This window comes from Lathyrus oleraceus, chromosome 3 (assembly GCF_024323335.1).
Source record: "Lathyrus oleraceus cultivar Zhongwan6 chromosome 3, CAAS_Psat_ZW6_1.0, whole genome shotgun sequence".
Lineage (NCBI taxonomy): Eukaryota > Viridiplantae > Streptophyta > Magnoliopsida > Fabales > Fabaceae > Lathyrus > Lathyrus oleraceus.
This window is the reverse complement of record NC_066581.1, coordinates 269,667,745-269,739,833: the sequence shown is the minus strand read 5'-3', so window position 1 is coordinate 269,739,833 and position 72,089 is coordinate 269,667,745. Positions and strand designations below refer to the sequence as shown.

At 35.6% G+C, this 72,089-nt stretch overlaps 3 protein-coding genes across 12 annotated transcripts; 2 read left to right on the top strand and 1 right to left on the bottom strand.

Moving 5' to 3' along the window:
- The first annotated feature begins 16,328 nt into the window (after positions 1 to 16,328).
- LOC127130781 (uncharacterized) lies at positions 16,329 to 17,683 on the top strand. Its single transcript, XM_051059746.1, has 6 exons — positions 16,329 to 16,505; positions 16,589 to 16,801; positions 16,889 to 16,960; positions 17,040 to 17,051; positions 17,134 to 17,235; positions 17,339 to 17,683. The coding sequence occupies exons 1-6, from the start codon at positions 16,329 to 16,331 to the stop codon at positions 17,681 to 17,683; spliced, it is 921 nt and encodes a 306-aa protein (XP_050915703.1).
- A 5,688-nt stretch (positions 17,684 to 23,371) lies between these two features.
- LOC127126898 (F-box protein At4g22280) lies at positions 23,372 to 63,269 on the top strand. 10 transcript variants are annotated; one of them, XM_051055916.1, is made up of 5 exons: positions 60,404 to 60,729; positions 61,157 to 61,253; positions 61,453 to 62,134; positions 62,323 to 62,466; positions 62,812 to 63,269. In XM_051055916.1, exons 2-5 carry the CDS (start codon positions 61,243 to 61,245, stop codon positions 63,082 to 63,084), a joined length of 1,110 nt encoding a protein of 369 aa, XP_050911873.1. In that variant the 5' UTR covers positions 60,404 to 60,729; positions 61,157 to 61,242; the 3' UTR covers positions 63,085 to 63,269. The 10 variants fall into 10 exon arrangements, with proteins under 10 accessions (XP_050911868.1, XP_050911869.1, XP_050911873.1 ...); XM_051055913.1 differs by having other exon boundaries at positions 61,157 to 61,356; XM_051055915.1 differs by having other exon boundaries at positions 60,404 to 60,734.
- Positions 63,270 to 64,535: 1,266 nt separating this feature from the next.
- On the bottom strand, positions 64,536 to 67,133 carry LOC127126902 (cyclin-U4-1). Its single transcript, XM_051055933.1, has 2 exons — positions 66,598 to 67,133; positions 64,536 to 64,918 (listed from the first exon to the last, which is right to left on the bottom strand). Exons 1-2 carry the CDS (start codon positions 66,912 to 66,914, stop codon positions 64,642 to 64,644), a joined length of 594 nt encoding a protein of 197 aa, XP_050911890.1. The 5' UTR covers positions 66,915 to 67,133; the 3' UTR covers positions 64,536 to 64,641.
- Positions 67,134 to 72,089: the final 4,956 nt, after the last annotated feature.

Here is a 72,089-nt window from a genome sequence, read left to right as displayed (position 1 = left end):
GCTAGATTCTATTTGGATGATATCCTTCTCCCTCAGTGGGTTATTCCCCAGCGGAGTTATTTGGATTTTGCTTCTACAGCAGTTCGTGCTTATGTACTTGTTCGTTTCTCAGTTGACGCTGGGATCTCCGGCAGATATCTTGAGTTTCTTCTCTTGTTCCTACAGACTTGTCTTGGTGGCTGTTTTGCCCGTTGTGACTTTCTGTACCCTGATTGGGTTGTCTCCTAATATCTCTGATTCGCTGCTTCTTCAGCAGTGCTCGCAGATCTTTGCTTTACAGCATATAGATCCCCGCAGTTGACTCTCCAGTCGGTTTATTTCCTCTGGAAGTATAGTATCGGACGTTGTTCCTGAACCTGTTTGTGTTAGACTTGTCTGTTTTGTCAGCATTCATCAAACATAAATCACGCATATTCATGCATACTCATAAACATGCAGATATTCATGTTGCATTTCTTGCCACATATCTCTTGTTTGTCGTGTCTCCTGCTATGGTGATATAGATCTCTTTACAGATCTCCCCAAGCAGATGTCGGGTGTTATAAATCTCTCCATATAGAGTCAGCCCGTAAGCAGAAAATGTTTGTCTTTCCTTCTGCAGTTCCCCACTGAGATATATCCTCGTGGATGACGGTTTCTTCCGTTTCCTCCCAACATATATTGGGATGGATGTTCCTATTTGAGTTATATCCTCATTAGGACGTGTCTTAATTCAGTCTGTCTTTTCGGATAATTCCCGAATTGGCTATTTGTCACAAATCTTGTGCTTCCCAGTGGGTTGTCCCCCAGTGGAATTGTTTCGGGCCTCTGCCTACAAACCAGCAGTTGTAAGTCCTACTTTTCCTGGCTTTCTTAACAGAATTTGTGGTTATACACCCTTTTATTCTCCAGCCAGAGTTTTGGTCTTCTACCTCATAACCGGTAGTTATAAATCCTATTTGCCTGCTCTACAGCAGTTTGTGGTTTGTTACAAACCCTATTTTGGTTTCCCGTGCGGATTTGTTCTATCCCCACGTGGAGTTTTGGTCTTCTACCTCATAACCGGTAGATGTAAACCCTAATTGTGTGGTCACCTCCACTCTTTTGGGCCTCTGCCTACAAACCAGCAGTTGTAAGTCCTATCTTTCCTGGCTTTCTTGACAGAATTTGTGGTTATACACCCTTTTATTCTCCAGCCAGAATTTTGGTCTTCTACCCCATAACCGGTAGTTATAAACCCTGTTCTCTCCTTACAGAGTTAACTTTGTTGTTCATCCCAACCGATGACAATTTCTCTTGTGGATATCTTCGTCTAGTTTTTGATGTTGATTTTCCTTTGCTTGGATAAGTTGCTCAGATCAGCACTTATATCCCTAGCAAGTTTCGTGGATAATTGCCGTATGCTAGCAATTTTATCCCCAGTGGGTCCTTTCACTGTTTGCTAGTGATTGTGCTCCCCGGATCATTGATTGTTCATCAATGCTTCCCCAGCTAGTCCCTGTGGATAATTGCCGGATGCTCGCAATTTATCCTCAGCAGATCGCCGTTCATTTACCCTTTTTGTTGGTAATGTCTGTTGCTCCTTTCTGATTGGTTATCATTATATACCTAGTTTGGTATCCCGATGCCTTTCTTTTCGGATTTTATCCTATAAACAACCTACAACCCGGTTCAGGATAATTTTCCTTTCGAGTATATTATTCACGTTTTGACGGCTATGAATAATATGTATCATGCGTTCTATAGTTGGAATCCTTTGTTGATTTTCCCCGACTGAGCAAGATTCGTATTCTTTGTAGAATCGAATATCCATCCTTTAACCAATTCGTGTTACGGATGATGAGTGTTTTGGAACACAAACCAATTCACGATTTCGGATTTTATCCTATAAACAACCTACAACCCGGTTCAGGATAATTTTCCTTTTCGAGTATGTTATTCACGTTTTGACGGCTATGAATAATATGTCTCATGCACTCTTTGGTTGGAGTCCTTTGTTGATCTTCCCCAGTCGAGTAAGATTCATATTCCTTGTGGAAATGAATGTCCATCCTATAAACAAGTTTGCTTTCGCTTTCTTCAGGGTGATGAGTGTTTTGGAACACACACCAATTCACGTCTTTCGGATTTTTATCCTACAAACAACCTACAACCCGGTTCAGGATAATCTTCCTTTGTGAGTATTCTATCCACGTTCTGACGGTAATGGATATTATATCTCTTTCGCTCTTGAGTCAATCTTTTGATTGTTTTCCCCTCAGAGTCAGATTCGTATTCTTTGAAGAATCGAATGTCCATCCTATAAACAAGTCTGCTGTTCTAGCTTTCTTCAGGGTGATGAGCGTCTTGGAACACAAACCAATTCACGTTCTCGGATCTTATCCTACAAACAACCTACAACCCGGTTCAGGATAATTTTCCATGCGAGGTTATTATTCACGTTTTGACGGCTATGAATAATATATCTCATGCACTCTCTTGTCGAACACTTTGTTTGTTTCCCCAACTGAGTAAGATTTGCGTTCTTTACAGAATCAAATATCCATCCTATAAACAAGTTTGCTTTCGCTCTCTTCAGGATGATGAGTGTTTTGGAACACACACCAATTCACGTTTTCGGTCGGTCACCTGTTACATACCTACAACCCGGTATCCTTGGTGTTCCTTCCCGAGTTTGTTACCCTCATGCCGGTAACATCTCATTTCCTTGGTGCTTCCTCAGTGAAGTTTTCCTTTTGCTTCTCCCCAGGAGTCAGCTTGTGTCTCTCCAATGGATTTATTTTCCTTTGGAATTCTTTTTCCCCGTGTGAGTCCTTCACTCCCCAGTGAGTTCTCTAGTCTGTTTTCTGTTTCCCTAATCAGAGTCGTGTCTTGTTCATGCTGTGTCAGTTTTGTTTTTTCCCAACTTGAAGTCGTGCCCTGCTCACGCATTTCTTTTTTCTTTTATTATCCCCATAAGAGTCTTGTTAGAGTCTTTGTTCCTGGTGAGTGTATTACTCCGATGGATCGTCTTTTCTTCTGTGTGAATCATTATTCCCCACAGAGTTTGTGTCTTTTGCATGCATACATTTGCATCATGAGGTCTCTTAGGGACCAAAATTTGTCTCATTATTGTTATTTAAGCCCATTCTACCGCGTCGAGATGAAGATTTCTAAACTTCACTTCTCCGGCTAGAATGTCCTTAAATAGGGGCATCTGTAAGACCCCAATTTTGGCCCTAAGATCCCTCATGGCCCATATCATATCATATCATGGCCTCAAGGATCACTGCATGCCCTAGTTTCCCTCCTAGTGGGTAGGTTGCCTTGTGGGTTGATTTCTTGATCACCAAGCATACTTTGCATTTGTATATTATTGCTTTTCATATGTTGATCCTCCAAAAAAATACAAAAATATTGTCAGTCTAACCTTGTTGCTTGCAGTTGAAGCAATCATCAGCAATTAGGTCAAACACAGTCAACAGTCAGTCAAAGCAATGGATGGTGGCCATTCTTGCAGAATTTGGGCACCATGATCAATAATCAAGAGCTCATACAACTTGGGACATCATTTGGAATCAAGGTCTCAAGGAATTAGGGTTTGGAATTCATCAGAAGAGGTTCAGTCATCCAAAACCCTAGAAAAGTCAAACTTGGTCAACTGTGGATTTAATCAAGGATTTGGTGAATGGAATTGATTTGAAGGAGCTCATTCATGCTTATATAAGCCTCATCTATCATGTCCAACCTCATCATGGAAGAAAATCAAGTCAAACAGAAAATTTCCCAAAATAGAAAATGGACCTGTAATTTCAACTGCCAAAAATGGAAACTTCTTGATCCTCAACTTACATCATGATACAAGCTTCAAATGAATTTTTGCCCAACATGAAAGTTGAAGATCTTGTTCTCCCATTTTCAAAAAGTCCAAGAACTCTCAAATCCCATGTGTGGTTCTCAAGATATGATCAATTCATTTTCAGAAATTTGTGAACTTCAAATGAGCATATCTCATGATTCCTTTGGCCAAATTTGGTGGGATTTTTTCCTACAATCTCCATTTAACACCATCTTTCCAAAAATTCATTCATCATGTCCTAAAACCCTACCATTCAAAATGGCATTTTTGGCCTTGACTTTATGCATTTTCAAGTTTGACCAAACTTTGACTTTTTGATTCATTGATTTTTTCACCATTTTGCCAATTGGGATTTGCTTCATATGTCATTTGAAACTTGCTCCAAGCTTAAATTCATGCACATACCACCATTATATCACTATTTTGGCCAAAGGTGTAAACTTGTTAAATTTTGCAAATAGCTTCACATAAGTAAAACCAACTTAGCAATCCATGAGCAGAGTTCAAACAGCAGAAACAAAGGTCTGTGTACAGCCTGTCCAAGCCCAAAACCGTGCACATACACCTCCATTTTCCACTTATGCAAGTTTAGCAAAATGTGCAATTGTTCATTTTGAGCTAAGCAAGATTAAGCATTTCATTAAGCCTTGCTAAACAGTCACATATAAGCCTCATTTCTGACATTTCAACCCTAGAGACACAGCAGCCACACGACCAAAAACTTTCATTTCTCTCATCTTGCATTTTTACACTTTGTGAATTTCTGGCCAAAACCTTGAAAACCCTCGAATAACCTTCATTGTTCCTTCTCTTGGACATCATTTGGAAGTGTTTTTGAACACCAAAACTCAACTGTATTGCAGCATATCAACTGTTTTTCTTCAATGCACAACAATGGCAGATCGTGGTTTGTCTATTCCCAAGCATTCTTAAGCTGAAAGAACTTCATCATCTATCATTTCAAAGCTTAGGGAACGTCTGTTTCAAGCATCCAAAGAGCAAAAACACTTGAATCAACCCTGCCCTGCAGATTTGGTCAGTTTCTCGAATCTCTTGTTTCCTAAAATAATGCTATGCTTTAGATAGTTTACATCTTGCTGATTCCAACGAACTATAGATTGCTTGAAATGGTTGTGTCATGGCCAAGAAATCTGAACTTTCATTTGTGTGCATGAATATGTTTTCCCTCGATTTGGTTTGTTTAGGTTGGTTTAATGTAAATGGATACCATATTTGTGTTGCTTGATGTTTGCTGAAGCTAATGATATGCTTGATTGTTGTTTCTAGGGATTTTGTTCTTGGTCGAATTTTGCTTGATGATGATGAATGCCCTGCTGTTTTGCTATCTTAATCTGCCTAGAAAATCCACATGATTTGTGTTCGTCGTGTTTGGTCGTGGCTGCTTGATTGTTGCATGATTTGTTATGTTACATGTCGCTGTTTACTTGATGTTGTTTTTGGTCGACTGCATGAAGATGCCATAGCCATGCTGTTAAACCCTAGGGTTTTTCATAAACCCAGAATTTTGAACCCCCATTGGCCGTGTACTGTTACATTGGGCAACAGCCAATGAAAACATTCCGTTTCCCCTGTCCAAAACGCAGCGCTTAGGTTAGTGGGGCGCTTATTTACATAATTGCCACGCTGACTTCACATGTTGACCATCTTGCCATGCTATGTGCTTCATGTTTCATCAATTATTCACTCAACTTCAACAATTCATTTCTCTCTCAAATTTCATCCAAAAATCATGCAATTTTTTCCATCATGTTCATGAATGTGTCTAGTATTTTATTGTGATTTTTAATTAATTTTTCATTGGCTGGATTTTAATTGGTTTGAGTTTTCTTGACATGTATGCATAAATGATACCTTGAGCCATTCCTTTTGTGAAATACTCATGACATATCCATTGCCCCTGAAATTTTTTGTGGTGAAACTAGACTCATGTACCTTTGTTTCCATATAGAGTTTGTGCATTTCCCATTTGTGGTTTGTGAGTTACAAATTTTTGAAGTTATGTGTTACATTTGGTGCTACATGAATGATATGCATTTTCACAATTTTTGTTCACATGCTTCCCTACATCCAAATGACCCCAAATTTTGCATGAATGATCTCTTACATGTCTAGTTGATGTATGATTTTTCCTGGAATTAATTGTGCTATTTTCCATTTGATTATGAACTTTCTTCCCTGCCTAGTCAAATGTTGACTTTTTGTGCTATACATTGCCATTTCATTTGGGAAATCCTCATACCATATTGTATGATCATGAAATTTCATATGTGATAATTAGACATCTTGAGCTTTGCATTGGTGTTAATATCATTCATTTCTCATCTGTTTTCAATTTGATATGATTTTTTGAAGTTGACCTATGTTTGTTGACCTTCATTGTGCACACATGAAATTATGTTGACTTCTTGATTTTAATTGACTGCCTTCCTCTCATCCAAATGCATTGAAATTTGACATGCTTGCCATGCTAGATGTTAGGATTGAATGTGATTTATTTGATAATTTTTGGGATTGTTTGGGTTGACTTTTGAATGAAGTCTTGCTGTTGACCTCTATATGCTTTCCTTTGCCATGCTTTGCATTCTTTTGTGTATGAAATGACAATGATGCATGATTTGAGTGTGAATCCAATTGAGATAGCTTCTTAAATGTTTGAATATGAATTGGGTTGACTTTTCTTTGCTGTTTTGACCTTTTCTTTCATCTTTGACCCTAGGCTAGTCCTAGTGGTCTTTTGAGCTTACAATTGAGCTATTGTTTCAGGTTAAGCACCAATGCCTCAAAGATCATTCAAATTTGATTGAGTTGGATTGTATATATCATGTGCTAACCCTTGTTTTGTAGGTGTGAATCATATGATTGAGTCTTGTGTTTTGCACAATTGGTCCCTCTGTTTATGGTTGACTGTGGTTTATCCATTCCTTTTGTTTTGAACTGTTGACTTGTTTACTAATAAGTTTGACTTTTTCAGGTACTTTAGTTGCTTAAGTTCTTTGAACTTGCTTGCTTTGCTATTTAGCATTTGCTTTGAGGTATAAACCTTTCTTCTTCATGTAGTCTGGAGACCTGGTCTGTTATTTGACCGGGCAAACTGTCTGAAGTCCTCCTTAAGAGGCAATGCCTGTGTGTGTTTAAAATTGTCCCAAGCAGGAAAAGTCCTTCAAGTAAGGCAATTGGTAGATCAAAGGGATAAGTAGCCTATCCCCTACTATTCAGTGTGTCCTCTCTTTGCTCCCATTACATGGTTGAAGCATTGAGATAAAAACCCAAGATCAATCGAGTCAATAATGGGGAAAGAGTTCCATCTTTCTGAACTCCCCCACTTTCTATTATTTGATGCTCTCTCAGACCTGAGATAAGAGCAATGAGGCACACCCCTCATCTCCTTTCATCTGCTTCACCTTAGCCTCTCAATGGCAAGGTTAAGAGCAAATCTTTGACCCTATTCCAGTTGGCCTCAGTGCCTTAACCCTCTTGTGTGAGCCCCCTTTGTTTTGGCTATAGAGTGTGCTGTTTGATATTCATTGATTGATTGATTGCTTCATATGCACATATCTGCCTGTATGTTATGCATTTATCATCATCATCAATTGCCATTAGTGCATGTTCATCTCATTTGACTGTGTGATGCTATCATTGTTGTTTACCCATTGAGGACAATTGTAAGTCCATTTCTCTTGGCCTTTGCTCCTGTGATATGGAAGGATAGAGTGCAAGACCTCCTTGGTCACTCATATCTTCTGTCATTGCTTTTGTTTGTGCTGTGTGAGGATGCAACTGTAAGTCCCTGCAAGTTAGCATTTGCTTTCCTATGATCACATGTTGCTTTTGTTTGTTTGTGTGTGAGGATACAACTGTAAGTCCCTGCAAGTGGCATTTGTATTCCTAGGACCATACTGTGGAGGTCAGAGTAAGCCCAGACAGATTGGCATCTGACATCCCTGTTTTGCTTCTCTTTGTTTATGTGAGGATCCATTGTAAGTCCCTGCAATGTGGCATTGGTATTCCTATGATCATGTGTGGAGTTAACCTAAGTCCAGACAGATTGGCAGTTGACTTCCATATTTCATTTTTGTTTTCTTTTGCGGATCGTGGTGTAAGACCATTGAGTGGCATCCAGTATCCACATTTCATTTCTTTTAGTAGGAGATTAGTGTAAGTCCATTGAGTGGCTTCTGATATCCATTTTTTTTAGTTTTAAGGATCGCGGTATAAATCCATTGAGTGGTATCCGGTGTCCGCTTTTTGCTTTCTTGTCTGTGAGATTGGAGTAAGACCATTGAGTGGCATCCGGTATCATTTGCTTGTTTATTTTATCATTATTTATTTTCCATTCCAAAGGACACACTTGAATCATCTCCCATATGATTTCAAGAAGTGAACCTTCTAAGAAGTTTTACTTTCCATATCCATCCATTCATCCTCATTATGTCCTAAACCTTTTCACACTTTGACTTTCAAACTTGACATAAGTGTTGTGCAAACATTTCATGTTTTTCTAACTAAAAACCTGGACCCAAGTCCTTGACATTTTTCAAATTCCATTTTCATAATACTTCTTCTGAATTAACATTAATCATACTTTGACTTCCATTTTCATAATCACAATCAATTAACTTCACTCATTCACTTGTTTTGGCTTTGTCCATTGTTAATCTTTTCATGCATTAGCCATAGGTTTCAATTATCTTTGTGGTTGATGTAAATCTTGCCTATCCTTAGTGAGTCGACAGTAAGACTTCCGTACTAAAAACAGGGTTAACCCCTCCAGTACGTCGAAGCTATCCTCGCATGGTGGATGTTGTTTTTGGTCGAGTGTTCTCCCATTGATAATGAAAAGCCTCAGTGCTTGTGTTTAAAACTGAATCCACTCACTTTTGGAAATCTTTTAGCCGAACTACGACGTTTTGATCCTTACCTTTGATGGAAGGTACGTAGGCAACGGGTTCATCCGTTCAAACCCAATAAAAATTGTACATTCTTTTCTCATCATCCCAATCATGTTTGCACAATACATATGCCATAACAAATAACAATTTTTACAACAAGTGTGAAAAAGGGCTCCCTAGGAGTACCTAGGACGTAGTGGGTGCCTAACACCTTCCCATTGCGTAACTTACCCCTTACCCAGAATCTCTGATCTTTTTATTAGTTTTCTACGTGTAAAACTTCTTAGGCTTTTGTTCGCTTTTTAGCCAGTCCTTTGGATAAATAAAAGTGCGGTGGCGACTCTAATTCATTGTATTACCTAGCTTATGATTTAACCAATAGATCATATAGCGACGAATACACCGCTACAACTACGTTGTTATGATTTTAACTTCATGCACAAATGGTTTATACTTCTTTAAGTATTTCCCATTTACTTTTAGGATTCTTCGATCCTCTACTAGTTCTTCTATTTCGTATGCATTATTTGAAAATGCTTTTAAAATTCGAAAAGGTCCTTCCCAATGTGGAGACCATTTTCCTAATATTTTATTCTTTCGATCCATAGGTAATATAACTTTCCAAACTAAATCATTCATAATGAAAGTTTTACCTTTGAACCTCTTATTGTATGCTCTTGCTATTCTCTCCTTCTGTCTTCTTAATACTTCTAATGCATGCAACCTTTCTTCGTCCAAATCAACCAGTTCATTCATCACCATTTCCCAATATAGGTCAGATGGAATTTCTCCTTGTCTTTGGATTCTCACTAGTAAATATAACAAAGGCAATTGGCAAAAGTAAAGATAAATAACTTGAAGTAAAAGGTTTTGAGTTTGAAAAGATGCTGGAAATAAAGGTTTGACGAAATGTAAATGTAAAGGTAAAAGCAATGATGAAAGACTTTGAAGACAAATGCAATTCGACAGAAGGATTAAATGGAAATAAAGACAATAAATGATTTAATTCAAGTAATTTACATTAAAAAGATAACATGAAATATAAACATGGTGTTCTTCATACATACATTTTCAGCAAAGACTCGTTTCTTTCGCTCCAGCACTTTGAGTATTTTTAGTGAATTTTGTATATCAGTTTGAACACACGAAATCTAAAAACTAAGACTCCTATTTATAACAATTCGACCCTAACGGTCTCTACACAAATGATTGCCACGTTTGACATTTTCACACGCTGTGTGTCTCAGATGCTTCTACGCGTTCGCCTGATGAAACCACTTCGTTTGAATTTCAAATTCTTCTCGCTCGAAGCTTCGAATCTGCTAAACGCCGTTGTCGAAGAGAACTTGTGGAGACCCAAAAATCTTCTAAGTCTTAAGCTTCGACAGAAAGGTCCTTTCTCCCAAGAAAAGGATTTAATAAATAGTTCGACAAAGCCATTTTTACATTATTCTCCAAAACATAATATTTTCAAAGAACTTCAACTTAATTGTCGAAATCTCCAGCTAACAGTCATATACATTAAGCATCGTGAAAGTAACTTTAGTTTATGGGTAACCCAATTAAAGTAGAATTAACATTTTATAAATAAATTATGATTCATTATTGTCATATATGTTTTGAGTAAAAATCTATTTTGGCTTGAATTTTGTTGTTGAAAAATAGAGTAGAGTTAAATGGTTATATCACTGGCATTTTTAGATATTTTTTAGAGACAATTCTTTTTGTTTTGTTTTGTTTGTATTAGATATTTATTTAATACACTTCTAATTATACACAACAATATCATCACTCTCATTGAATCATTGTCAATCTTGTGTCTAAACCTTTCAACATAATTGTTTTGCTCTTGAAACTCTCTTTTAGCCTTATTACATTCATTATGTGAATTAACAAATTAATGAGTGATAATTCAAGGCAAGGGGATTTTGTATTATGCATATTCATATTCTTTTGAATTGAATATTTTATTTTATATGCAGCAATGCAAAAGTCAAGGAGGATTACAAATTTGCTTAAATTAGCTAATAAGAGCTCCACATATGTTTCATCTATATTCAATGATCCAACTCATACTCAAGTAGCCCCTCTTGGACAAAATCTTGTGTATACTACTGCACCAATTGTTGATAATGTAACAATGCAATTACCTCATAAAGCATCCTCACAACCTTCATGACAAGGATCTAAAATTTCTCATCGTAGAGCTAATGTATCAGCTCAATTACCTAACCAAACATTCTCACAAGCTTCATAAAAAAGTGCTGAAAGTTATCATCTTAAATCTAATGTATCATCTTGATTACCTAACCAAACATCCTAACAACCCTCACAACAAAGTGTTGAAAGTTCTCATCTTAGAGCTAATAAATCATCTCAATTACCTAACCAAACATCCTCACAACCTTCACAACAAAGAGCTGAAAGTTCTTATCGTAGAGCTAATGTATCATCTCAATTACCTAACCAAACATCCTCACAACCTTCTCAACAAAGAGCTGAAAGTTCTCAACATAGAGGCGGTCGAGCATCTACCCATTATTGACTTGTAGATGCACAAGGTATAACATGTTGAATTTTTCTAATCTAGTTGTGTGTATTAGATTTAATTATTAGATTTAATTCATATTTAAGTTTGTTAGATATTAGATTTAAATATTAGATTTGATTCATATTTAAGTTTGTTAGATATTAGATTTAAATATTAGATTTGATTCATATTTAAGTTTGTTAGAGGCTTATAAATAGGGTGTCAATCATTGTAACTTTTAATCCTTTTTGTAGCCATCATTCTCTGAATAAGAATATTTCCATTCATCATATATTCTACCTTTGCACCAACAATTGGTATCTAGAGCTCCGGTTCAGATTCATTGGGAAACACGGGAAACACGAGTGAACGTGAGGTCTTGTGTGTTTGATTTTGATTCTTAGATTCGTGTTGAATCTTGAACAAAATCTGATCAGAATTTTAATTCTGTGGGTTGGGAAACACTGTGTGAGAAATCTGAGTGTATTGTGCAAGGTAGAAAGATGAACGGAAACGGCAACATGAACACCAAACTTCCAGTATTTGACGGTAAAAACTGGAATCGTTGGATGATCCAAATGCGTGTACTGTTCGGTGCTCAAGATGTTCTAGATCTTGTCACTGATGGTTATGTTCCGGTAGCAGCAGATGCGACGGATGAACAGAAAAACACGCAGAAGGAAGTAAGGAAGAAGGATCAGAAAGCATTGTTCTTCATTCATCAATGTGTTGATGTAAATGTGTTTGAGAAGATTGCAGATTCAACGACAACAAAGGCTGCGTGGGACACACTGGTTAGATGTTATGGTGGTGACGCATCAGTGAAGAAGGTGAAGCTTCAGTCCTTGAGAAAGCAATATGAGAATCTCAACATGAAGAATAATGAGAAAGTTTCTGAATACATCTCCAGAGTGATTCTGATCACTAATGAGATGAAAGCGTGTGGAGAAACTCTTTCTGAAGAAACAATCATGGAGAAGGTATTGAGATCCCTTACCTCTCAATTTGATTACATTGTGGTAGCAATAGAACATTCCAAAGATCTGAGCACCATGAGAATTGAAGAGCTGCAGAGCAGTCTAGAAGCGCAAGAGTTGCGTTTGACTGAGAGAACTTCTGAAAGGGAAGTAGAGCAGCAGGCTCTGAAAGCAACTTCTGATAGGAGGTATCAGAAGCAGTCAGAAGCCAGGAGAAGATCTGATGGTGGTCAGAAGTCAGAAAGCTCAACCTCTGATAGACAAAAGAATGCTCAGAAGGGAAAAGAGAAGTATGACAAGAAGAAAATCCAATGTTACTGCTGTAAGAAGTTTGGTCACTTTGCTAGAGACTGTTGGTCAAACAAGGAGAGAAAATCAGAAGAAGCAAATATAGCCAGAAGTTCTGATGACGAATCTGTGCTATTGATGGCCTCTGAATCTGGTGATATGGATCTGATAGACTGGTGGTATATGGACACTGGCTGTTCAAATCATCTTACTGGAAACAAGAAATGGCTGGTTGACTTTGACTCTGAAAAGAGGACAAAGATCAGATGTGCTGATGACAAATATCTTAATGCATAAGGTATGGGAAATGTCAGAGTGACTCTGAACAATGGGAAAACAGCATTGATTCAGAACGTGTGGTATGTACCTGGCATCAGAAGCAATCTGATGAGTGTGGGACAATTAATTGAGAAAGGTTTCTCAGTTACCATGAAGGACAATCTTCTGAAGCTGTACGACTGTAATCAGAAGTTGATTATGGAGTCAGAACAGGGAAGGAATAGAACATTCAAGGTGAATGTCAGAACTGCAGACTCAGAATGTCTTAGTGCAACAAGTGCTGAGAAGGAGAGTGAGCTGTGGCACAGAAGATTTGGTCATTTGAATTTCAGAAGCTTAAAACATCTGAATTCAAAGAAGTTGGTACATGGAATTCCTGCAATTAAGAAGCCTGAAAAGTCATGCAAAGTTTGTATGGAAGGAAAACAACCACGATTGCCATTTGCGTCAGAAACTGCTCCAAGAGCAAAACATGCCTTGGGAGTTGTACATTCTGATGTGTGTGGTCCATTTCCAGTAGCATCGATGGGAGGGAATAAATACTTTGTGTTATTTGTTGATGAATTCACAAGAATGACATGGGTATCCCTTATTAAGTTCAAACACGAGGTGTTTGATGAATTCAAGAAGTTCAGAATGAAGGCTGAGAATCAGAGTGGTCAAAAGCTGAAGATTCTTAGAACTGACGGTGGAGGTGAGTATAACTCCAAAGAGTTCCAGAAGTTCTGTGAGGAGAATGGAATTGAGCATGAGGTTACTGCTCCTTATACCCCTCAACACAATGGTCTTGCTGAAAGAAGAAACCGAACTTTGCTTGATATGGTGAGAAGCATGCTAAAGGAGAAGAAGCTTCCTCAGAAACTCTGGGGAGAAGCTGTTGCCACCGCAACGTATGTACTCAACCGATGTCCTACGAAGAAGTTGAAGGAAATAGTTCCAATACAGAAGTGGACTGGAGATAAGCAAAGTGTTAGTCATCTGAAGGTGTTTGGTTCTGTTTGCTATAAACATGTTCCAGAAGCCAGAAGACAGAAGCTGGATGATAGAAGCAAAGTGATGATTCTGATAGGGTACCACAGTACAGGTGCATACAAGCTCTATTGTCCAGAAACCAATAAAATTGAATTCAGCAGAGATGTGATTGTGAAGGAATCAGAAGTTTGGAATTGGGATAAGTCTCAATCTGACTCTGATGTTAGAACCTCTGAAGAAAGGTCAGAGTTCAGAATTTCTGAGGCTGGAGTAAACTCTGATATTGATTCTGATTCTGATAGTGATTCTGACTCTGGAGAAGACTCAGAAGATGAAGGTGACTCTGATGATCCAGACTCTGATGACCCAGACTCTGATGGTAATCCAGATTCTGGTGGCAACTCAGACTCTGGAAATATGCCAGACCCTGAAGATGGTCAAAGCTCTGGAGGAAGTCAACCATCTGAAGTTAGAAACTCTGAAGCTCAAGACTCTGAACAAGTTCAGAGACCACAAAGAATCAGAAACATCCCCAGAAGATATGCAGAATTTGACATGCTGCAAGACACTGAAGTAGACTCTGAAGGAGAAGTTATTCAGTGTGCCATGTTAGTAGACTCTGAACCCATAAGTACAGAAGAGGCTCTTAAGCAGAAGCTCTGGCTGAAGGCCATGAAAGAAGAACTTGATGCTATAGAGAGAAACAAGACTTGGAAGCTGACAGAACTTCCAAAAGACAAGAAAGCCATCAGCGTCAGATGGGTTTTCAAGCAGAAGTTAAAGCCAGATGGTTCAATTGGCAAACATAAAGCAAGGTTGGTAGCCAGAGGATTTCTACAGAAACCTGGGCTAGATTACTCTGAAGTGTTTGCACCTGTAGCAAGACATGAAACAATCAGAATGGTGATTGCAATAGCTGCTAACAGGAATTGGCCTCTGATGCATTTAGATGTAAAATCTGCATTTCTGAACGGTCCATTAGAAGAAGAAGTTTACGTGTCACAACCTCCTGGATTTGTGAAAAAGAATCAGGAAGGGATGGTGTACAGATTATACAAAGCTCTATATGGATTGAAACAAGCGCCCAGAGCTTGGAATAAGAAGATTGATTCATTTTTCAAGAAGCAAGGCTTTCAGAAATGTGAGATGGAGTACGGTGTCTATGTTCAGCATACTTCTGAAGGAAATATGACTCTGGTATGTTTATATGTTGATGATATACTGCTGACTGGAAGTTCTGAACAGGAGATAGCCAAGTTCAAGAAAGTTCTGATGAATGAATTCGAAATGACTGATCTAGGCAAAATGACATACTTTCTAGGGATGGAGTTCAGATACTCTGAGAAAGGTATTATTTTGCATCAGCTCAAGTATGAATTAGAACTTCTGAAGAGATTTGAACTAAAGAATTGTAAGATTGCTGTCACACCTTCTGATACAAATCAGAAACTGGATTCTGACTCTGATGGAAAGGATGTGGACGCTACAACCTTCAAACAGTTGGTTGGTTCCCTGAGGTATTTGTGCAATACCAGACCTGATATTTGCTATTCAGTTGGGATGGTTAGTAGGTTCATGAGTAAACCTAAGTGGTCCCATTACCAAGCTGCAGTCAGGATTCTGAGGTATATCAAGGGAACTCTGAAGTATGGAGTATTGTTTCCTTCTGGAAGAAAGGATGAGTCAGAACTTCTGAGTTATTCAGATTCTGATTGGTGTGGAGACAGAGTTGACAGAAGAAGTACGTCTGGGTACTTATTCAAATTTCTGGGAGGTCCCATTTCTTGGTGTTCCAAGAAGCAACCTGTTGTGGCATTGTCAACTTGTGAAGCTGAATACATTGCAGGTGCTGTTACTGCATGCCAAACTGTGTGGATTCTGAATCTATTGCAGGATCTGAAGATTAAAGTAAACAAACCTCTGAAGCTGATGATTGACAACAAGTCTGCAATCAATCTTGCCAGAAACCCAGTGTTGCATGGGAGAAGCAAGCACATTGAGACCAAGTATCATTTTCTGAGACATCAAGTTCAGAGGGGAGTGTTAGAAGTTGTACACTGCAGCACTCAGAAGAAGTTGGCAGATGTTCTGACGAAAGCTATCAAGACTGATCAATTTCTCAGATTAAGGGATGGAATTGGTGTTACAAGTTTTGATGGAATATGAATTAAGGGATGGTATTAGATTTAATTATTAGATTTAATTCATATTTAAGTTTGTTAGATATTAGATTTAAATATTAGATTTGATTCATATTTAAGTTTGTTAGATATTAGATTTAAATATTAGATTTGATTCATATTTAAGTTTGTTAGAGGCTTATAAATAGGGTGTCAATCATTGTAACTTTTAATCCTTTTTGTAGCCATCATTCTCTGAATAAGAATATTTCCATTCATCGTATATTCTACCTTTGCACCAACAGTGTGTTGTATTTTTTATTATATATTTTTTAGTTTTAGTCACATAACCTTTTATATCTTACAGATAAAGAGTATGGTACAATTCAAAAATTTCATTTGATTTCTAAGGATGTCAATGGCATGCCAAATAATATGCCTATTATTGTGGAGTTTGATGAATTTCATTCACCTATTGGAGAGACTGCCAGTTTGCTTGCTGGAGTATGTGGACTAGTAGCAACAAATAGTCTCTTTTTTCCTCAAGGTTTTGATAAGTGGTCAGACATGCTTGGGGATTATTTTGATGAACAATGGAAAACTCTTTTTGAGGTAAGTTAATTTTAATTTTACATATTTATTGAGAGTTTGCATATGTAACATTGTATGTTACTAACATTCTTTTTATTTGGTAGCCTCGATTTTGTTTCAAGGTACATGAAGATTTAGCTAAAAGGTATATTGAGGCTTCAATTGGAAAAAAGTGGAAGGAATATAGGATTAATCTTTGGAAAGATAATTATAACCCACTTTTGAGCAAAAGTGAAATCATCACAAATAAACCTGTTGACGTTCCTCTAGATCATTTGGCCTTATTTGTGGAGTATTGCTCAAAACCAGAAATGGTGGTACATAATTCATTTGTCATTGTATATTGAATATTTTATTATATATAATATTTTTGTTATTGAAAGTAATATTATTTTCACTTTTAGGATCTTTGTAAGAGAAACCAACAAATAAGGAAGAAACAACTATTTTCTCATATGTGTGGTGTTAAGTCTTTGGTAAGGAGAAGACACGAGCTAGTATTTTTAACAATATCTTTATCTAAATAATTGTATATTTTAAGTGTTATTCTTTTAGACTATTGAGCTAGTATGTTTAATAATATATTTATCTGAATAATTTTTTTAAACAATAGTTTGATTCATAATGACATTACATTTTAATTTTTTAGACTGTTGAGACTGGTAGGACTATTGGTCGGGGTCTAATGTGGAATATAACCCACAAAAAGAAGGATGGAAGCTATGTGAATGAAAAAGCTAATGAGATATGGGTAAATTAATACCTATATTTTCAAATAAGTTTTAAGTTTTTGTTCATTGTTTTATGATATATGTAAATGAGTGATAGTCATTGATTATTTGTATTTTATGTAGGAAAAAATTGACAGTCATTTAAATCAAAACCTTGAGGCTTCTTATGAAATTTCTTCAAATGACATTGTTATAAAGGTATTAGGAAAAGAGCATCCAGGTCGTGTTCGAGCAATGGGCATGGGAGTGGTTCCTACTACTGCTTTTAAACATATCACTACAAGACTTAATGGTATGGATTTTGGTTCTTTAAGTGGTAGTACTTCAAGTCATAGTTCTTCATTGGTAGAACAAAGACCTGCATCTGTGACCACTCTATGGGAAGCAGTTGTTGACTACATTAGTAAGAAAGAAGGTGGTACACTCCTTGTAGAGTTAGCTTCTGTACTTGCAAATCAAAGACAATAGGTATATCAATTAGTTAATTAGTTTTGTTGAATATTTAGTTTTAGATTTCAAGTTCAAGATCAATGCAGTTAATTTTGTAGCTTTTTCCTCTTTATGTGTTGTTATTTCTATGATTTTGTATAGTTTTACTTTAGTTAATTAGAAGTTCTTTAGCTATTATAGGGATATGTAATAGGTATATAGACTTAAGATTGTTGGTTTGGCAATGCTTATAGCACAATATCCACTCAAGATTACATGGTAGAGGAACACAATTTAAAACTCATAAACACATAACAATAGAATACCAAATGTTTACGGTCTTTCTAATGTATCTTTGTTTTTCTATATTAAAGGTGTTAAGAATAGCCATGGAATAAAATGATCAAGCTAGAGCAAAAAATCAAATATAATAAAGAAAAGTAAACTTATGAAATTCATATTGGAGATTATAGTTTGTTGATACATGTGCTTTAAATAAGAATTATGATGATGATCCAGATACAAGTGATAAAATACCAAGAATAAATTATGGAGAACCAAACTCAAAATAATCACCATCCCTCTATTTAAGCAAGTACCAAAACAACAGTGTTGTGGTTAATTCTTTGAAAAAGTATGTTTTTAGTCTCGCTAAATTTTTTAGGCTAACAATAATCATTATCCCTCTAATGGAATTTTCCAACAATATGTGTGGAAAATGCATCCTTTATTATTGTTTCAGATGATTTGACAACACTATCGAATGAAATTGTCACCCTTTAGATTTTATGTTTCCAAGCATTTGCCACATTTGAGGTTTAAGGTGTCCTAGAATTTTCAACTGCTCCTTTCTAAAGTGTCGGAAGTTTTGAAATTCTATTGAGGATATCCATAAAATATGAAAGTATATAATAATTTCCTTTAATAAAAATATGTTTTGTATGCTTACATTCTCTAAGATATCTATATTATGAGTATCTTTAACACGGAAACAAAGTAATTTCAAACAGTTATATAAGATGTCTAGTGTATTATATATTCCTTAAATATCACCGAAGCTTAAAGAAATATATGATGTGTTGGAATAATTATATTCAATTGATAAAATTTTGTTTGGAGTAATTATAGACTTATTATGTTACAATTATATTTTGTTTGGAGTAATAGTGTTGCATAAAATATCCTTGAAGTCTGAATGTATATCAAAACTAGTGTGACATGAATGGATGAAATGCGAATCATATGCTTGTGTACTACTAGTTTGAAGTTCTGATATAAAAAATGACACCACATGTAGTCTTTGCTTAGGGTCTTGATTTTTTTATTTAATCTTGTTTAAAATAAAAATGCCATTTGAAGTTTTTGTGACTTCCACACCGAGAAAATATCTCATGCATCCCATATCAGTCATCTCAAATTCCTTTTTCATTGAGCTCTTGAATTCTTTAAACATTTTGTCACTATTTCCTGTAAAGATGAGGTCATATACATACAAATTTACAATAAGAATGTCTCCTCCTCCTTCCTTATTTGTAAACAAAGTGTGATCGCTCGTGCTTCGTTCAAAGCCTTCCTTGACAAAGTATGATTCTATCTTGCTGAACCATGCTCGAGGGGCCTGTTTAAGCCCATAGAGAGCTTTCTTTAGTTTATACACTTTATCTTCTTCACCTGTCACCTCATATCCCTTCGGTTGTTCCACGTATACTTCCTCTGTTATCTCTCCATGTAGGAGTGCACTCTTAACATCGAGTTGATAAACTATCCATCCTCGACTAGCGGCAACGGACAAAGTTAGTCGAATTGTATCCCATCTTGCCACGGGCGTAAATACCTCAGTATAATTGATTCCAACTTGTTGAACATATCCTTTCGCAACAAGACGTGTTTTGCATTTGTCTAGTTCTCCCTTTTCATTCATTTTGGTCTTAAATACCCACTTAACACCAATCTTGTTTGCTCATGTTGGCAGATCTGTTAATTCCCATGTTCCATTCTTCTCAATTGCTGCAATCTCATTTGCTATTGCATCCCTCCATACCTGACTTTTGGCTGCTTCCTCAAAGGTGGCAGGATCGTTTGAAACAAACATAGCAAGCTGCTGCATCTCCTGGGTAAGCTGCTCCACTTCTTCGTTTTCCTCGTCGGACAATCCAGCTCCAGATTCATAGTCTGTCATCCATACCGACTTCCTTCTTACTCTCTTTTCAGGGAGATTGACTCCTTCATCTTCTGAATCTTTATTCTCCTGATTCTCTTCATTTTCTTCGCACATAGGATCAAGAGAGTTAGTTTCTCCTGACTTCTTCCAATCCCATTTTTCCATTTCATCAAAAACTACATCTCGGCTAATAATGATCTTCTTTGTTTCTAGATCATACATTCGAAAAGCTTTAGACTCCTCACTAATTCCCATATAGACGCACTTGATGCTCTTCTCATCCAGCTTCTTCCTTGTGACATCAGGAATATGAACATATCCTATGCAACCAAACACCTTGAGGTGTACCACTGATGGTTTCTTTTCTTTCCAAGCTTCTTCGGTTGTCATGTTTGGCAAGGCTGATGTTGGACATTTATTCAAAACATGAGTGGCCAGGTTTGCTTCTTCCGGCAATACTCCTTTGGAACATCTCGCGTTGCAAGCATACATCGCACCATATTCATCAAGGTTCGGTTTCTCCTTTCCGCAACTCCGTTCTGCTGTGGTGAGTAGGCAGCAGTGAGCTGTCTTGCGATTCCATTGGTGCTACAACAGTCATTGAATTCTGATGAAGTAAACTCTCCACCTCTGTCGGTGCGTAAACAAGTTATGCTGTATCATGTTGCCTTCTCAACTGATGACTTGAACCTTTTGAATGTATCAAAAGCTTCTGACTTGGCATGTAGAAAGTATGACCACATTTTTCGGCTATAATCATCTATAAAAGTAATTATATACCTTTTATGACTGTGAGATTCAGGAGTAATTGCACCACATATGTCTGAGTGAATTAGTTGTAGAGGTCTGGATGCTCTCCAAGTGCTTAATTTGGGAAAAGAATCACGTTGCTGCTTTCCTTTCATACATATGGTGCACACCTTGGATTGATTCTTCAGTATCAGCAGGCCTTGAACCATCTTTCTGTAGGCAAGAGTCCGCAGTCCTTTCATGTTAAGATGTCCAAACCTTTGATGCCACAAGTTTGTGACATTTTCAGAGGTTACATTGAAGCATGCTTCATTTGATATATCATTTGAGACAACGTGAACGGATGCCAGAAGCACAAACATACGATTTGCGGATATCACATTTCATATGATCAGACCTCTAACATCATGATATATGCTACAACATCCATTCTTAATTAATATGGATATATTTCGTTCTTGAAGCTGACCAATGCTAAGGAGATTTGATTTAAGATCAGGAATGTAAAATACCTCTGTGACGACCATAACCCGTCCATCTATTTTCATTCGAATTTTTCCTTTTCCCATGACAGCCAATTTGGAGTCATTTCCCAGTTGAACACTGTGTCTGAATGATTTATCAATTTCAGTGAACCATTTCATGTCTCCACTCATGTGATTACTACACCCGGAGTCCAGAAACCATACTTCATCTCGTGTGGCTCCTTGCATTTCCACATATGACATAAGAAGCATCCCTTCTCCATCATCCAGCTTTGCATTTTCTGCATAATTGACATAGGTGGGACATTCGTATTGGAAATGTCCCAGCTTGTGACATCGATAACACTCAACTGTGGATTTATTGAATGCTCTGCCTCTGCCTCTACCTCTGTGTCCTCCACGCCCTCTGCCTCGGTCACTGAATCGTTCCTCAACTCGAAAATTTTAGTTGTCTCCTGTAACCTTCAATGCTTGTTCAGTCACATCCTTCTGTTTAATCTTGTATTCACGAACAAGCAATGAACTGTGCAGTTCATCTACTGTCATTTTATTGATATCCTTGGATTCTTCAATTGAGCATACAATATAATTGTATTTGTCAGACAGTGTATGCAAAATCTTCTCAACAATATGTCTATCCTCCATGGTCTCTCATGCTCCTCTCATGTCATTTGCAGTTAACATGACTCTAGAAATATAATCATTCACACACTCACCATTTTGCATTTCTAGAATTTCGAAATCCCGCCGTAGCCTTTGAAGTTGAGCTCGTTGAACTCGAGCATTCCCCTGATATTTTTGCTTCATTGAATCCTACAGTGCTTTGGAGGTGGATTTGTTGGTGATTGTTTTCAAAATATTCTTGTCAATAGATTGAAACAGATAATTCTTTGCCTTCAAGTCCTTTAGCTTTTTCTCCTTCAAGGTTCGACATTCCGCTCCTGTGAGTGACTCCAGCGTTTTAGGCTCTTCATAGCCTTGCTCCACCAAACTCTAGTACTCCTTTGATCTCAGCAAGTTTTCCATTAGCATGGACCAGTGATCATAGTCTCCATCGAACTTCGGAATACTGAGAAGGTTATTGCCGTCAGATATGGCTTGTTGTTTCCTCTCTTTTTGTGTTTCACTCAACTTCTCTCTTCCCTTTTTTTTCTTTTACTATCGATCAGACCCTTGTGTGAGCTCTGATGCCATTGTTAAAACCAGATTGTAGCTATCAAGCTTGATTTATTGAACGTAACTAAATGACATATAAATAACCAATACAGAAATAGAAAGGGAGTAAAATAAGGACCCTGATTTACATGACTAGATCATGGCTATTTCTAAGGAGGAATAAATCAAACACAGAATCCTATTCCTAAAGAATAAGTTTATTCAGAAACAAACAATTAACTCTAAACTTGAATAAGTCAAAACTAACTAATGATACTATTCCATCAAATACTCTTATCAAGATACTCCTTTTTTTTTTCATCAACTCGAATCCGAAAGAATATTTTCAATTTCAGCTTCTTTTTTGTATTTTGCCTTAATTACCTATCATAAAATTATTTATTTTTCTCTCTTATTTTTTTCTCTCCTTCCAAACAACTAAACCAATCTTCTCTCTTTCTATTTTATTTTTAATTTTTTAATTTTCTTTCCTTTCATTTTATCTTACTATCCAAACACAGTATTAGGGGTTCACATGAAAATCTTGGGTGATGCTGATTTTCCATATATGTATTCTCTTCGAATACCGCCCAGAACCCTAATTTCAAAATTTCATTCCATAGCAAACAAAGTTAAAAGGCAGCGGAGAGAAGGCTCCCTCTCCACCAAGCGCCATCGTGAATAGCCGCACTCTCCACCAAGCGCCATCGTGAGTATATCATATAATCGGGTGGCTGGGTATATCGGGGTATATCGGACTCTTGTTAGACAGTTTGTTTTAAATTTCATTTGGGTGATCACTGTGTCTATAAATACCATATAAATACCTCTCCTCATTGTAATAAATCTCTAGCCATGCCGAATGAAAGCACTTCTTCAGTCTCTATCGTCGTACCGGATACGGATCGTGTCTGTGCTTCATAGGTTTACACCTAATTGTGCATGCTGCATGGCCACTCACTGTAAAATGTTTTTCTTCTGTCTATATATTGTCTATGCTTTTTCATAAAATATCAATGTTTTTCCCTGGAATCAGAAAGAATAGTATCAATTTCATCTTTTTTTTGTTTTTTTGTTTTTTGTATTTTGCCTTAATTACATCTCATAAAATTGTTTTTTTCTCTCTCTTATTTTTCTTTCTATACCCATAATCATGATAGATGATAACATTTTTTTTTAGGAACTTACTACAAAAAAAATGGATTCTGGTGGTTTTGTTACTGCACGTGACAGACAAGATGAGAGTGAGTGTTCAAAGAGGCAAAAATGCAGCCAAGGTGAAGAAGATAGGATAAGCAACCTACCTGACTTTATCATTGGCCATATTCTTACTTTTCTTAGGTTTAAAGATGCAATTCGTACTAGTGTTTTATCACAGAGGTGGATATACATGTGGACATATATCACAAAACTATGTTTAAATGATGGAAACATCTATCTGAGAAACAAAACTACTTTTATCAACTTTGTATGCAGGATGCTGCTTCACCTCAATGCTTCAAACATCAATAAATTTCATCTTCTTCTTGGAGAGAAATATGACCCCTACATTATCGGCCAGTTGATATCTCTTGTTTCAAATAAAAAAATTAAAGTGATTTCTCTCCGTTCCATCAATGAATGCAGCATTTCATGCTATCCCATTTTCAAGTGCCAGTCCCCGGAGAAATTGGAGTTGGCTATGGGTCATTCTATTATCCAATTTCCGTCATTTGTTTGTCTTTCATCCCTCACTGCCCTGTATTTGGTTGCAATCCGAAATCCAATGAAAATTACTTGTTACTCCTCCAATCAATCCAAAGAGTTAACACTTAAATTCCCAGTTCTTAGAGACTATATATCATCTGATTGCATTTGGTTAGATGTAAAGCGTGTTACTATCGATGCGCCTCTTCTTGAAAATGTTATAATATTCCGTCAATGGGATTATTCGTCCAATGTGTCACATGCTGAAATTGAGATTCGTGCTTCCTATGTTACAAATTATTTTTATAGGAGCTATGTATCATCTGAGACCATTTTGCTAGATGCTGCACACGTTGCCGAGGCTTCCATTTCTCTAAGTGATGATTCAAAGGTGAACATGAGTGGGCAAGAATTGAAGATTTTTGTTCGTAAACTATTCAATATTAATAATTTGAAAGGTTTAATACTTCAGGTATGATTTTTTGATAATAAGAAATTGTTGAGCTGTTGTGGTCAAAACACTTCCCATATTATATAATCTTTAACTAACACAAACACATTTTTCTTTTTGTTTTCCAGAATCTTGCACCAATGGAACATTATTTGCCTGATATTTCTGCTTTTGGAATGCTGAGTAATCTGTGTATCAGTTACTTTGTTACCATTGAAAACTTGCTATGCTTACTGTTAAAATCACCGTGTTTGGAGACTCTAGTTTTAGAGGTTCGTGATTTATATAATCTTTAAATTTTACAAAATCAAACTAAGATAATATCTTTTGGTGTAACAACAAAAAGAAGTGAAAATAAAATATCTATTTGTTTTAATTATTTCTAGTTGAAATATATAAAATGTAAAACTTGTGTTAATTTTTTGTTATTGAAAATAAATACAAATTTGTTTTAATTATTTCTAGTTAAAATATATGAAAAGTAAAAATTGTGTTAATGTTTTTGTTATTAAAGTTAAAATTAAAACATAATAGGTATTTGAGTTTCTTTTTCATTCTCTTGATTGTACCTTGTCATGTAATATTAACATGTTATGTTTTTTATTTGTTCTCATCAGTATCCAATATATTCTGCCAAAAAACCGCCGAAGTTTGCGATTGTACCTGAATGTTTTCTATCTACTCTTAAAGTGGTAAGATTTGCAAAGTTTACGGGTGGTCAGCAGGAGTTTAGTTTTGCTAAATTTGTTATGGAAAAAAGCCAAGTTTTGGAGAGTATTAGTTTCTCATGTTATAAGCTGCGTGGGGCAAAAATGAAAAAAGTTAAGAAGAAAATATTCTTAGTTAAGAGAAGTTGTAACATAGAATTTTCAGATCATTTAGACACATGAGTTATATTTAAGAGTATGAGGAATACGCCGTGTATTTTATATCTTGTTATTTTAGAGTATGAGGAATACACTTTTGATATTTATAATTGAATGTTGCTCTTGGATGAATGTATTTTCAAGACAATTATTATTTATATTATTATTGCATATTATTTATTACATGTTGTTGACTTCAAAAGTTTGAATTGCTCCGTTGATTTTTCAACAAATGATTGTTTGCTCCAATCTGCTGATTTTCTATTCCTAGTATTGAGTCTCTCCCAATTTCCGTAACGCAAATGATTATTTTCTTGTTTATATCTGAGTTTATTTATAATGATTTTATTTATTTATTTTTGGAATATATTTTTCTTTAGCTCGAATAATGCTACAAATGATTGCTGTCAAAACATCCACTTGGACATTGCATACATTTCGATCAGATTGACACTTATGCTATTTCACTGTCTGCTCTCCACGGTTTGCTACAAATAGCCTTTAAGCAACACCAAAACCTGCAAGAATGACACAACCAACAAACAAATATATGATACACTTTAGAAGCAAACCAGACCCCAGTTGGGCACAACCACGTTGCCGAACCCCACCAGCAGACCCTTGGATTCACACTCCATCGAGCTGCATTAAATTTCATGTTATTACATTTTGTGGACATCTACCTCCTAGAAAATTCTTTAATTTCCTCAAACATATTTTCAAGGTTTAGCTTCTTGTTACTAAATAATTTGTGATTCCTGCCTTTTCAAATACTCCAAACACATGCGAACCAGACTACACAAACTTTCGTCAACACTGCATTTCCGCCACCCAACAGCCCTTCAAATTGAGAAAAATGCGTTAGACCTTCATTGTGAAATGCTCTGGATATCCATAGTCAACTACATATCCTTTGCCAAACACCGGAAAAAGATACGGACACTCGAAGAATAGATGAGAAATAGATTCTGAGGAAGAGCAGGCTAATGTGGCGCTAATGACTTACACATTAGATCCTTCTCAGACGATTCAATCATAATTTGAGTCAAATTCTGAAGAGGTATTTGCTGAACTCTCTCGCTCTGAACTTGAATCTAGTTTATCAGAAGTTGTCGATAAGTATCGAAGCTTCTGGACAAATACAAAGATCTGAAAAAGATTCATATATTTGAGTCAGAAACATACTGTAAGCTTAAGAAATATTTTTCAAGTTTAAGTGAAGAAAATTTTATTTTGAAAAACAGCAACAATGTTCCTCAAAGAAAGAGTCTCAAACTTGAGAAGAAGAATCTTTCAAAAGCCTCTATAGATTCTGGGGATATCATGAAAAAATATGATAAGTCCTTTCAGAAAGAAAAATAAAAAAGAATAAATGATAAGAATAAAAAATAATAAAAGAAAGAAAAGTTTCAAAAATTTAAGAAGGAAACAAAAAAGAATACCCAAAAATGATTTTGTGGCGACGGTTGATGAGATGAAGTTATGAGGTATTTGAATGAAGAAATTTGGTGTGTATTGTTGAAATGAAGAATATTATGTGTTAGTGGAAATGGTGAAACAAGATGAGAGTTTCTTAGAAATATGAACAGAAAAAATGGATTATATGAATGAGGTTTTTGGGCTACTGAACATCACTAAGAGCCAAAGGATCATTTCCTCTCCCAATTTTTTTTCCACTTTTTCTTATCCAAAATGTAAGCTGAGAGATGACCAACGGTAATGTAGGCGCCGCTAGTGAGCTAGAATTGGTTCAGTCCCTTCTCTCAAGGGCAATGCTAATATTTATATTAGGGTTACTAATTTAATAAATGTCAAGAATACCCTTAATGTTTATTTTAGAGAAAGAATTTAAATAAATTAGTTAAAACTAAAATAAAATTCAACACTTAAATACAAATAAAATAAAATTAAAATAAACACACTATTAATTATATTTAATTATTTCAAATATTTTTGACAAAAAAACAAAAATAAAAGGACTCAAAATAAATAAAAATCTTGCGCAAAAGTGTTCAATAAATTAAATGGATTGCACCGAAATGATCAGTGCGAAATAAACCTCTCGAAAATATACAGCGTTTGAACCAATTTTGAAATAAAATTTGACCGGTTAAAAGGCTCAGACTGAACAAAATGCGACCGAAAAAAGTAGTCGAAAAATTAAAACGAGCACGCTAGGTTAAACTACGCGAATTGTAGATTAATAAAATCAGGGTTGGCCCTGTGCATGTGCAGCATGTGCTGCATCACATGGCCCCAAATATTAAAGGGCCCAAATTTTTGAAATTTTTATTTTTTTTCATAAATATTAATAAAAATAAATAAAATATTATTAAAAAAACTAAATAATCGAAAGAAATGTTATGATAAAAATTCAATACATACAAAAATCAAGATTAATCAAAACTCAATAATTATAATTAAATTTATTTTTAATTTATATATAAATATATTTTTGATATATATTTTTAAATTATTATAATTATATTTTTTTAAAAAATTGGGTCCATTTTTGTAATTAGAACGGGGCCTCCAATATAATTGGGCCGCCCTTGAATAAAATTGACGTCAGCAAGATCGATCTTGAAAATTTATGTCCGTTAATTTTATGTACATTTGAGGATTAGTTCAACTGGTTTGTCTGTAAATCCGAAAATTTATTCTAATTGACATTCCATAGGGATTATGGCAAGTAACTACATCCTGCAGATCTTCAATTTTGAAGACACTCTTAAGTAAGTCGGTCAATTCTAATTCATCATCTACAGCCGATGCCGAGAGCATAGTGGATATCAAAAGTGGGTAGAAGGATTAGTGATCATTGTATTCAATGTAGCTCTTTTCCATGAAAATTACCATTTTCAACTTTTGTAAAGATCTATGGAGTCTTGTCATTTACAGACTACCATCCTATTAAATAAAGTTGAGCTTTTATCCAATTATTTCTACTTTATTTATTCAGCTAAATAGAATATAATTTTATTGTGATCATTTTTGAAATTAAATTTTAAATCAAAACCATATTTTCTTAAATATATAAAAGCAGTGATCTTAAAAACAATTGACCTCATTAAAGGAATATCAACAGCGGTTCGAGAAGCAGTAAGCCCTAAATGTGAAGCTTTGTTGGTTCAACCCAAGCAGTGGGCGTGACTCCTATTTCATCCCCCACACCTTTTCAGCAACCGAGTTTATTGGCCTCCCTTGAATTGTAGGCATGTTATTTCGACAGTTTGCTTGACTTCGGCAGAATTTTGCTTCTCTGCAAGTCGTCGGTGTTAGCCCTAATTTTGAGCAGCTATTGTGATTATCTCCCCTGCAGGGTTGTCTCCCATTTGATATGGTGTTGACCTAAAATTCCCCGCGGAGTTGATAGCAGTTTCCTCAGCGGATCCTCTCCTTTCTTCCCCAGTTAGGGTCGAACCTTCGAGATGGTTGATCTTTTCTCCAGCAGTTGTTTCCCTTCTAAGGATTGGCTAGGAATTGTATCGATGATTCAATCAGTGATATTTATATCCTTTGTGATTGTTTTGTCAGCATAATCATCATATATACATATACATATACGTATACACTCATATAACTTTCATTATTGCATTATTACATTTTGTGATTCATTGTTATTTTGATCCTTTGCTATGGTGGTATACTTTTTCCCCCATACAGATTTGATGTGTCTGTCCTCTTTTAATTGTAGAGTGTCAGCCCACTAAGTAGAAAGACTTTAACCTTTCTCTTTCCCCAATGAGTTAATCCCTCGTGGAAGATCATTATTTCAGTTTCCTCCCCAAAATAGATTATCTGGATGGAACCACTCCCCTTGAGTTATATCCTCATTGGGTTGAGTCTTTGATTGACCGTTTCTTTATAGATCTTACCTAGATAGATGCTTTTGGTCCCTTGAGAGTCTATTACCCAGTAACCGGTAATATTCTTCTCAGTTTGCAAGTTTTTTTCTTTCTGTTTTTGCCTAATACCCGGAAAGAGCAACTTTTTCTCCCCAGCGGATTCGTTTTCACGTCTCCTAGGAAGTATATCCTTGATATGTTCATCTTAACCGATGACGGATATTTTCTTCCCTTGGTTGAGTTTATCCTTGATATGTTAATCCTAACATATGACAGATATTCTCTTTGCGGTATTCTACCCAGTAAAAAGGTAGTTGTAATCCCTATTTCTTCCCCAGAGAGTTAATCCTTGATATGTTCATCCTAACCGATGACGAGTTTCCTTCTCCTTGCGGTCTTCTGCCTAGTAACCGATAGTTGTAAATCCTACTTTTTCCCCTTTGTAGAGTTCATCCTTGATATGTTCAGCCTAACCGGTGACGGGTATCCTCTTTGTGGTATTCTATCAAGTATTCGATAGATGCAATTCCTATTTCTCCCCTCTGAGTCTATCCTTGATATGTTCATCCTAATCGATGACAAATATTCTCTTGTTGGTATTCTATCCAGTATACGATAGATGTAATTCCTACTTTGTTTGACGGTTTATCCTTGATATATTCATCCTAACCGGTGACGGATATGCGTCCTAATTTCCCTAGGCAAGTCTATCCTTGATATGTTCATCTTAACCGATGACAAATTTTCTTTCCTTTGAGTATATCCTTGATATGTTCACTTTAACCAGTGACGAATATTCTCTCTTTGGTCTTCTGCCCAGTAACCGGTAGTTGTAAATCCTATTTTGGCTTTTTCCCAACATTTTATTCTTACCCAGTAATCGATAATGAATACACCTCCTGGTTTCCCTCAGTGAGTCATCCTTGATATGTTTACCCTAACCGGTAACAAATGTCCTCCCTATCAGATTTTGTTATCCCCTGACCCAGTAATCGGTAATGGATAATAGATTTCTGCTCCTCCTGTGTTGAAGATTTTTTCATTTGTTCCTCAGTTGAGTGTGAGTGTGCATTTCCTCAGTGAAATCGATGTTTCCTGCTTGGCTCGAGTATCTCAGCTTTGTTCTGATCTACTCATTTCCCTTGCAGGTGTTCCTTTTATTCCCCGGCTGAATCTTTCCATTGATTTATTTTCATGGAATCCCTTGAGTCCCCCAGTTGTTTTGAAGTCATAGCCTGACCTATGCACAACCCTTTATCCCCTAGAGTCTCTGTCTTCCCAGTGAGTTTTTCATAGGTCAAACAAGGTTAAAGGATCTTGGAGAAAAAATTTCATAATTTTTGGAAACTTAAAAGTATTTTTAAACAATACTTTTTGTTAAACAAATGCAGTCTGAATTTGAAATGAGCCTTGTTGGAGAGCTAACCTATTTTTTTGGGCTACAAGTCAAGCAGATGGAAGATTCTATCTTTCTATCTCAAAGAAAATATGCCAAAAACATTGTTAAGAAGTTTGGCATGGAGAATGCAAGTCATAAAAGGACACCTGCTCCTACTCATCTGAAAGTTTCTAAAGATGAAAATGGTGTTAGTGTAGATCAAAGTCTCTACAGAAGCATGATAGGGAGTTTGCTATATCTCACAGCAAGCAGACCTGACATTGCTTTTGCTGTAGGTGTTTGTGCTAGATATCAAGCTGAACCAAAAGTCAGTCACATAAACCAAGTGAAAAGGATATTTAAATATGTCAATGGCACCAGTGACTATGGGATGTTGTACACTCATGGATCTGGATCTGTGCTGACTGTATACTGTGATGCTGACTGGGCTGGAAGTGATGATGATAGGAAAAGAACATTAGGAGGATGCTTCTTCTTGGGGTACAACTTAATATCATGGTGTAGTAAGAAACAAAATTGTGTGTCTCTGTCCACTACTGAATCAGAGTATATAGCAGCTGGAAGTAGTTGTTCTCAACTGGTTTGGATAAAACAGATGCTGACTGAATACAATGTCACGCAAGATGTCATGACATTGTACTGTGACAACCTGAGTGCTATAAATATTTCTAAGAATCCTATTCAGCATAGCAGGACAAAACATATTGATATTCGTCATCATTTTATTAGAGAACTAGTGGAAGATAAAATTGTAGCCTTGGAGCCTGTGGCTACTGAAATGCAGTTAGCTGATATATTTACAAAGGCAAGGATGCTGTGGAGGTCAAAGAGGTCATGGACCTTATTAAAACTGTTGGATTAATGAAAACGGTTGCTGGGTTATCTCAGTGTTATGAAGGAATGGTGAAAGAATTTGTGGTCAACATCCCTGAAGACATTGCTGATAAAAACAACAAGGAGTTTTGTAAAGTGTTTGTAAGAGGGAAGTGTATCACTTTTTCTCCAACTATGATTAATAAGTTTCTAGGAAGAGGAACAGAAGGTGCATGTGAACTGGAAGCCACAGACAATGAGGTCTGTAGGGAAATAACTGCAAGACAAGTCAAGGAGTGGCCTAGTAAGAAACATCTCCCTGTTGGGAAGTTGACTCTGAAATATGCTATTCTGCACAAGACAGGGTCAGCAAATTGGATGCCAACAAATCACATCTCTACAATTTCAAATGCCATTGGAAGGTTCATCTTTGCTATTGGAACCAAGCTGAAGTTTGATTATGGTAGATTTATGTTTGAACAAATTGTCAAACATGCTTCTACAAATGCAATGAAGTTGCCCATAGCTTTTCCCTCAATGATTTATGGGATTATCTTGAGCCAGCAACCTGGAATTATGAGCACAAGTGATCTTCCTAGTAGAAGAAAACCTCCTATATCAGTTCATTACAAGTTGTTTGAAGGAAGTCATGTCGAAGACATTGTCATGACATCTGCTGCGAAGAAGCTCAAAAGGTGGTCTTATTATTGAACTGAAAGAAACTTGTAGAGAATTGGATACAAGGATAAGGGTAGCTAAAGCCAGGAAAGAAGCTTTGGAGGCTCTGATTGAAAGCTTGGAGAAAGCTGATAGAGATAATGTTGGACAGGACAAGGAAACAGATGCCCAAACCTCTAGTGAGAGGTCTGAATCTAAAGATGAAACAAGTGGCAGTTCTGGTTCTGATGCTGATGAAGATGCAAGCTCATCTGACTAGTTTTATTGAAGTTGTCCCCCACTCTTCTGATGGTGTGCTGTGATGGATGTTCGAGTGGTTCTTTTGGCAGTCATGTTCTGATGCCTTGATGTATTTTTTTGGTTCTTTTTGATTTTTCTGGATTTTTATCTCAGCTTGTAAAGCTGTGTATGTTTGTGGATCTGTAACACCTAATAATCTGCTTTAACATTCCGTGTGACATTCTGTTTGACTAATAGACATTTATTTTGTCTCGTTGGTCTCTTTGGTCTCTTTTGTCTAAAAAAAGAGGGAGAAGTAGCTAAAGTAGCTATGCTATAAACAGATGACAGATGATGAAGATGATGTATGTTGGAGATAATCTGTTTAGTACAGGTGATGTTGAAGGTGATGTGTGTATTGAGCAGATGATGTTGAAGGTGATGTCTGTGTTGAGCATACTAAGGGGGAGGAGGAGCACAAATGCATGTGTTTAATATGTGTTTACTAGTTACTATCTTAGCTAGTAATGTGTATTTTATTACTTCTGCTGCTAAAACTGATATTGTGATTATACTCTTGTGAAACAAATGGTCTGATGTATGTTTTAGCCAAAATTTGCCAAAGGGGGAGCTTGTTGGTTCTATGTGTTGGCATCAATTTTGGTAAAACCTAGAGTGTTCACAAGTTATCACAAGTGTTGTCTTGACATAAGATAACAGGTTCCTGCAGGGTGTTTAAAATGTGGATGTGCAGGATTTTGCTGAGATGTCAGACCCGATGTCAAGACATCTGTTTACAGAACATTTAGTCTGAATGTTATGTATTGTGTGATTGCGCTTTTTATGCTAATCAATGTGTGATTGATAAGATGATTGAACGCACTATTCAATCAGTAATTAAAACCAGATTGACTTATTTTCCAACAAGATATAATCAGTTGTCATAAGAAGATGCGAATGGAAAATAGTTTTAGGGTTTTATGATGTCCAAGCCCATCCAAACACTTCTATATAAAGGGCATGGAAAACTTGGTTTTAATACACAAGAAATAACGAACGAAATATTGAAAGAGAATAAGGGTTTTAGTCTTGTGTGGTCGTGTGTATTGTGAGCCATTCATTCATCCATAGATGATTGAATTGGACTGACTTTTGAGTTGCAATTTGTCCACTCTAAGATTTGAAGCATGAGTGTGTGTTTACTTGGTTGAAGCTTTTAAGCAAGATCAAGTATGTGTTCTTGAAGAGTGTCTTCTTTCATTGTAATATTTGTTCTTACATCACTGTTGTGATTGAGGGGGAGTGCGTAGGATCTCATATCTAAGAGTTCTTAGATAGAAGTCACACGGGTAGAGATTATGTGAAAAGACTATAACTTGAAGGTGTTTACTGAGAGTCTTTGAACTAATTATGTTTAGTGGATTTCCTTCCTGGCTTGGTAGCCCCCAGACGTAGGTGAGTTTGCACCGAACTGGGTTAACAATTGCTTGTGTCACCTGTACTACTGTTATTTATCTTTTATCCTATTTATATTGTTCAGATATTAGTGTCGTGACATTACCTTCGACATCTCATATCTGATACCAGAATTTCATACCCGTATGGGGCATCTCTAAAAGATAATAAGACTTTGAGGAGATTAGCTGGCAAGTTTTACCTGAATAGTGATGTGCTTTACAAGAGAAACTTCGATATGGTTTTGCTCAGATGTGTGGATAGACACGAAGCAGACTTATTTATGACTGAAGTCCATGAAGGTTCCTTTGGTACTTATTCCAATGGACATTCTATGGCTAAGAAGATGTTGAGAGAAGGTTACTATTGGTTTACTATGGAATCTAACTCTGGAAAGTTTGTGAAGAAATGACATAAGTGTCAAATTTATGCAGATAAGATTCATGTTCCCCCGACACTATTGAACGCCATTTCCTCTCCATGGCCCTTCTCCATGTGGGTAATTGATATGATTGGCATGATTGAGCTCAAAGCTTTGAATGTACATTGTTTAATTTTGGTGGCTATTGACTACTTCACAAAGTGGGTTGAAGCGGCATCGTATGCGAATGTAACCAATCAAGTTATTGTAAGGTTTATAAAAAATCAGATTATATGCCGTTATGGTGTGCCAAGTAAGATCATTACTGATAATGGATCAAACTTGAACAATAATATGGTGGAAGCTCTTTGCAAAGACTTCAAGATTGCACATCATAATTCTTCTCCCTACAAACCCAAGATGAATGGGGTTGTTGAAGCTACAAACAAGAACATCAAGAAGATTATTCAGAAGATGGTTGTGACATACAAGGATTGGCATGAGATGCTCCCATTTTCTTTGTACGGGTATCGTACATTCATCCACACTTCAACAGGGGCAACCCCTTTCTCACTTGTTTATGGCATGAAAGTTGTGCTCCCGGTAGAAGTTGAGATCCCATCGTTGCGTGTCTTGATGGAAGCCAAGTTGACGGAAGCTGAATGGTGTCAGACCAAGTATGATCAGCTGAATTTTATTGAAGAGAAGAGATTGACTGCCATGTGTCATGGACAGTTATATCAGCAAAGAATGAAGAAAGCATTTGTTAAGAAGGTCAGGTCGCATGTGTTTAGAGAAGGTGACCTTGTGCTCAAGAAGATTTTATCTTTCAAACCAGACTCTAGGGGCAAATGGACTCCTAATTATGAAGTCCCATATGTTGTTAAGAGAGCCTTTTCAGGCGGTGCTTTGATTCTTACAATTATGGATGGTGAAGAGTTCACTCATCCTGTGAACGCCGATGCAGTCAAGAAATACTTCGCCTAAAAAGAAAAGAATAACTCGCTAAGTTGAAAACCATAAATGGCGGCTTAGGCAAAAATGAGCGTCTCGGTGGATTGAAAACCCGAAAGGGCGATCCGGGCAAAAGTTAGAGACATAAAACAAAAAATATTATCCCGATAAATTGAGTACTCCACCTTGGGGCAATTTATGCAAAAATTAGGGTTTATGGCAAGTAACTGCATCCCGTTGATCCTCAGTCTTGAAGACATTCTTGAGCATGACCTTTGGTTCTGATTCGTTATCTTCAACTGAAGCCAAGAGCACAGTGGATATCAAAGTCGGTAGAAGGATTAGTGATCATTGTATTCAATGTAGCCATTTTTCAACTTTTGTAAAAGATCTATGGAGTCTTGTCATTTACAAACTACCATCCTATTAAATAAAGTTGAGCTTTTTATCCAATTTGCTTATACTCTTATTTATCTTTCAGCCAAATAGATTAAAATTTTATGATGATCATTTTGAAATTAAATTTTAAATCATAATCATATTTTCTTAAATAATAAAAAGCATTTACTTTAAGAGCAATTGATTTCATTTGAGGAATATCAACAGCGGTCTGAAAACGGTAAGCCCTAAATGCGAAGCATTGTTGGTTTTCCCCAAGCAGTTGGCGTGAGCTCTGTATCCTCTCCAACAACATTTCAGCATCATCAGCCGAGTTTTGTTGGTTTCCCCAACTGGGTTTGTGATTGCCTCCAGAGGAGTACCTAGGACACTTTGGGTGCTAACACCTTCCCTCTGTGTAACCAACCCCCTTACCTGTAATCTCTGGAATTTTATTAGTTTTGATTTGAAAACTTCTTATCTTTGGATTTAGTTAGTACCTTTCTCTTTTCCTTTGGAAACAATAAAAGCGCGGTGACGACTCTGGTTTTATTGACGTTAAGTTTATCCATAGCTTAATGGTCATGAATTTACCGCTACACCCCCCATTTGGCAAATTTTGGCAAAACAACTTTTCAAGCCCAAAATAGCTAAGTCTCAGGGGTATACTTAGACCAACAACAACATTAGCAGAAGAATATTCATTAGAGCATACAATAGCAGCAACAAAAGCAACACAAACTATAACATAATTCATAAACTATGAGGTAATTACACACATAATACCATGAGTTTGATACACATAATGCTCCATAAAAATAGACATGCAATCATTCAAGATAAGTTAGTCATGCATGTACACATGGTTAGTAGTCAGTAAATAGAGATTAGAAGCTACTACTAACACACACATAAAAATTCAGCACACACATCAGATGATGGTCAGATGCCAGGCCAGATGCTTCAGCAAATGTATACCCAGAAAATCAATTAGTACCACACAGACCAATCAGTACTAAACACATAAGAGATCAACAAAGTTAGTAGTTAGACAAACTACCCCATACATACAATTATTCCTCATTTTGCCATAATTTGACAAAGGTATTCCTCGGCAAGATCATCCAGTCATCCCAGAGATTAGTATGTTAACACATAGATGCAAGGGTAGCCAAAAACACACCAATAGTTTAGATGTTGAACACAATGCTAGATAATTGTGATAATTATTAGAAACAAGGTTATAAAGGCTTATCAATCCATTAGAAATATAGGATAAGGAAACAAAAACATTCCCAAATACAAGGGCAAAAAAAACTAAGCAACAAGAACACCTGGAATCACCAACCTTCAATCTTCAGGAAGAAGGCTCCAAACTTCATCTTCTTATATCAAAAGTAAATCCAAGTAGTCCACATTTGACTCCAAATCACTTGAATCACTTCATTCCATTAGTTTTGTAATTGCAACTTCTATCTTCCTTATCTTTTCAGGATTCAAATTGGATATCATTATCTTCTTGGTGACAGATGCACCCCTAAAAGGTTCCACCATGTTATATTACTCTTAACATTTCCAAACGAATTTGAACCAACTTTGTTGGTCTTGTTAGAAAAAGACCCAAGAAGACCACCAACATCCTTAGGTACATCGATTTCTTTTGTGAAAGAATTCTTTAACTTGAATTAACTTTTAATGATAGCAAATTGTGTGAACATCATCCAAATTGGTTGTGCATTGCATTACATGATATAATTGTGTTTTTACTTTGTGATTCATCCCACTCTATTGTTGCATAACCACACATATATATGTACATTGAAAAATTCCTTCAAATAACTATTAAAATGCATTTTGCAACAGTATGTATCAATACATGAATCTGTGCATCGATACATGCAGCCTTGATTAATGTCAAAACAAATTATGTTCAGTATGTATCGATACACACGAGCCATGCATCGATACATGGAAGAGCAAAAACTCTGTGCATCGATACACACGACTTCTGCATCGATACATGACCACTTGAGATAGCCTGTGCATCAATACATGAGCATTAAGCATCGATACAGATTAGTGTAAATATCACATGCATCGATACACACGACTCCTGCATCGATACATGATAAATTAATTTGACCAAATTTCATGCAACTTACAGTATGCATCGATGCACACTCCTGTGTATCAATACACAAGGTTGTTTCAAGTCATAACAGAATCTGTTTTGCAGCACATATATACAGGTTTCAACAGCAAAACAAAAACACGAATTCATTGAGCAAAAAGACAATTGAACACAAGATCAAAGTAGTGTTGGAGCAATTGTCAGTGAGCACATAGAAACCTGAAAGAGACTTCATCTTCTTCATCTTCTCAATCACTCTTCTTTCAAGAACATTTACACATAACAATTCTTGTTCTTTGGATTAAAGAAGCATTGAGATAACGTTCAGTGGTGTGATCAAGGATCTAGCTGTGGGTTGCAGTGGAACGATCGAGGATCTAGCTGGGTAGAAGATTGAAGGGGGTTTCTAGGAAAAACCTACTGGTTTGTCCTTCAAGAACTGGTGTGTTCTTGAGGGTTTGGGAGTCACATTTGCAGAACAGATTCAGCCGCAGCGTTGCGTTTGGAGATCGGGGGATTTCGCAAGCAGGTCGTGGAACCGGTGAATTGTTTGCAACTTTGTGCAGGAAAATCTTGATCAAGCTCAGATCAAGTGAAGGTTTATACAAGAAGAGGTTCTTGGAGATTAGAAATTCTGTCTTTGTATCAAAACCTTGTATCAACGGATTCGGCAATAATTGATAATCAAAGTTCTCAATTTCATTTGAAATTGAGAGGGAGACGTACCCACACGCGAGGACGACGTGGGGAACTTCCTTAACAAATCTCTGCGTATCTTACTTTTACCTTAATCTTCTTTACGTTTCAAATACTGTTTTGCAAATTCTGTTAGTGTGTGGTGATTGATTATATTTCTGGACAGCAGTGATAACAAAATCTTTAGTCATACACCATTGCTGTTCATCATCAAACATTCACACACCAACTGTTTGACAAAACGGTTAACTTGATTGTGTTCATTGGAAATAGTATTTGAGGATAAGCGCATTCAATCTGTTAATATTCTGTGTGTATTATTTCTGTCATTCCCATTAAAATCCAGCAACTGCACTTGCGTGTCCGGCTTTCTAGTAGCAGTTCAGAATAGACGGAAGTCGATTCAGGACTGCTTTTTCCGCTGCTTTTGAAAACTCTGATTAAACGTTAAATCCGTTAATTTTTAAGAGGTGATCTATTCACCCCCCCTCTCGATCACTAGCCACACCGTCTAACAAGTGGTATCAGAGCGCCGGTTCGCTGGTGCTCTGTGGCTGCCTGTAACAGTATGGATTCTGAACCAAAGGGGGCGTATAATAGAGCGCCTATTTTCAACGGTGAAAATTATGGCTACTGGAAAGACTGCATGCGAGTTCATATAAATTCTGTGGATAGGTTAGTATGGGCTGCCATTGAAAACGGTCCGTTTCAAATTACAATGACCAATGCGGCTGGCGCCATAGTACCTAAACCAGAAGATGATTGGAATGAGAAAGATGAGAAAAAGTGGTCGTGTGATTGGAGAGCTCGAAACATGTTAATTTCAGCACTTGGTGTTGATGAATATTATCGAGTATCACATTGCACGACAGCTAAAGAAATGTGGGACGCTTTAGAAATTGCTCATGAGGGCACTACTGAAGTAAAACAGTCCCGCATTAATACACTCAATCAAGAATTTGAGCTCTTTCGCATGAAACAAGGAGAATCAATCTCCGACATGCAAAAGAGATTCACCCATCTAACTAACCGATTGAATGCTCTTGGAAAACCTATTTCCAATGAAATTGCTACTAATAAAATTCTCAGGTGTCTTAGCAGGGAGTGGCAACCTAAAGTTACAGCAATCAAGGAAGCCAATGATCTTACAAGACTTACGATTACAACACTGTTTGGAAAGCTGGAAGAACATCAGCAAGCTTTGGAAAGTCTTGAAAAATATGAGAATAAAAGTAAGAAAGAGAAGGAAAAGAAAAGAGACAAAGAGGGAGAGAAGAAGCCAATAGCTCTTGTGGCTTCTAGCTCTAAGTCCTCACGAAAAGAGCAAAGCGACAATGATTCAAGTAGTGACAAAGACACGGATGATGAGGAAATGGGACTGTTTGTAAGGAGATACAATAGATTCATTCGAAAGAATGGAGTCAAGCATTCCGACAAAAATCTCATGAAGTTTCGAAGACAATCCACAAATTCGAAACAAGAAGAAAACAAGAAAAGTAGAGGAAGAGGATCATGCTTTAATTGTGGTAAATCCGGACACTTTAAAACGGACTGCCCTATGAAGTATAAGGACCAAAGAAAAGACTCACCAAAAGGGTACAGCAAGCAAAGGAGAGCGTATATTGCATGGGAAAGTGATAGTGATTCATCAAGCACACAAAGCTCAAGTGATGATGATGAAGCTGCAAATCTGTGCCTTATGGCTCACACAAAAAATCAGTCCTACCACAAGAAGAAAGACAATGACAAAAAGGTAAAACAAGCCTACTTCAATAACTTCTCCTCTATGTCTTTTTCGGAATTAAAAATAGCTTTTGAAAAACTGCACAACGAAGCTGTAGATGCTTTTAAACGATTAGCTTCCGACAAACATATCTTCTCTTTTTTGGAAGGTAAAGTAAACAAAGCTGAAATTGATTTAGAAGCATTGAAAACTAGTATTGCAGAAAATTCAAAAACTATTGACATTGACGGATGTAGTAAAGTTAGGTATTGTGACGCTTGTTATGTTTGGCAAAAAGAGGTAAACACTCTTAAGGTCAAACTAGAGAAAGCGCTACAACCTAAAATTACTTATGCCGTTGACTCCAAGTTGTTTAAGAAGTCATTGAATCCTCCATATGCAAAATACTCTTTTATTTTAAAGGATTCAATGAACAAGAAACAACAAACATATCATCATCGTTTATGTCATTATTGTTGCCATGCTGGCCATACCATTGAGAAATGCAAATTTAGAAGATTTCTAGTCCCTAAAGGTATCTATCAATGGAAGCCAAAAGGCAACCATGTTAACACTTACCCTCTTGGACCCAATGAAAATTGGGGACCAACTTCTCTCTTTTGATGTTGTAGGATGAGTGCCTTGCCTCCGCGGATAGAAAGTGGTTTCTTGACAGCGGCTGCTCAAGGCACATGACCGGTGACATATCGCTTTTTATAGACTTCAAGGCAAAGAAGAAGGGATATGTTACTTATGGAGACAACAACAAAGGAGCCATACTCGGCAAAGGTAGTGTAGGTAATCCCTCCACCACTACTATTTCAAATGTCCATTTAGTTGAGGGACTTAAACACAACTTGTTGAGCATAAGTCAACTATGCGACATGGGCTATAAAGTTTCGTTTTCAAAAACGTGCTGCATAATTGAACATGCTGAACAAAACATTGTGTTTAAGGGTGTAAGAGTAAACAACATCTATATGCTTGACTTGTTTGATGTACCGTTAACAAATACTAAATGTCTAGTCACCTTGAATGATGATTCTTGGCTTTGGCATAGACGTTTAGCTCATGTTAATTTCGATTTGCTAAACAAGGTTGTATCCAAGGATCTAGTAGTTGGTCTACCAAAAATAAAATTTTCAAAAGACCACCTATGTGACGCGTGCCAAATGGGAAAGCAAACAAGGGTGTCTTTTAAATCTAAAAAGGTAATTTCAACTTCACGACCCCTTGAGCTTCTCCATATGGACCTCTTTGGACCTTCCAGGACAAAGAGCCTAGGTGGAAACTACTATGGCTTTGTAATAGTTGATGACTACTCTAGATTCACTTGGACTATATTCCTTCATAGCAAAGATGAAACTTTTTCTGCTTTTAAAAATTTTGCAAATCTGTCCCAAAACAAAATGAATTCCAAAATAGTTACAATTCGTAGCGATCATGGTGGTGAGTTTCAAAATTATCACTTTGAGAAGTTTTGTGACAAGTATGGCATTGAGCATAACTTTTCAGCTCCTCGCACTCCACAACAAAATGGCGTTGTGGAGCGTAAAAATCGTGTTCTAGAGGAGTTGGCAAGAACAATGCTTAATGAGGGTGGATTACCAAAATACTTTTGGGCTGATGCTGTTAGCACAGCCTGTTATGTCCTAAACAGAATCTTAATTCGCCCTATTTTGAACAAAACTCCTTATGAACTTTTGAAAGGAAGAAAACCAAACTTGTCACATCTTCACGTATTCGGTTGTAAATGTTTTGTTTTGAATAACGGTAAGGAAAACATTGGGAAGTTTGATGCAAAAGCGGATGAAGGTATTTTTCTTGGTTACTCAATGTCAAGCAAAGCATATAGAGTGTATAATAAGCGTTTACTTACCGTTGAAGAGTCGGTTCATGTTTCGTTTGATGAGTCTTATCCGAAAAATGTCGGAAAAGGTATTTCTTTTGATGACGCAGGTGTATCTACAGAAGACATACTCAAGGAAGCTGTTGAGGAAATTGATCAGTCCAAAACAGCTGCCCATGAGAAGGAGGAAGATACAAGTCATGAAGAAATTGAGGAAGAAAAGACAGCTGAAGTGAATGATCTTCCAATAGCTTGGAGATCCTCAAAAGACCATCCCATTGACAACATTTTGGGAGACATTTCAAAGGGAGTAATGACCCGGTCTAAGATAAGTAACTTTTGTTCTCACTTCGCGTTTGTTTCACAAGTAGAGCCTAAAAATACCAAAGATGCCTTGATTGATGAGTTTTGGCTAATGGCCATGCAAGAAGAGCTTAATCAATTTAAAAGAAATGACGTTTGGGAACTTGTCACTCGTCCGCGAGATCATCATATCATAGGCACTAAGTGGGTTTTTAGAAACAAACTTGATGAAAACGGAGTGATTACTAGGAACAAGGCACGGTTAGTAGCACAAGGATATAACCAAGAGGAGGGCATAGACTATGAGGAAACTTATGCTCCAGTTGCTCGCCTCGAAGCTATACGTCTTTTGCTCGCCTATGCGTGTTCTAAGGATTTTAAGCTTTACCAAATGGACGTAAAGAGTGCCTTTCTTAATGGTGTCATAAATGAAGAAGTATATGTTTCACAACCTCCCGGTTTTGAAAATGCTGAAAATCCAGATCATGTTTTCAAGTTAAAAAGAGCTTTGTATGGTCTTAAACAAGCCCCTCGGGTTTGGTATGAAAGGCTTAGCAAATTCCTAATTGATCATGGATATTCAAGAGGTAAAGTGGACAATACTCTCTTTATTAAGCACAAAGGAAAGCACATTCTTTTAGTTCAAGTTTATGTCGACGACATCATATTTGGTTCAACTAACATACACTTGGTCGAAGAATTTTCTAAGGTTATGCAGGGTGAATTTGAGATGAGTCTAATGGGGGAGCTAAACTACTTCCTAGGACTGCAAATAAAGCAACTTGAGGAAGGTACTGCAGTATGTCAAACAAAATACTGCAGAGAACTACTCAAGCGCTTTGGAATGAATGACTCAAAATCAATCGACACTCCAATGCCTACCAACGGAAATCTAGAAAAGGATGAGCACGGTAAGTGTGTAGATGTCAAAAGATTCAGAGGTATGATCGGATCTCTCTTGTATCTTTCTGCTTCTAGACCGGACATCATGTTTAGTGTTTGCATGTGTGCACGCTATCAATCAAATCCTAAAGAATCGCACCTAAAAGCGGTGAAGCGCATATTTAGATACCTTCATGGAACATCTAAATATGGGCTTTGGTATTCTAAAGGAAGTGATTGTAGCCTAGTAGGGTACTCCGATTCTGATTTCGCTGGCTGCAAATCAGATAGGAAAAGTACAAGTGGTACGTGTCACTTTTTTTCAAACTCCTTAGTCAGTTGGCACAGCAAAAAGCAAGTTTCTGTGGCTTTGTCAACTGCTGAGGCTGAATACGTTGCAGCCGGTAGTTGTTGCGCTCAGATTTTATGGCTTAAGCAGCAACTACAAGACTTCAACATTCAACTAAAACGTATTCCTATTAAATGTGACAACACTAGTGCCATAAACCTTACTAAAAACCCTGTTTTACACTCACGCACTAAACACATAGAGATTAGACATCATTTCCTTCGCGATCATGTTGAAAAAGAAGACGTTGTCTTTGAGCACGTTGATTCCAAAAATCAGCTTGCTGATATTTTCACTAAACCATTGGCAACGGAATCTTTCTTCAACATACGTCGTGAATTAGGAATCTTAGATCTATCTCAGTTGATGTCATAAGCATATTACATCTTAATTATATCATGCCTCACCGTGTGTGCCAAGCACTGTTTTAGATGTCAATCATCCTTCACAAGATCTCTCCAACAGAGGTAATATCAATCCTTTCTACAATTTTCTTATTGATTAGTGATTGTGTTTGTTAGATCAAATGTGCTTACTCTAGTTGATATAAAGTTTGCTTGAATATACTTCCTGTCTATAATGTATGCTCATTAACACTCTGATTTTTGAGCAAAATTATCATGACATAGTGCAACTGCATAATCATACTGCATTAAAATCCATTAAAAACCAGTTCAGCATCAGTACGTATCGACACCTACGAAGCCTGCATCGATACACATACTCTGAAATTCAATTTTTTGAAAAACTGCTTCAGTATGCATCGATGCATCTATCGCATGTATCGATACACAAGGCAATTGCAAACCCTTGGCATCGACGCATCCATCGTATGTATCGATACAATGACAATTTTCAAATACTTGGCATCGACACATAACTCTCTGCATCGATACTTACTGCTGTCATCTGAATTAAATGCATTTTTTTCTCTCTCATGCATCGACACATCAACCAATCATATCATCTCCTATCTCATTACTTCATCTCATCAGTCCTCAAAAACCCCTAAACCAGTGGCTAACCCTAATCCTCTCATCTTCTCTCTCTCACAAACTTGGTAAAACCCTAAATCTCATATCACCATGCCTCCACGCACCATTCCAGCCAGAGCCAAAGGTAAAGGAAAGGGAAAGGAAGCAGTCGGCACGTCTCAGCAACCACCAGAGGTTCCTTCAAGTGCCTTAGACATTCTTCATCCTGCCATTGCTGCTGAATTTGAGGAATCCTTCAAGGCCAGGTTGGTAATAAAACCCCATCTCTTTGATAAAACAGATGCTGTTCATCTGCACCTAAATGAAGTAGTTGAACTGTTACATGCACAAAGACTTGGGTCCTTTCTATCTACAAAAGATGACTATCATGAGGATTTCATCCGGGCCTTTTATGCTGGTTTACACACTGGTACAGGATATATGTTCCGGTGTTCTATCGGAGTTAGAACATATACCTTTGAAGCCAGTAATTGGGAAACGGTGTTTCAAATGCCGCTTCCGTCGATGGCTTTCAAGTCCTGGCATGACCTGCATTTTGATCCTGAATTTGACCTGAAGGAATTTACAACTTCTATCCTAAAGGTTGATAGACCGTTGAGTGAGGACGAACACATCACGTCAGGTATGATCAAACAAACTCCGCGTATTCTTCACTGGATCATTACTCACATTCTGCGTCCAACCAACAGTGGCCACTCTCGGTTGGATATGCCTAGCCTACAACTTCTCCACATTCTGCAAAATAAGATTCACTTAAATTGGGCGAACTACTTTGTGAAACGTCTATTTTATGTGCGAGACAGCAAAACTGTAGCGCTAGGGTATGCCTCTCAAGTCATGAAAATTCTAAAGTTTTGGAAAGTCACAATCCCTATTGTTCCTCTTCTATCCCCGTCTGTTGCTCAAGAGTTTGACTCTGCCACTCTTTCGCATATGGGATATCGATGGGACAAAGACCGCAAGTGCTTCTACTTCTTTGAAAGAAAATCCAAAACCAGAATTTACAACTTTGACATCCCTTCGGAACGCATCCATGTTGCTGAAGATCAGCCTGATGAAGAGATGCAGGATGCGGCTGATACCGATGCACCACAAGCTGAGGCCAACACTGGTTGGGGTGAATGGGTGCCACGAAGGTGGTCTCCTACCAACTATGTACCTGAACCTACAGCCCCTCCTTTCTCCGGTGGTACTTCCGCCTCAACTCCAAATGCCGACATCACTCACATGCTTCAACAGATGGAACTTGTCAACAAAGAACGCCACGAAGAAGCACGCTATTGGCATGTTCAACAAACTGAATGGCACAATGAGCATCGTGACTGGCATGATGAGCACACACGGATGTATCACAATCAACATGCTTGGCACCAAGACTTGGTCAAATGGCATCAAGTGTTCTACAAAGAAATGTCCGGCTTTATGGATGACTGCCGTGAAAATCCTGGGATTATGGACAGCTTTCGAAGCGTTGAGGTTCAGAATCGGTTTAGGCGATACTCCTTCATGGGACATAATCCAGACACAATGCCTCCTCCTCCACCTCCGCCAAGCTACAGAAACCCCGACAGACATGATGAGGAATCCTGCGGTGGCCACAATCCAAATTAACCCACCATACCTTTCATTTCAATGCATTTCATTTCATTTGGTTGCACATTATTTGTTCTAGCTTATGTAACTCCTAAACTCGTTTGCACACTTTAAATGCTTTTAAGTTTCTGTTTATCTCTATTTGTTATTGCCCTTACCTTTTGAATGATTCTTTGTGAATGATTCTTTAACTTGCAGCTTCTTTCTGTGTGATTGATAGCGTATTATCCTTTTTGCCATGCCCTGCTTCACTTTCTACTTGATAACTATAGTTCTTCCTCTTTTTGATGTTGACAAAGGGGGAGAAAATGCAGATATGCACAAACTCAGGGGGAGTATCACACATCTTGCCAAGAATTTGCCATCATCAAAAAGGGGGAGTTTGTGAAAGAATTCTTTAACTTGAATTAACTTTTAATGATAGCAAATTGTGTGAACATCATCCAAATTGGTTGTGCATTGCATTACATGATATAATTGTGTTTTTACTTTGTGATTCATCCCACTCTATTGTTGCATAACCACACATATATATGTACATTGAAAAATTCCTTCAAATAACTATTAAAATGCATTTTGCAACAGTATGTATCAATACATGAATCTGTGCATCGATACATGCAGCCTTGATTAATGTCAAAACAAATTATGTTCAGTATGTATCGATACACACGAGCCATGCATCGATACATGGAAGAGCAAAAACTCTGTGCATCGATACACACGACTTCTGCATCGATACATGACCACTTGAGATAGCCTGTGCATCAATACATGAGCATTAAGCATCGATATAGATTAGTGTAAATATCACATGCATCGATACACACGACTCCTGCATCGATACATGATAAATTAATTTGACCAAATTTCATGCAACTTACAGTATGCATCGATGCACACTCCTGTGTATCAATACACAAGGTTGTTTCAAGTCATAACAGAATCTGTTTTGCAGCACATATATACAGGTTTCAACAGCAAAACAAAAACACGAATTCATTGAGCAAAAAGACAATTGAACACAAGATCAAAGTAGTGTTGGAGCAATTGTCAGTGAGCACATAGAAACCTGAAAGAGACTTCATCTTCTTCATCTTCTCAATCACTCTTCTTTCAAGAACATTTACACATAACAATTCTTGTTCTTTGGATTAAAGAAGCATTGAGATAACGTTCAGTGGTGTGATCAAGGATCTAGCTGTGGGTTGCAGTGGAACGATCGAGGATCTAGCTGGGTAGAAGATTGAAGGGGGTTTCTAGGAAAAACCTACTGGTTTGTCCTTCAAGAACTGGTGTGTTCTTGAGGGTTTGGGAGTCACATTTGCAGAACAGATTCAGCCGCAGCGTTGCGTTTGGAGATCGGGGGATTTCGCAAGCAGGTCGTGGAACCGGTGAATTGTTTGCAACTTTGTGCAGGAAAATCTTGATCAAGCTCAGATCAAGTGAAGGTTTATACAAGAAGAGGTTCTTGGAGATTAGAAATTCTGTCTTTGTATCAAAACCTTGTATCAACGGATTCGGCAATAATTGATAATCAAAGTTCTCAATTTCATTTGAAATTGAGAGGGAGACGTACCCACACGCGAGGACGACGTGGGGAACTTCCTTAACAAATCTCTGCGTATCTTACTTTTACCTTAATCTTCTTTACGTTTCAAATACTGTTTTGCAAATTCTGTTAGTGTGTGGTGATTGATTATATTTCTGGACAGCAGTGATAACAAAATCTTTAGTCATACACCATTGTTGTTCATCATCAAACATTCACACACCAACTGTTTGACAAAACGGTTAACTTGATTGTGTTCATTGGAAATAGTATTTGAGGATAAGCGCATTCAATCTGTTAATATTCTGTGTGTATTATTTCTGTCATTCCCATTAAAATCCAGCAACTGCACTTGTGTGTCCGGCTTTCTAGTAGCAGTTCAGAATAGACGGAAGTCGATTCAGGACTGCTTTTTCCGCTGCTTTTGAAAACTCTGATTAAACGTTAAATCCGTTAATTTTTAAGAGGTGATCTATTCACCCCCCCTCTCGATCACTAGCCACACCGTCTAACATCTTTGACATAGAAAATCCCACTTGATTTCTCAAATGTATCTTTAGAATTTTGATTGATTTTGTAGAAATGAGGATGAGCTTGAAAGATCGGACAGGAATATGTTATCTGAGGACAGGATAAAGTAAAAAAGAATGTTTTTCTTGTTTGTAACGACAACCCAATTATAACTCAACTTAGATAGGAGGAGAATTTGCCTTATATTATGAACCATAGAGGTCTTAGAGAAGAGAAACCCTTTTTTTATCTTTTGGCATACCTCCCAAGTATTGACTGCTACATGAATTCATATATACAAATACCAAGATCACCCATTGACTTTTCAAACTTAATTGCATTCTTGACTTTGGTGACTATGTCTCTCAACTGTTTCTTAGTGACAATCATATTATTCACATATGTCCTAATAAAGAGATAACTAATGTAAATGTGCTTTGAAATAATCATATCTCTCTAATTGACACGGAACAATGTCACGACATCTTGTCCCACATTGTACTCCTTCAACATTTATTTTATCCATTGTAATTTAGTATAACTGCTCTTTTGAAGGAATTGTCTATCATTTGTAACATACATCATAACAACTTGTTTCATATTATGACCAATGAGATCATAAACTTCATTTTCATTTCCATCATCAATGCCTTTGTGAATTTAAGACTCAGTCTTCAATATGTTAGACAAGATGTATAACACGTATTTATTAACATCTTAATCCCTCATAATGGTTTCTTGGATCTTGCCAGTCCAAGTCTTTTGACTTAGAGACTGATTACTTACCGTTTTAACCATGAGTTGGACTTATAAAACACTCTTAGTAGCAATCAAATCATAATCATATAATGTGGTATATCATGAATAGCATAGTTTGGAGCATACATACTAAAAGGAATACCAACCATAATATCCAATTTTAGATTAGTCAAAATTTACGAGCTTTAATAAGGAGTTAATCCACTATCACTATAATTCTTTAGACTTTTCTTCTGAACCACAGTGTCGTACCCCAAATTTTGACCATTATTTCTTTCTTGCTATTGACTTAGAATTTATGTCATTGACATGCTCAAGTCTCTTTATAAGGTATTTGGTCAACATCAATGACCTAAAAAGTCAAAGGGCGACTATTTTGACTTTTTAGTCCCTTTTATGAATTTGTTTTAATCTTGGGATGTTGCTTGGAATGTAATAATTTAGGGAGTTATGCTAGAGGTATATTATTATTACTAACTAAGATATTTTGTCTTATTAAAACACATTAGTAAAAAATAAAAATTAGGTGGATTATTTGTTTTAATAACAGGAATGTAATAGATTATAATAGTGTTATTAGTTAAATAAGGATATATTAATATTATTTTTATTTTTATTTTTTTACATATTAATAATAAATTATATTAATGTTATTTAGGAATAGATTAATATTGGGATTAGTTAAGGTTAAATTTTTTTTTATTAATCAAATTATCTTTAATTGATATATTATCTAATTAGGGTCATATGAGATTATTAGAGCATAATATTAGTATTAATATTATTACTAATATTAATATTATCACGGAATTATTATTAAGGTTATTATTATATACTCGCTAATGTTATTTTATTTCAAAGGAACGGAATGTATTAATTGGTTCCAAAAATGTAGAAGGAGTTACAAAGGGCAAGATTATGAGTTCAAATCTTACATTTTTTATTTTTATTGCTTTTTTCCTTTTATTTGTTTTTCTTTACTTCTAATTTTTCTATTTTATTTTTAAATCACAAAAATAACATTTTTTTATCATTTTATTATTAATTTTCGTATTTGTTATTAATGCATTTTTTTAAATATTATTTTTTCATTAAAATCAATATTTTATGCATAACATCTATAAAAAAAATCATTATTAGATTATTAGATTGTTATCATTTATTTAAAATAATTTTTTTTATTTAAATTCACAAAGTAATGAATCCATCCAGATTCATTAGCTTGGACTTTAAGAAATAGAAAAAATCATATTATATTAAAACATTATAATAATAGACAATCTCATTTAATTTTTTAACCTAATTTTACATATAAATAGAACCAATTTTTCACACTTTTCATTCATCCATAATTTACAAATCATCTATTTAAAGTTATTATTTTTCACATTGAAGAACATCAAGGACTACGACCCTAAAGCCTCAACCATCACCAATATTTTCGACTATGATCCTAAAACCTCAACCATCACCAGTATTTTCAAAAGAAGAGTGCAGATAAAGAAGAAGAGTTACGAAAAGGGGCGGGATCAAAAGCACGATGAATAAGAAATAAAAAAGAAGGGTAAATCTTTACTCACCGGGGATAATATATCCCCCGTATGTTGGTTTATTCTCACTGTCTCGATCTTTATTTGATATTTTACTTGGTTTAATTGTTGGGTGCTTTGGATTCATGTAACCTTTGTTTAGGGTCTTGATTTTTTTTATTTAATCTTGTTTAAAATGTTCACTTAGTGCACAATTAGGTTATTTTTGTTTTAATAATTAATTATCATTATACATAAAAAAAATTCTTTCAACAAGAAGTTATAAACAATTTTAAACTAATTTTAACTAATATTGAAAATTATTTTTTATTAGTATTGGAAAATATTTTTTTTCCTCTTAAAAAAACAAATATTGTAAGGTAAAAATTCTTTCAACAAGAAGTTATAAACAATTTAAAATTAATTTAAACTAATATTAAAAATTATTTTTTATTAGTATTAGAAAACTATTTCTTTTCCTCTTAAAAAAACAAATATTGTAAGATAAAGTGTTTATCATAGTTAAATTTAGGTATAATAAAAAATTAATAACTTATAATATAAAAAACATGATTAATTTTCTAAATCAATTTGTTTTCAATAATCTCTAAATTTTTAAGTTCAAATTTATCTTAAACACAAAAACTCATGCCGACTAACAAGATCCCCGAGTATACTTGATAACAAACAAATAAACTCAATATCTCATATTGACTTATTTGAGTGCGACCATGCATCTTACAATCATACTCAATCAAGCGGTCCACATATATTACTCTTGTATATGAATGAGGGACATATCCCATCTAGGTTGCTCATGTCCCTCAACATGATTAGTAAAGTACTCATCAACCATCTTAATGACCATCACTTTATGAACAATGTTTGATTGACAATAATGTACTTGACACCACATATAATCATCAGATGATTCAAAACATTTATTTAAAAACTATTCAACATAAGGCGGTGACCCATGATTGAAAAAGTTCTTTCATAAAAAGGAATAACACACTCATGATATTCACTGCAAATTCTTTTATCTTCGTCGGGGATCAATATATCCTAATTAGAAGAATAACCCACGTCAAGGAAAGCCCCTTCGAGACCACATTTGCGAGCAAAGGTAGAAGTAGTTGCCAAAATTATGGGATCAATCCAAAAGACAAAAGTACCCTATTTTAATTTTTGACTCATGGTGGACACCAATTTCATAAATGGAGACAATATAATGTTGTAGAAGTACATATGAAGAAAATAACGAACCCCGTAATTGACTCTACAAAGATCATGCAATACTCTACCAAAAGAAAAGCGCATTATCAATAATCCATACCGCTTTAGAAAAACACTTAACTACTTTAGTTTCCAAAGGTCATAAATTATGATAGAAAATACGAAAAGACATCTAAAGCATGAGGCGAAAGTTCCCGATAACAATATTGTCATGCATTGACTTTCTATTAAAGTTGGACCAAGACCAACATAAATTATATTCAACCATTTAACAAAATCAATTATATACACAAATGAAGAAACTTTTAACACCACATAAATTGTGATGTATAATCACTTCAACCTAACTTCAAACTTCTAAATTTCTTGAATTAAACTATAGTTTAATGAAGCATAATATAAAATATTAGAGCTTAGTTAAAAAAGTTATTGCAACATCCAATCTGCATGTAGTATGTTGTATTTGAAAATATAATGTGATTAGACATTGTATATGAACTAGTAACTGAAATTCATTTTTGTATATATAATATAATGAAATTATTTCGAAAGTTTTGTTTCTCATATTTTGTATATATATAATCTTCACTTTCTGCCGAGTACCCTAATTTCAAAATTACAAAGTTAAAAGGCAACGGAGAGAAAGCACATTTCATAATTTTGGACAGGAAATCGAAATCATACAATCGAAATCCTCTATTTTCGCTAATGTTAGACGATCGAAAAAAGTTTGGGCGGTGCTATTGATTTTCAATTTGGACGACGTAGCTTAAGGCAAAAAAAAAGGTAAATCAACATTTATTTTTCAATTTGTTTACGCATGTGAAGCACTGCCGAACCGTATCCCCATAGGCACTGATACACTCCAATACTCTTATCAGATACTCCTTTTTTTTCCAACAACAGGAATCCGAAAGAATATTATCAATTTCATCTTCTTTTTTGTATTTTGCCTTAATTACATATCATAAAATTGTTTTTTTTTTCTCTCTTAGTTTTTTTCTCTCTTATTTTGTGGTAAAACACTAACTGGTCTAAAATGTCTTGACTGATGTCATGACATGCTTTGGAGATGTGTAATTGGTTGCATTTTATGTTAGAACATCTAACTGTACTCTGATGTCTTGACTGATGTCATGACATACTTGAGCTGTGTGTTGCAGGTTTAGCTAATACAAGATTTACTGAATGTTAAACTAGATGTTGTAACATTCATCCCTGTCAGCAGATACTGAGTTTTAGAATAGTTGGTTGTCTGTTATAACTCAGTATTTATCTCAATCTGTTTATTTAGGAGAATAACAGACCTGGCATAAGGCCTACTGTCTGAATGTCAAACTGGATGTTATGACATTCATTAGTGACAGCATATACTAAATAATAGGCAGGTTGTTTTCTGCTTCAGTTCAGTATGTATCTCAGCCTGTTCATCAAGGAAATAACAGAGCTGGCATAAGGCCAATGTGTAAATGTAAAACTGGATGTTTTGACATTTATTGTTGTAAGCTGATATTGAAGTATAGACAGATTGGTCTGCTACAGTACAACATTTAGCACAGTCTGTTTTCAGGAAAATAACAGACTTAGCATATGGTATATGTTCTGGTCGTCAAACTGAATATTGTGACATTCATTCCAGACAACATATGCTAAATTTTAGAATGGTTAGTTTTTCTATTTCAGCATTTTTCCAGGCTATTCTTCAGGAAGTCAACAACTGAGCTAAAATCCAGGAAACTAACAACTGAGCTACATTTAATGAACCTAACAAATAGCCTATTTGTTAGCACCCTAATATGTGGAAATTAGGTTAACTTGCTTAACCTTAATTTTAGGACATACAAGTACAAGGCCTAAATCCAGTTGGGTGTTTCGGTTATAAATAGCAGATTGTAACCTAGGTTTTGTAAGCCTCAAATAATGAAAAATTAGGGGTGTGTGTGAGGTAAACCTCCCAACCTGTGGGAAGGTTACCATGTGTTTCTCAGTGCTCGAAGGCATGAGATTATTTGTAACTCAAAACCTGTAGGTAAGAGTTTGTTATGGTCTTGAACGAAGCTGTGAAGCAAGTTCAAGTTGTTTAGCATTACATTGTAATTGTAGTGATAGGAATGGAAACTGGAGGTTTCTATCTAGGAGTTCCTAGGTATAGATTGCATTGGGTAGGGATTAAGTGAAGAGTTGTAAACGGGGGAGTTTAACTCTGAATTAATACTGTTGATAGTGGATCTTCTTCCTGGCTTGGTATGCCCCCAGAGTAGGTGATGTTGCACCGAACAGGGTTAACAATTACTTGTGTTTGTACCTTCTGCACGTTATAATTCTGTCTGTTATAAAATAATGTCAACCTGTAATGCTGTAACAGGTGATGTTCAAATCAATGTTGAGACATCATGCTGATAACTGTGCAGGGTCAACAGAAGTGAGTGCTATGTTTGATCTCTGTTGTGTCTTTGTACCAGATGGACAGAACTGGGTGTTCTTCCATTCTATGGTGATATAGTAGTAGATGTCGTGACATCTGTGAATGTGTGCATATCAGTACTGGGTTTTAATTTGTATATCTGTCTTGCTGTATTAGTAACAATGTTGGATCAGATGTCATGACTTGGAGTAGAACATCTGAACTCTGACTACACCAGAATTTCAATGGGTATCAGAGCAGGCATCCTGTTCTGTTTCTGGATGAGATCCATGGGTGATACTTTCTGGTATCTTGCAAGGAGTTATGTCAGTACTGTTGTTGGAACCTGTGGATGGTTCTGTGATTTCCCTGAATGGTCCCTTGAAGTAGGTGGATGGACTATTCATGACAGAAACTGTGTGTACCTGCCTCTAGAGGTTGGCAATTGGCCTTTGTGTGGGACAGCTGTGCTAGTATTGGATCATATTCAAACTTGGTATGTTCTTGGAGGCTGATCTGGTGACGTGTGTGAAGGTGAGAAAAACAAGAAAGGGGGGTTTGAATTGTTTTGGAAAATAAGCGCTTTTAGAAATAAAAACCACACAAGGAATTTATACTGGTTCGCTTATAACACAAAGCTACTCCAGTCCACCCGGCCAAGGTGATTTCGCCTTCAACAAGGACTTAATCCACTAATCTTGAAAGATTGTTTACAACCAACGTCTAAGAGATAGATCTCTTAGTCCTCTCAAGTATACAGACTGCGCAGAGTCACTTGAGGAAATAAAACAATAGACAAAAGCTATGTAATTTAAGGTGCTTCTAGGATAAGCAAAAATATTACAAACGTAAGAACAATGAATTTCACGTTCTAAGCAAAAGCTTCGTGAAAGATGAGAGAGAGAGAGAGAATTGTTTCAGTGTACTTGCGCGCCTCTCAATGTTGATTTGCTGTTCTTTATATAAGAGATGAGATGACCGTTGAAATTGATGGCAGATATAGTCTTGAATGTAGATTAATGCCATAACTCCTATTGTTTCTTGCCAAAACAGCTTTGTCTCCCTGAATAACTTCTTTCCAAAAATAATTCCTTTCCATTTGAATTTGAAGTTAACGTTACTCTTTCTGCTTTAGGAAGTCCATTATTAGAGTCTGCGTGACTCTGGGAATCTTCGAATCTTGCTAAGGTTTCGGAGCTTCTGATGTTGATCTCATAGAGTTTTGATGAAGTCTTCAGATGACGCTGAGAGCTTCTGGAATTGCTGTGCCGTTGTTCAGAGGCAGAACTTCTGGAGAGTACTTCTTCTTCAGATGCTTCGGATATTCTGCTGTTTTGCTCAGAGATGGAATTTCTTGAGCAAGTTTATACTTCAGATGCTTCTGATCTTCTGGAAATTTGTATCTGATATGACTCTGTATCTGATGACGTCATCAGTTCTTTTTCCTTCTTTCCTTAGAGTCCTACACACTTAGAAACTTTTCGTTAGGGTGCCATTTTTGGTTTCATCCTTTGTTATCATCAAAATCATGGAATCTGTTGTAGAACAATTTTTGTTCTTACAATCTCCCCCTTTTTGATGATGACAAAACAAACTTAAATAGCAGATGAAACAAGAAAATATCAGATAAGGAGCTCCCCCTGAGATGAGCTAGGGAGTTCAGAAGTTCTTACCAGAGCTTCCAAGCAATGAAGATGATACCTTCTGCAATTTCTTAAATCCAAAGTTAGATGAATAATTTTAATTTAAGAACAGTATGTTGTAGAGTGCTTAAGGTTTTAGACAATTTTTCATCAGAGCTATATTCAGTTTCTCCCCCTTTTTGTCAGAATCAAAAAGACTTAGCAAAAAAATATTAAGAAGAACAACAAAGCATTATATTCAGATAACGGGCAATCAGAGACAAGGTCAAAAGAAAACAGACAAGCAAACATCAGAAAGAAAGCAGAGCAACAAGCAAATATTCCTAGGTGCCTAAGGGTTGGGAGGCGGAGGCATTCTCTGAAGCAGTTGAGCCAGCATGTTCTGGATGTTGTCGTTGACAGTGTCTTGTTTATCCATTCTGGCACGGAGTTCCTTCTGATCTTTCTTCAGTTCTTCAAGAGTCTGGAGAACCATAGGAACAACAGAGGAGGACTCCCCTTGAGTCAGAGCCTGTTGTGCTTCAGCAGCGGCCTTCGCTTCAGCTTCAGCAGCAGCTTGTGCTTCAGCTTCAGCAGCAGCAGCAGCATCGGCCAGAGCTTTGGCTTCAGCTTCCTTTACCCTTTGGATTTTAGCTTCCCTTGCTCTTTCTTCTTCTAGCCTTCTGGCCTCTTCTTCAGCTTCTTTGGCAAGCCTCTCCTGTAGTCTTGCCTCAGCATCTCTGATGAAGTCGTTTCTGACTTGCTCAGAGATGTGCTTCAGTTTAAAAGCCTCAGAGGTCATCCAGCCAATGACTCTGTTCCAGTGTGTCCTTACAGAATCAGGATCATCACTGATGCCAGAGTTAATGGTCAGAGACTTGACCTTTTGTACTGAAGCCCCTGCGAACAGCATGATGGCTTCCTCAAGTGTAGGTATGGAAAGGTCAGGTTCAGAGGTATGAGGTGGAGAGGTTGGAGGGCTGAGGTTTAGTGTTTGTGGTTCAGGTTCAGCGGAGGTGTTTGGAGGGGTGATATCAGAGTTGTGGAGGTCAGAGGGTTGAGCTTCAGAAGGGTTGTTGGTTGTTTGTTCTGGAGGAGGTGAAGTAACTTCCTGTTCAGGTTGTGGTTGTTGTGGTTGTTGGTTTAGAGAATAAAGGTGGGCTATAGTGGGAGAAGGAGGGTCAGATGGTTCTGGGTCAGAGGAGAGGATGAGGTAAGGGGGTCTGGAGCTGTGGAAGATGAAGTGGTTTGGTTCATTTCTTCGGCTTCAGATCGAGGTAGAGATGTATGGTCAAGGTTGAATTTAAGTTGTGGGGATCTGGTTGTAGAAGGTGGGATGTCAGATGTGGTGTATATGGGTTTGGGTAGAGGTGATGAAGAAGGAGTAGAGGAAACCATCAGAGGTTCAGAGGGAATAGGAGGAGCAGACTTACCGGTAGATACTTGCAGAGGTGCTGGAGATCTGCTTCCAGAAGTTTCTCCTAGCCTTACTTTCTTTGCCTTTGAAGACTTCTTCTCAGAGGGACCTCTTTTGAATCTGACAAAGTCTTCTTCTGAATCCAGAGCATCATCTAGTCTGAAGTCAGAGATGTCTACGCCTTCATCCTTCAGACGCTGGAGATAGAGAAGAATTGTATCTCTGGGTTCATTCTTGTAGAACCTTGCAAGACCATGTGGCAGCTTCCTCTGATCTTTCAAAGCGTCCCAGGAGGTGTCCATCGTGGGTCTGACTTGAATCTTCTTCAAAATTCCCATGCTCTTCAGATTTCTGGCGTTCAGAGGCCTGCCAGTATCTATCGCCAGATCTTGCATAAGTTTATTCTTCTCCAGATGATCTACCAGCCCATTCTCGATCAGAACATCAGACAACAGTCTTCCCAGAGGGATGTAGGTTCTGGGCTTCATGTTGTTTCTGGTCTCCCGTACAGAGTCTTTGAGATACTTGAAGAGGAGTGCAGGGAGGCAGAGCTTCAACCCCTTGTGAATGCAATACAAAATGCACTTCTGATCTGTATTGATGTAGTCAGAGGAGTTGGATGCTGGGCGGTGATGAATGGTTCCCAGAATGATCTTGAGCCATACTCTGAGGTTCTGATGAAGTTCTTTGTTCTTTGAAGGATTGCCTTCAGTGTTGAGTTTGAAGATGGTGGGATTGATTTCCTGAGTAATGCACCTTGACCTAGGATTGATGTTGTAGATCCTTCTTCCTCCATCTTTCTCCATGTTCAGTAAAGAAGCAATTGACTTTTCAGTAATCACTATCTTGACCCCCAAAACGTAAGAGACAATGAAATGATCATCAACGTTAGCAAATCTCCAACTCTTTTCATTCATCCATAATTTACAAATCATCTATTTAAAGTTATTGTTTTTCACATAGAAGAACATCAAGGACTACGACCCTAAAGCCTCAACCATCACTAATATTTTCGACTACGACCCTAAAACCTCAACCATCACCAGTATTTTCAAAAGAAGGGTGCAGATAAAGAAGAAGAGTTACGAAAAGGGGCGGGATCAAAAACATGATGAATAAGAAATAAAAAAGAAGGGTAAATCTTTACTCACCGGGGATAATATATTCCCCGTATGTTGGTTTATTCTCACTGTCTCGATCTTTATTTGATATTTTACTTGGTTTAATTGTTGGGTGCTTTGGATTCATGTAGCCTTTGTTTAGGGTCTTGATTTTTTTATTTAATCTTGTTTAAAATGTTCACTTAGTGCACAATTAGGTTATTTTGGTTTTAATAATTAATTATCATTATACATAAAAAAATTCTTTCAACAAGAAGTTATAAACAATTTTAAACTAATTTAAACTAATATTGAAAATTATTTTTTATTAGTATTAAAAAATATTTTTTTTCCTCTTAAAAAAACAAATATTGTAAGGTAAAAATTCTTTCAACAAGAAGTTATAAACAATTTAAAATTAATTTAAACTAATATTAAAAATTATTTTTCATTAGTATTAGAAAACTATTTCTTTTCCTCTTAAAAAAACAAATATTGTAAGATAAAGTTTTTATCATAGTTAAATTTAGGTATGATAAAAAATTAATAACTTATAATATAAAAAACATGATTAATTTTCTAAATCAAATTGTTTTCAATAATCTCTAAATTTTTAAGTTCAAATTTATCTTAAACACAAAAACTCATGCCGACTAACAAGATCCCCGAGTACACTTGATAACAAACAAATAAACTCAATATCTCATATTGACTTATTTGAGCGCGACCATGCATCTTACAATCATACTCAATCAAGCGGTCCACATATATTACTCTTGTATATGAACGAGGGACATATCCCATCTAGGTTGCTCATGTTCCTCAACATGATTAGTAAAGTACTCATCAACCATCTTAATGACCATCATGTTACAAACAATGTTTGATTGACAATAATGTACTTGACACCATATATAATCATCAGATGATTCAAAACATCTATTTAAAAACTATTCAACAGAAGGCGGTGACCCCTGATTGAAAAAGTTCTTTCATAAAAAGGAATAACACACTCACGATATTCAATGCAAATTCTTTTATCTTCGTCGGGGATCAATATACCCCAATTAGAAGAATAACCCACGTCAAGGAAAGCCCCTTCGAGACCATATTTGCGAGCAAAGGTAGAAGTAGTTGCCAAAATTATGGGATCAATCCAAAAGACAAAAGTACCCTATTTTAATTTTTGACTCATGGTGGACACCAATTTCATAAATTGAGACAATATAATGTTGTAGAAGTACATATGAAGAAAACAACGAACCCCGTAATTGTGTCATTGACTCTACAAAGATCATGCAATACTCTACCAAAAGAAAAGCGCATTATCAACAATCCATATCGCTTTAGAAAAACACTTAACTACTTTAGTTTCCAAAGGTCATAAATTATGACAGAAAATACGAAAAGACATCTAAAGCATGAGGCGAAAGTTCCCTATAACAATATTGTCACGTATTGACTTTCTATTAAAGTTGGACCAAGACCAACATAAATTATATTCAACCATTTAACAAAATCAATTATATACACAAATGAAGAAACTTTTAACACCACATAAATTGTGATGTATAATCACTTCAACCTAACTTCAAACTTCTAAATTTCTTGAATTAAACTATAGTTTAATGAAGCATAATATAAAATATTAGAGCTTAGTTAAAAAAGTTATTGCAACATCCAATCTGCATGTAGTATGTTGTATTTGAAAATATAATGTGATTAGACATTGTATATGAACTAGTAACTGAAATTCAATTTTTTATATATAATATAATGAAATTATTTCGAAAGTTTTGTTTCTCATATTTTTTATATATATAATCTTCACTTTCTGCCGAGTACCCTAATTTCAAAATTACAAAGTTAAAAGGCAACGGAGAGAAGACTTCCTCTCCATCAAGCGCCTTCGTGAATAGCCGCAATATGGTGACTCGCCTTTAACGGTTTCAAACGGTAAAAAGCGCATTTCATAATTTTGGACAGGAAATCGAAATCATACCATCGAAATCCTCTATTTTCGCTAATGTTAGACGATCGAAAAAAGTTTGGGCAGTGCTATTGATTTTCAATTTGGACGACGTAGCTTAAGGCAAAAGAAGGTAAATCAACATTTATTTTTCAATTTGTTTACACATGTGAAGCACTGCCGAACCGTATCACACTGATACACTCCAATACTCTTATCAGATACTCCTTTTTTTTTTCCAACAAGAGGAATCTGAAAGAATATTATCAATTTCATCTTTTTTTTTTTGTATTTTGCCTTAATTACATATCATAGAATTGTTTTTTTTTCTCTCTTATTTTTTTTCTCTCCTTCCAAACAACTAAACCAATCTTCTCTCTTTCTATTTTATTTTTTATTTTTTAATTTTCTTTCCTTTAATTTTATCTTACTATCCAAACACAGTATTAGGGGTTCACAGGGAAATCTTGGGTGATGCTGATTTTCCATATATATATATATTCTCTTCGAATACCGCCGAGAACCCTAATTTCAAAATTTCATTCCATAGCAAACAAAGTTAAAAGGCAGCGGAGAGAAGCCTCCCTCTCCACCAAGCGCCATCGTGAATAGCCGCACTCTCCACCAAGCGCCATCGTGAATGGTGACTCACCGTTAACGGTTTCGATCTGTAAAATCTGCATTTCATAAATTTGGACGGGAAATTGAAATCACACAATCCAGATCCTCTATTTTTGCTAGTGTTAGACGGAAAAAGTTTGGGCTGTGCTATTGATCTTCGATTTTAACGAGGCCGCCAAAGAAAAAGTAAGGTAAATCAGTATTTTCTTTTCAATTTGTTTTTTCCATGGCGGTAGTGCTTTCGTTCGCCATGGTATAGCGGACTCTTGTTAGACAGTTTGTTTTAAATTTGATTTGGGTGGTCACTGTGTCTATAAATACCATATAAATAACTTATAATACATGATGTTACCCAACAAACCTCTAGCCATGCCGAATGAAAGCACCAACAAATCTCTAGCCATGCCCAATGAAAGCACTTCTTCAATCTCTATCGCCGTACTTCGTGTCTGTGCTTCATAGGTTTACACCTAATTGTGCATGCTGCATGCCCTCTAATTTTAAAGTAAAATGACAAATGTTAATAGGCCACTCACTGGAAAATGTTTTTCTTCGGTCTATAGATTGTCTATGCTTTTTCATAAAATATCAATGTTTTTTCCTCTGATTTTAGGAACTTACTACAAAAAAAATGGATTCCGGTGGTTTTGTTACTGCACGTGACAGACAAGATGAGAGTGAGTGTTCAAAGAGGCAAAAATGCAGCCAAGGTGAAGAAGATAGGATAAGCAACCTACCTGACTTTATCATTGGCCATATTCTTACTTTTCTTTGTTTTAAAGATGCAATTCGTACTAGTGTTTTATCACAGAGGTGGATATACATGTGGACATATATCACAAAACTATGTTTAAATGATTCAAACATCTATCTGAGAAACAAAACTACTTTTATCAACTTTGTATGCAGGATGCTGCTTCACCTCAATGCTTCAAACATCAATGAATTTCATCTTCTTCTTGAAGAGAAATATGACCCCTACATTATCGGCCAGTTGATATCTCTTGTTTCAAATAAAAAAATTAAAGTGATTTCTCTCCTTTCCCACAATGAATGCAGCATTTCATGCTATCCCATTTTCAAGTGCCAGTCCCTGGAGAAATTGGAGTTGGCTATGGGTCATTCTATTATCCAATTTCCGTCTTTTGTTTGTCTTTCATCCCTCACTGCCCTGTATTTGGTTGCAATCCGAAGTCCAATGAAAATTACTTGTTACTCCTCCAATCAATCCAAAGAGTTAACACTTAAATTCCCAGTTCTTAGAGACTATATATCATGTGATTGCATTTGGTTAGATGTAAAGCGTGTTACTATCGATGCGCCTCTTCTTGAAAAAGTTATAATAGAGCGTCAATGGGATTATTCGTCCAATGTGTCACATGCTGAAATTGAGATTCGTGCTTCCTATGTTACAAATTATTTATATAGGAGCTATGTATCATCTGAGACCACTTTGCTAGATGCTGCACACGTTGCTGAGGCTTCCATTTCTCTAAGTGATGATTCAAAGGTGAACATGAGTGGGCAAGAATTGAAGATTTTTGTTCGTAAACTATTCAATATTAATAATTTGAAAGGTTTAATACTTCAGGTATGATTTTTTGATAATAAGAAATTGTTGAGCTGTTGTGGTCAAAACACTTCCCATATTATATGGTTATCAAGTGTTAGATTCTTCAATAGTGAATACTTCTAATTCTTCATTTACTTTATCTTGTATAAGGTTTCTCAATATGTTGTCCTAACTAACACAAACACATTTTTCTTTTTGTTTTCCAGAATCTTGCACCAATGGAACATTATTTGGCTGATATTTCTGCTTTTGGAATGCTGAGTAATCTGTGTATCAGTTACTTTGTTACCATTGAAAACTTGCTATGCTTACTGTTAAAATCACCGTGTTTGGAGACTCTAGTTTTAAAGGTTCGTGATTTATATAATCTTTAAATTTTACAAAATCAAACTAAGATAATATCTTTTGGTGTAACAACAAAAAGAAGTGAAAATAAAATATCTATTTGTTTTAATTATTTCTAGTTGAAATATATAAAATGTAAAACTTGTGTTAATTTTTTGTTATTGAAAATAAATACAAATTTGTTTTAATTATTTCTAGTTAAAATATATGAAAAGTAAAAATTGTGTTAATGTTTTTGTTATTAAAGTTAAAATTAAAACATAATAGGTATTTGAGTTTCTTTTTCATTCTCTTGATTGTACCTTGTCATGTAATATTAACATGTTATGTTTTTTATTTGTTCTCATCAGTATCCAATATATTCTGCCAAAAGACCGCCGAAGTTTGCGATTGTACCTGAATGTTTTCTATCTACTCTTAAAGTGGTAAGATTTGCAAAGTTTACGGGTGGTCAGCAGGAGTTTAGTTTTGCTAAATTTGTTATGGAAAAAAGCCAAGTTTTGGAGAGTATTAGTTTCTCATGTTATAAGCTGCGTGGGGCAAAAATGAAAAAAGTTAAGAAGAAAATATTCTCAGTTAAGAGAAGTTGTAACATAGAATTTTCAGATTATTTAGACACATGAATTATTTAAGAGGGCGGAGAATAAACTTTTCATATTTATTATCAAAACTGAGGAAAGATTTGAGTATTGACTGATGGTAAGATAAACTCTTGTTATCAATATTGATGAAACTAGAGATTGCTCTTCTTTTAAGCACATTGATCTTATTGGAATATTAAGCTCACTCAAAAAAGTCTCTTTGTTTATTCTTATTGTCCTTCTGCCAACTCTTTCTGCATTTGGATTGTTACACTACACCTTCGTCTAATGTCTGAAGTTTAAGCCTTGTTTTTATATAGCATTACTATGCATTATTTACACGTAACACAAATTTTGTGCGTGCCTTATTAGTTCAATTCCTAAATGAATTTGTAACACTAAATATATAATACTAATACAAAATATTCACATTGAGTTGATTCATTTCTTTTGAAACAGAGAAATAGATATGTAAGAAAAAGGCATAAGACATGCCAAAGTTACCAATTACAACACAAGTTACCCCAAAAGAACCAACAACCAGCTGCCAGAAGCCATAATAATCGCTCACCTCTTACTGATGGCAAAAATTGCCACAACAAACACAAACTAACACAGCAGCATGGAGAAAGCCAAACCAAAGCCTTCCAAAACTTGAAGACACAGCACATGCCCAACGAGAACCTACCGAAACGAAAAGCCGACAGAAACACCAAGGCTGCTCCATCACTAAACATACTGATGGACGACAGAACACAGGAACCTCAATAAACCCTCTGAGAGCTCCACGACAGAAACAGAGGCTACAAAAGCCACATATCTCTCTACCGATATAACACAAAACCGAAACTTAACATGAGGCACTAGGAGAGCAACCTGAAGCTGAAACAAACTCAGCCTGCTATCCATTGTTTGCACCTTATAGATACATCCTATCAAGGAGATAAGTCTGTATTTTGATGTTTTTTTTTGTTTCTCTTCTTTGGGATCAAAATCACAAATGAACTATTACCGCTCTTAACCATCCTTTAGACGTAACCCTCAAAAAAGTCTTTTTTGATTCCTCTCAAAATTCTTTCACAAATCCGAGATTTACTCCGAATGGAACTAGGCTTTTGTCGCTATCGCATTCCCACACTACTTTTCTAACTCTTGATTCCGAAAATTCTCGCACCAAATTTGCATTATGTTCGTCTTTAATTTTGTTAAACTCTATATTCTCTAGAACCGCTCTAACGCTACGAGTTGAATACAAAATAACCTGCTTGCTGCCGTTTCTATTTTGTTGGTCATGCAAATAAATCAAACAATTCATCAACTGTACTATTGTGTACAACATGTACCATCCTTTTGTCTCCCACAACTTTTTTTTGTGTGCAAAGAGTTATACATAGTGCTATTCTTCTTCTAGAGTATCCAAAGGTGCATAAAAGTATATACTTATATTTTATTATATTACCAAAACTATGTAATCCACATATTTCTAGCCAGGCTGTAAAGAAGAGACAATTATATTTTATAATAATGGAATTCAAATTTTAATTGGTTCACAACCCTCTACAAGCAGAATATTACATATGCATGAAATGAAGAAAAATTTCACACAGCTAACTGTTGTTGCTTTTGATGTGAAGATTCATCTTCATTAAAACATAAATGGGTATTTAGTGGTTTTCCTAAACTTAAGGAATAATCTGTAAAATTTAGAGGTTGCATCAGCATCATTTCACTTTGTAGGTGAACACAATAGGCTTGGAAAGTGTTTGGAGTTACATTTAAATGAAATCCCAAACCAAATAAAAAGTCCAATTCAAGAAAATTCATCTCTATGGTGGTGATTCCTCCAACTTTTGCATAGTAAGCATTGTTGTAGTATCTGAAAATTTTAAAATATTGAAGCATTATATTATAAATTATGATATATGACATAATTTATTAGTAAAATGGCAAGTAAATAATAGCGTAAATAATAGCTCGACCGAAAAAAGTTAACATTATTAAGTTGAATATTATTACTAAAGTTCAACCCATAAACAACACGGTTGTGTATATGAGTTTCTACTTATTATTATCGCCTCTATTTTTGAATTGATCAAAAATCTAATAAGAGAAAGTTCACATTTGATCTGAAGATACATGAATATCTCGACCAACTCTCGTACATAAAATATTAGAGACGAAGAAAAATGTAATATTCAAACTCGGACTTACACATACTATTCATTATTCTTTTATTAAGTAACATTGAAATGTTAATTTTATAGTTCAATCTCCTCTTCATCATACTAGAAATTCAAGTCTACCGCATATTATCGATTGTCTCATCAGTCGTCTCTCTTCATCGTATTAGAAATTCAAGTCTACCGCATATTATCGATTGTCTCTAGTTGATTGAGAACAATTAGTAAAATGTTTTTTTTTTAAATTTGGTGAGTCCGAATAAAAGTTAGATGGAGAGTGCATCTCCATGCAATAAGGGTGATCACATGGGTGGGTTGTCTCCATCTAATGGAAAGACAGGCTGGAGATAGTATTATTCACAAGCAAAGCCATATTCTTTTAACTTGTATGGTCGTTGTCAATTTATATGTAAATGTCACATGATTTTTGTAGAAACTAGAAAGTAGTAAATATCACTGAATTTAATAGGGTAACTATCATGCAAAATTTTGTTGATCACATATTTTATTTTACATACATAAATTGATGCTTTTTATTTGCTTAGGTGTATCTAACATCATAAATTTCACAAGAAGACATTCAAAATTTCAGAAATAGTTTTAAATACTCACACGTTATATAAGAATTGTAACATTTGAAAAAAATGTCATTAATTAAAATAATTGATTTTCGGTTTTCGATTTAAAACTGATAACCCCCTCAGTCTTTATGTAAGACTTTTGAATTTTTACTGATATTAAAAAAAGGTTAATAATATAATTAATATATACTATAATTTGTATAGTATATTTAATATGGTATTAAAATAATATAATGTTTTTAAAAGGAATTATTATATAGAGAGATTTTAATACTATTTTATATTTATGGACAATTAAATGGTCTTATAATTCCGACGGATAAGTAATTTTTTTTCTCAAATTATATTATTTAATTCATTTAAAACTCATTATCCCAATTTATTATTTTTTACAATGTATTTATAATAATTAAAAAAAATTTAAAAAATTAATTACAGTAATTTCAAAATTTGTTATTAGGATATTTTCATTTTTATTTTCTCATGTATATTTTCTTTTTAGTTTTTGTGAAATGAACAATTTCAATGGCACAATAGACTAAAGAATATGTAAATATATATAGTAAGAAATTGCATAAATATTTGATATGCTGAAGATAAGCTCTTCTTCAAATTTAATTAACTCCACTAAAGGGACATTTCACAGAAATTCTATACTGATCAATAACTAAAGAAAGCTTCACAATTCATCAATGTTTAGCGTAAACTTTCATAACATATTTATGGAATGAAAGAAAAATAAAATAAAACTATGAGTATCTTACTTGATAAGAACACAAGATGAAGAAACTTACATGTCATCCATGAATTTAGCAGCCACCATAACACTTGTAATGAGCAACCGATGAACATTGAAGGAATTAACAGGCAAATAAGGTTGTTTTTGAGTGAAACGATCAAGATAAACATATGCAACAATGAAACATGATGGACTACAATTTGCATACTTGAAAATTCTTTCAAGGTAGCTTTGAATTGAGATGTTGGGTCGAGTTAAGCCTTGAAAAACTGAGATCTTTTGTTGTTGTAGTAGTAGTTGTTGTTGGTTGGTATCATTTGATTCAGCAACGTTTTTTAGTAGAGAAGATAGAAAAGCTATAAGCTTTGGCATTTCAGTAGAGAAGATAGAAAAGCGTTACTTTGTTAATATTGGCATTTCTAGTAGTTGTTGTTTTTTAGTAGAGAAGATAGAAAAGCTATAAGCAATGTAACATTATTTGGCTGATATTTCTGCTTTTGGAATGCTGAGTAATCTGTGTATCAGTTACTTTGTTACCATTGAAAACTTGCTATGCTTACTGTTAAAATCACCGTGTTTGGAGACTCTAGTTTTAAAGGTTCGTGATTTATATAATCTTTAAATTTTACAAAATCAAACTAAGATAATATCTTTTGGTGTAACAACAAAAAGAAGTGAAAATAAAATATCTATTTGTTTTAATTATTTCTAGTTGAAATATATAAAATGTAAAACTTGTGTTAATTTTTTGTTATTGAAAATAAATACAAATTTGTTTTAATTATTTCTAGTTAAAATATATGAAAAGTAAAAATTGTGTTAATGTTTTTGTTATTAAAGTTAAAATTAAAACATAATAGGTATTTGAGTTTCTTTTTCATTCTCTTGATTGTACCTTGTCATGTAATATTAACATGTTATGTTTTTTATTTGTTCTCATCAGTATCCAATATATTCTGCCAAAAGACCGCCGAATTTTGCGATTGTACCTGAATGTTTTCTATCTACTCTTAAAGTGGTAAGATTTGCAAAATTTACGGGTGGTGAGACGGAGTTTAGTTTTGCTAAATTTGTTATGGAAAAAAGCCAAGTTTTGGAGAGTATTAGTTTCTCATGTTATAAGCTGGGCAGGGCAAAAATAAAAAATGTCAAGAAGAAAATATTCTTAGTTAAGAGAAGTTTTAACATCAAATTTTCAGATCATTTGGTCACCTGAGTTATATTTAAGAGTATGAGGAATACGCCGTGTATTTTATATCTTGTTATTTAAGAGTATGAGGAATACACTTTTGATATTTATAATTGAATGTTGCTCTCGGATGAATGTATTTTCAAGACAATTATTATTTATATTATTATTGCATATTATTTATTACATGTTGTTGACTTCAAAAGTTTGAATTGCTCCGTTGATTTTTCAACAAATGATTTTTTGCTCCAATCTACTGATTTTCTATTCCTAGTATTGAGTCTCTCCCAATTTCTCCATAACGCAAATGATTATTTTCTTGTTTATATCTGAGTTTATTTATAATGATTTTATTTATTTATTTTTGGAATATATTTTTCTTTAGCTCGAATAATGCTACAAATGATTGCTGTCAAAACATCCACTTGGACATTGCATACATTTCGATCAGATTGACACTTATGCTATTTCACTGTCTGCTCTCCACGGTTTGCTACAAATAGCCTCTAAGCAACACCAAAACCTGCAAGAATGACACCACCCAACAAACAAATATATGATACACTTTAGAAGCAAACCAGACCCCAGTTGGGCACAACCACGCTGCCGAACCCCACCAGCAGACCCTTGGATTCACACTCCATCGACCTGCATTAAATTTCATGTTATTACATTTTGTGGACATCTACCTCCTAGAAAATTCTTTAATTTCCTCAAACATTTTTTCAAGGTTTAGCTTCTTGTTACTAAATAATTTGTGATTCCTGGCTTTTCAAATACTCCAAACACATGCGAACCAGACTACACAAACTTTCGTCAACACTGCATTTTCGCCACCCAACAGCCCTTCAAATTGAGAAAAATGCGTTAGACCTTCATTGTGAAATGCTCTGGATATCCATAGTCAACTGCATATCCTTTGCTAAACAATTGAAAAAGATAAGGACACTCGAAGAATAGATGAGAAATAGATTATGAGGAAGAGCAGGTTAATGTGGCGCTAATGACTTACACATTAGATCCTTCTGAGACGATTCAATCATAATCTGAGTCAAATTCTGAAGAGGTATTTGCTGAACTCTCTCGCTCTGAACTTGAATCTAGTTTATCAGAAGTTGTCGATAAGTATCGAAGCTTCTGGACAAATACAAAGATCTGAAAAAGATTCATGTATCTGAGTCAGAAGCATACTGTAAGTTTAAGAAATATTTTTCAAATTTAAGTGAAGAAAATTTTATTTTGAAAAACAACAACTATGTTCCTCAAAGAAAGAGTCTCAAACTTGAGAAGAAGAATCTTTCAAAAGTTTCTATAGATTCTGGTGATATCATGAAAAAATATGATAAGTCATTTCAGAAAGAAAAATAAAAAAGAATAAATGATAAGAATAAAAAATAATAAAAGAAAGAAAAGTTTCAAAAATTTAAGAAGGAAACAAAAAAGAATACCCAAAAATGATTTTGTGGCGACGGTTGATGAGATGAAGTTATGAGGTATTTGAATGAAGAAATTTGGTGTGTATTGTTGAAATGAAGAATATTATGTGTTAGTGGAAACGGTGAAACAAGATGAGAGTTTCTTAGAAATATGAACAGAAAAAATGGATTATATGAATGAGGTTTTTGGGCTACCGAACATCACCAAGAGCCAAAGGATCATTTCCTCTCCCAATTTTTTCCCACTTTTTCTTATCCAAAATGTAAGCTGAGAGATGACCAACGGTAATATAGGCGTCGCTAGTGAGCTAGAATTGGTTCAGTCCCTTCTCTCAAGGGCAATGCTAATATTTATATTAGGGTTACTAATTTAATAAATGTCAAGAATACCCTTAATGTTTATTTTAGAGACAAAATTTAAATAAATTAGTTAAAACTAAAATAAAATTCAACACTTAAATACAAATAAAATAAAATTAAAATAAACACACTATTAATTATATTTTATTATTTCAAATATTTTTGACAAAAAAACAAAAATAAAAGGACTCAAAATAAATAAAAATCTTGCGCAAAAGTGTTCGATAAATTAAATGGACTGCACCAAAATGATCAGTGCGAAATAAACCTCTCGAAAATATACAACGTTTGAACCAATTTTGAAATAAAATTTGACTGGTTAAAAGGCTCAAACTAAACAAAATGTGACCGAAAAAAGTAGTCGAAAAATTAAAACGAGCACGCTAGGTTAAACTACGCGAATGGTAGATTAATAAAATCAGGGTTGGCCCTGTGCATGTGCAGCATGTGCTGCATCACATGGCCCCAAATATTAAAGGGCCCAAATTTTTGAAATTTTTATTTTTTTCATAAATATTAATAAAAATAAATAAAATATTATTAAAAAAACTCAATAATCGAAAGAAATGTTATGATAAAAACTCAATACATACAAAAATCAAGATTAATCAAAACTCAATAATTATAATTAAATTTATTTTTAATTTATATATAAATATATTTTTGATATATATTTTAAAATTATTATAATTATATTTTAAAAAAAAATTGGGTCCATTTTTGTAATTAGAACGGGGCCTCAAATATAATTGGGCCGCCCTTGAATAAAATTGACGTCTACGAGATCGATCTTGAAAATTTATGTCCGTTAATTTTATGTACATTTGAGGATTAGTTCAACTGGTTTGTCTGTAAATCCGAAAATTTATTCTAATTGACATTCCATAGGGATTATGGCAAGTAACTACATCCTGCAGATCTTCAATTTTGAAGACATTCTTAAGCAAGTCGGTCAATTCTAATTCATCATCTACAACCGATGCCGAGAGCATAGTGGATATCAAAAGTGGGTAGAAGGATTAGTGATCATTGTATTCAATGTAGCCCTTTTCCATGAAAATTACCATTTTTCAACTTTTGTAAAGATCTATGGAGTCTTGTCATTTACAGACTACCATCCTATTAAATAAATTTGAGCTTTTATCCAATTATTTCTACTCTTATTTATTCAGCTAAATAAAATATAATTTTATTGTGATCATTTTTGAAATTAAATTTTAAATCAATACCATATTTTCTTAAATATATAAAAGCAGTGATCTTAAAAACAATTGACCTCATTAAAGGAATATCAACAGCGGTTCGAGAAGCAGTAAGCCCTAAATGTGAAGCTTTGTTGGTTCTCCCCAAGCAGTGGGCGTGACTCCTATTTCATCCCCACAACTTTTCAGCAGCCGAGTTTACTGGCCTCCCTTGAGTTGTAGGCATGTTCTTTCGGCAGTTTGCTTGACTTCGGCAGAATTTTGCTTCTCCGCAAGTCGTCGGTGTTAGGCCTTATTCTGAGCAGCTATTGTGATTATCTCCCCTGCAGGGTTGTCTCCCATTTGATATGGTGTTGACCTAAAATTCCCCGCGGAGTTGATAGCAGCTTCCTCAGCGGACCCTCTCCTTTCTTCCCCAGTTAGGGTCGAACATTCGAGATGGTTGATCTTTTCTCCAGCAGTTGTTTCCCTTCTGAGGATTGGCTAGGAATTGTATCGATGATTCAAATCAGTGACATTTATATCCTTTGTGATTGTTTTGTCAGCATAATCATCATATATACATATACATATACGTATACACTCATATAACTTTCATTATTGCATTATTACATTTTGTGATTCATTGTTATTTTGATCCTTTGCTATGGTGGTATACTTTTTTCCCCCATACAGATTTGATGTGTCTGTCCTCTTTCAATTGTAGAGTATCAGCCCACTAAGTAGAAAGACTTTAACCTTTCTCTTTCCCCACTGAGTTAATCCCTCGTGGAAGATCATTATTTCAGTTTCCTCCCCAGTAGATTATCTGGATGGAACCACTCCCCTTGAGTTATATCCTCATTGGGTTGAGTCTTTGATTGGCCGTTTCTTTATAGATCTTACCTAGATAGATGCTTTTGGTCCCTTGAGAGTCTATTACCCAGTAACCGGTAATATTCTTCTCAGTTTGCAAGTTTTTTTCTTCTGTTTTTGTCTAATACCCGGCAAGAGCAACTTTTTCTCCCCAGCGGATTCGTTTTCACGTCTCCTAGCAAGTATATCCTTGATATGTTCATCTTAATCGATGACGGATATTTTCTTCCCTTGGTTGAGTTTATCCTTGATATGTTCATCCTAACAGATGACAGATATTCTCTTTGCGGTATTCTACCCCGTAAAAAGGTAGTTGTAATCCCTATTTCTTCCCCAGAGAGTTAATCCTTGATATGTTCATCCTAACCGATGACGAGTTTCCTTCTCCTTGCGGTCTTCTGCCTAGTAACCGATAGTTGTAAATCCTGCTTTTTCCCCTTTGTAGAGTTTATCCTTGATATGTTCAGCCTAACCGGTGACGGGTATCCTCTTTGTGGTATTCTAT

Bases quoted from the DNA above. Each gene is read 5' to 3' on its own strand.
- LOC127126898 (XM_051055911.1), top strand. From the start codon at position 23,394: ATGGATTCTGGTGGTTTTGTTACTGCACGTGACAGACAAGATGAGAGT. The intron at 62,135-62,322 runs GTATGATTTTTT...TTTGTTTTCCAG, and splicing joins TGAAAGGTTTAATACTTCAG to AATCTTGCACCAATGGAACA. The intron at 62,467-62,811 runs GTTCGTGATTTA...TGTTCTCATCAG, and splicing joins TGGAGACTCTAGTTTTAAAG to TATCCAATATATTCTGCCAA.
- LOC127126902 (XM_051055933.1), bottom strand. From the start codon at position 66,914: ATGCCAAAGCTTATAGCTTTTCTATCTTCTCTACTAAAAAACGTTGCT. The intron at 64,919-66,597 runs GTAAGTTTCTTC...TAAAATTTTCAG, and splicing joins GCTAAATTCATGGATGACAT to ATACTACAACAATGCTTACT.
- LOC127130781 (XM_051059746.1), top strand. From the start codon at position 16,329: ATGCCTATTATTGTGGAGTTTGATGAATTTCATTCACCTATTGGAGAG. The intron at 16,506-16,588 runs GTAAGTTAATTT...TTTATTTGGTAG, and splicing joins AATGGAAAACTCTTTTTGAG to CCTCGATTTTGTTTCAAGGT. The intron at 17,236-17,338 runs GTAAATTAATAC...TATTTTATGTAG, and splicing joins AAAAAGCTAATGAGATATGG to GAAAAAATTGACAGTCATTT.